The sequence below is a fragment of the Homo sapiens genome, chromosome 8, assembly GCF_000001405.40.
Source record: "Homo sapiens chromosome 8, GRCh38.p14 Primary Assembly".
In the NCBI taxonomy this organism is placed as follows: Eukaryota; Metazoa; Chordata; class Mammalia; order Primates; family Hominidae; genus Homo; species Homo sapiens.
The window spans coordinates 111589952-111662040 of NC_000008.11; the positions used below are offsets into that span (position 1 = coordinate 111589952).

The 72089-nt window shown below is 35.0% G+C and overlaps 1 pseudogene, besides 2 other annotated features; it reads right to left on the reverse strand.

Annotated features, from left to right (window-relative positions):
* Positions 21499 to 22000: an enhancer, noted in NCBI's record as "H3K4me1 hESC enhancer chr8:112623679-112624180 (GRCh37/hg19 assembly coordinates)". NCBI's record gives its function as "activates a minimal SCP1, AML or CMV promoter by ChIP-STARR-seq in primed H9 embryonic stem cells {active_cell/tissue: H9 hESC(primed)}" and the evidence as "EXISTENCE:reporter gene assay evidence [ECO:0000049][PMID:30033119]".
* Positions 22001 to 22500: an enhancer, noted in NCBI's record as "H3K4me1 hESC enhancer chr8:112624181-112624680 (GRCh37/hg19 assembly coordinates)". NCBI's record gives its function as "activates a minimal SCP1, AML or CMV promoter by ChIP-STARR-seq in primed H9 embryonic stem cells {active_cell/tissue: H9 hESC(primed)}" and the evidence as "EXISTENCE:reporter gene assay evidence [ECO:0000049][PMID:30033119]".
* On the reverse strand, positions 31507 to 31846 carry H2AZP7 (H2A.Z histone pseudogene 7; annotated as a pseudogene).

Consider the following 72089-nt stretch of genomic DNA (forward strand, 5'->3'; position numbering starts at 1 on the left):
CTTGTATTTATGTAAGTATATAAAACAAATAAATCTGCTTTCTAAAAAAAGTTCATTACAGAGATTACCTGTCATTGTTGAAACTATTTAAAATTAAGAACTGATCACACAGACATCTTCAGTGGCATACCTAAATTCACTTGCACCTGCTTTAGTACTTTTTTCCTGCCTGAGACTGGAAGAAAGAAAACATCCTGATTTCAGAGTGTTATGTGTCTATGAAAGGGTTAATTAATTATTCCACTTTATTTAAACTAGAAAGTTCTACAACGATAGCTAATGCAGTTGAATAAAAATTTTAAAAAGTAACTGAATTAGTCTAATACTTGATTTTCATTGATATTAATAATTATCTCTCTATTTAAAATATGAAACAGTATGGATTCCATGATGAAGACAAAAGTATATTTCCTAGATAAAGAATCAGTTGTAAAAGAAAGAAATGTTGCTTAGCAGTAAAACAAATTTAAAGAATTACAGAAGTCTCAGTGAATGCTTTTTAAAGCCAAGAAAGTTAGTTGTTACATTATATTTTATGAAGTGTTCTGGTGCACCATTATAATAACAAATGCTTTGTGGTCGATTTAGCTATTTGAAGAAAAAAGTCTCCTAGATAACAGTGATAAAATCACCTCAAAACTGAATAAAGATCAAATAAACCTCATATCAAAATTTCCAGTATTCTAGATAGCTTAATTTTACCCTGTAAGATCAAACCAGGATGTATAATGCTGGCTAAATGCAAACACTTAAAATTCTGAAACATCACTTCCCTACGTACAGGTTTTCTTCAGAATGATCATCTTATAACAAGTCAGAGGTAGGGGAAGTTAATGGTCAAAGAAATTTTTAAAATACTCCATAAAATCAATGCAGGTGTCTATCAATGATGGATTGGATAAATAAATGTGGTACATATATGCACCATGGAATATTAGGCAGACATAAAAAGAATGAACTCGTGTCCTTTGCAGTAACACGGATGCAGCTGGAAACCATTATGCTAAGTGAACTCATGTAGAAACAGAAAACCAGATACCACATATTCTCACGTATAAGTGGGAGCTAAACATTTAGTACATATGGTCATAAAAACGGGAACAATAGGCTGGGCACAGTGGCTCACGCCTGTAATCCCAGCATTTTGGGAGGCTGAGGCAGGCGGATTACCTGAGATCAGGAGTTAAGAGACCAGCCTGCCAACATGATGAAACCCCGTCTCTACTAAAAATACAAAAAAAAAAATTAGCTGGGAGTGGTGGTGGGTGCCTGTAATCCCAGCTATTCGGGAGCCTGAGACAGGAGAATCGCTTGAACCTAGGAGGCGGAGGTGGCAGTGAGCAGAGATTGCGCCATTGCACTCCAGCCTGGGCAACAAGAGCAAAACTCCGTCTCGCGGTGGGGGGTGGGGTGGGGGAAGGAACAATAGACACTGCGGAATACAAGAAAGAGACGGGAGGCGGGGAGCAGGGTAAAGGTTGAAAAAAAAAAAGAAAAGAAACTACCTATTTTGGGGATTATTTTTACTACTGGGTGACAGATTTATTTGTACTCCAAACTTCAGCACCACACAGTATACCTATGTAACAAACGTGCACATATACCCTCGATTCCAAAAATTATCCGTAAGATACCCAAATAGTACTTTTTGAAGATTTATATTAAACATTAGCATACAAAATCCCATAGTGGTCCAGCTTTTAAAAAACAGCTTAACTTTGTTTAAACCAACCTAGAAATATGTTTAACCACAGGAATTGTTTAATTGATTTAAAACCTATTTTTGTCCTACAGCTTCAGTGTTGCAAAACGCATCGGTTTGGGAAATGTCTTTAAAGGCAATTTCATTAAAGACAAATAATTAGCTTTTACAAACATTACTTCAGAGAAAATTCTACTCATGCAGATGCTTAAGTAAAATCCACTATGCTGCCTGGAAACAGTAAAAATAACAGTCATGGAGAACTAACTATGCATCAGGTATTTGCAAAATATATGCAAGCAACATCTTTTATATTTCCTTTACACACACTTGCTTTTTCCACTGCATACTCCACACAGCTAAAATAATGACCTACAGATTAATTTGGTATTTTAACAACATTGTTTAAATTATTGTGATTATCTGTCCTTGAACAAAAAGGAATATTCTAGACTCCTTCCTCAGAATATCTTAATGTATCCTAAAAAAATACGATGCACCTCATAATTTATTTGCATTTCATTTTAATCAATTTTTTCATAAAATACAGTGTACTAGAATTTTTTTCTAGGTTATTAGGTATTATGTCTCAGGTATTTTTTTGTTCATATATTAACAGCATAATGCATATGTAATATTACAGACTGAGTGATCCTTTCAGAAAGTATAATCATGGAGAGTACCATGCTTTCTAAATACAGTTATTATTGTTCTTTTCAAGCTGTAGCTTGAAAGCATTTCCAGCTTTATTTTTTTAGAAGGAATAATTCTTGCTCAATTGAGTTTCTTTTTTCTTTTTTTTTTTTGAGATGATGGAGCCTCACTTTGTTGCCCAGGCTGGAGTGCAGTGGTGGGACTTGGCTCACTGCAAGCTCTGCCTCCTGGGTTCAGGCCATTCTCCTGCCTCAGCCTCCCGAGTAGCTGGGACTACAGGTGTCTGCCACCACACCTGGCTAATTTTTTTTGTATGTTTAGCAGAGACAGGGTTTCACTGTGTTAGCCAGGATGGTCTCAATCTCTTGACCTTGTGATCCACCCACCTCCGCTTCCCAAAGTGCTGGGATTACAGGCGTGAGCCACCACACCCGGCCGAGTTTCTTGAATTATATTTTCAACAGTTTCTATTCCAGAGTAAATAGCCTGAATACAGCTGTATTCAGATAGTCCTTGAATATAGCTATACAATTCTGGATAGACCACTGAAGCAAATATTAGAAATGATAAGTAAATAAGCCTAAGTAAGTTGGGGAAGAAGACAAAAATTTTTAGTAACAACAGCTGGTAGTGAGTTCGTCATATTTTTCCTCTGGTTCTCATGCTCCTGGCCCCAGAATAAAGAAAGGCCATATATTTTCACAGAGTGGAATAACTAAAGACCCACCTTTCTGGCCATATGATTGAAAAGGGGGCAGCAAGAAATCAGAAATTATCTTAGAGATCACTGAAAGAGAGGAGCTTGGAAAATAAATCCATTTGTTTAGTTTATTAGGTTATTTTTTAAAATAACTTTTGGGTTTAGCCATGAGGTGCATATTTGTGGATCTCATCCTAATCAGCACACCAAATATTTTAAGTACTGTGCTAACAGATAAAAGAAACAGCTGGGCACTATAGCTCACACATGTAACCCCAACACTTGGGGAGGCTAAGGTGGGTGGATTGCCTGAACTCAGGAGTTTGAGACCAGACCAGGGAACATGGTGAAACTGTGTCTGGAATTGGTTCTTTCTAGTGGGTTCCTGGTCTTGCTGACTTCAAGTGAGTGTTACAGTTCTTAAAGATGGTGTGTCTGGAGTTTGTTCCTTCCAATGTTCAGATGTGTCCAGAGTTTCTTCCTTCCGGTGGGTTCGTGGTCTCACTTGACTTCAGGAGTGAAGCCACAGACCTTCGCGGTGAATGTTGCAGCTCTTAAAGGTGGCGCGTCCAGAGTTGTTTCTTCCTCCTGGTGGGTTCATGGTCTCGCTGGCTTCAGGAGTGAAGCTGCAGACCTTCGCCGTGAGTGTTACAGCTCATAAAGGTAGTAGGGAACCAAAGAGGGGGCAGCAGCAAGATTTATTGTGAAGAGCAAAAGAACAAAGCTTCCACAGCAGGTAAGGGGACGTGAGGTGGTTGCTGCTGCAGGCTCGGGTGGCCAGCTTTTATTCTTTTATTTGGCCCCACCCACATCCTGCTCATTGGTCCATTTTATAGAACGCTGATTGGTCCATTTTTACAGATTGTTCATTGGTGTGTTTACAAATCTTTAGCTAGACACAGAGCGCTGATTGGTGCATTTACAAACCTTTAGCTAGACAGAAAAGGCTACATGAGTAAGTTCTTTAGTGTTGATTTGTAAGATTTTGTTGCATCCATCACCCAAGCAGTATCCACTGCACCTTATTTGTAGGTTTTTATCCCTCATCCCATTCCCACCCTTCCCTCCAAGTCCCAAAAGTCCATTGTATCATTCTTATACCTCTGCATTCTCATAGCTTAGCTCCCACATATCAGTGAGAACATACGATGTTTGGTTTTCCATTCCTGAGTTACTTCACTTAGAATAATAGACTTCAATGTCACCCAGGTCAGTGCAAATGCCATTAATTCATTCCTTTTTATGGCTGAGTAGTATTCCATCATACACATACACACACACACACACACACACACACACACACACCACAGTTTCTTTATTCACTTGTTGATTAATGGGCATTTGTGTTGGTTCCATGATTTTGGAATTGTGAATTGTGCTGCTGTAAACATACATGTGCAAGTATCTTTTCCATATAACAATTTCTCTTCCTCTGGGTAGATATCCAGTAGTGGGATTGATGGATCAAATGGTAGTTCTACTTTTAGTTCTTTAAGGAATCTCCACACTATTTAACCTAGTGGCTGTACTAGTTTACATTCCCACCAGCAGTGTAGAAGTGTTCCCTGATCACTGCATCCAGGCCAACATGTACTGTTTTCTTGATTTTTTTCATTATGGCCATTCTTGCAGGAGTAAGGTTGTATCACATTGTAGTTTTGATTTGCATTTCCCTGATCACTAGTGATGTTGAGCATTTTTTCATATATTTGTTGGCCACTTGTATATCTTCTTTTGAGAATTGTCTATGGATGTCCTTAGTCAACTTTTTGATAGAATTGTTTTTCTTCTTGTTAATTTGAGTACGTTGTGGATTCTGGATATTAGTCCTTGTCAGATGTATAGATTGTAAAGATTTTCTTCCACTATGTGAGTTGTCTGTTTACTCTGCTGTTCCTTTTGCAGTGCAAAACTTTTTAGTTTAATAAAGCCCCAGCTATTTATCTTGGTTTTTATTGCATTTTCTTTTGCAATAACTGACTTTTGGGTTCTTGGTCATGAAATCCTTGCTTAAGCTGGTGTCTATAACTGTTTTTCCAATGTTACCTTCTAGAGTTTTTATAGTTTCAGGTCTTAGATTTAAGTCCTTAATCCATCTTGAGTTGATTTTTGTATATGGTGAGAGATGAGGATCCAGGTTCATTCTCCTGCATGGGCAGGTAAAATGGGAAAGCTATTCTGAAAAACAGATAGTCAATTTCTCATTTAACTAAACATGCAACTCATAATAGCAAGGAATTCAATTCCTGGGCATTTATCTCAAATAAATGATGACTTCTGTTCACACAAATACATGTAATTTCCATAGCTGCTTTATTCATAATTGCCTCAAACCAGAAACAATTCTGATGTCTCTAAATCGGTTAATGGATCAACAAACTATGGCACATCTATACCATGGAATAGTCCTCAGCAATAAAAAGAAGCAACATCTGAGTAATTTCCAGGGAATTATGCTGAGTAAACAAAACAAAATCAAACACAAAAACAACACAAAACAAGACCTGAAGGTTACAAACTGCATAATCCCATTTATATGACACTCTTGAAATTATAAAATTACAGAAATGGGGAAAAAACTTGTAGTTTCCAGAATACATAGATTTGTCTGGAGACACAGAACTAATGGGATATATCTGTATCTCTCTTTATATCTTTATCTATCTATCTATCTATAGATTTATGTAACTATGTATCTACTGATCAATCACTCAACTAATCAATCTGTGTATGTATGTATGTATGTATGTATGTATGTATGTATGTATGTATCTAGCTAGCTAGAATTAGAAGAGAGTTTTATTTTGAAGAATTGGCTCACACAGTTGTAAGGAATGCCGAGTCCAAAATCTGTAGGGCAAGCTGAACTGGCAAGCTGGAAACTCAGACAGAGGTGATTTTTCCACCTTGAGTTTAAAATTTGCAGTGCCAGACATTGGCTGAAAGCTCAGGCAGGATTTCTTATCCAGGAAACCTCAATTTTTGTTCTTAAGGTCTTCATTGATTTGATGAGGTCCACCCACATTATGGAGTGTAAGTTTTACTTGAAGTCACTAATTGTAAATGTTAACCATGTCTACAAAATACCTGCACAGCAACACATAGATTAGAGCTTGATTAAATTGCTGACACATAATAATACTAGCCATCACACAGGAGTATGCTGCATGAGTTCTAACAAAAATTGCCCAAAAAATAGAGATCTAATGATTTATATGCAATATTTTGACCTTAGTTAAAACCAATTAATTACACTTTATTTTAGGTGTAGAAACGAGAAGTACATTAACATTTGGAATTCAAACCCTGATTATGGATTGTATGCCATTTTAAAGACTACCCGATATAAAGATATTTTCATAAGAGGCAAATATAACTAATACATATTGATATCCTGAGATTTGCCACAGAACCATTTAAATTGCTGCAGGAAAATACACATTTTCCCGAAGGATCCTTTGAAGAGTTGCTTAAACTGTGAACTTGTTTAGTGCACTTAATATATAGTTTAATTTGTAAAATTGAATAAAGATAAAAATATTAAAACCGAAAGTTTTATAAAATAGTCCTAGAGTCCTGGAGGTTAATTAAAGAGAGTTTCAGACCTTCATAAAGCTGAACTTCAGAAGGTTTCCTGCTGTTAAGTAATAATAAACTAATTGTGACTTCCAAGTAGGAAACCACAGGGAAGACAGCACTTCCACAAGAAATTTAAATCTGACATTAGAATACAGCTTCTTCTTATAGTTATTAGCCTTCATTCAGTTAACATTTTTCTCTTTTAAGACCGTCTGGAATCTATTGTGACATTGCACATAGATTTTGCTTTTTTTATTTGTACCCAGGGCTATTGCTATTTTACAATTAAGTTATATAGTTCAAAATCATTTTTACTAAACTATATGTGATAGAACAAATATTACATTAAGTATGGAGATCATGATCATTTTTACTATTGATTTTTAAGAATGATTTGAGAAATATTCTATCATATCACTCATGTAGGTACCAATTTTTACATTTGGAAGTGATATATATTTATTTCCTGATGCTTTAATATGTTTTCAGGAATTTACATACTTTATTTTTATTTTGTCATCTCTCCTTCCTAATAGCATCTATTCCATTACACGAGGTGGTTGTGGTTATTACTTTAAATATGTGGCACAGAACAAATACAATCCACTGAAACAGATTGTTCTCAACTTCATTATTATTTACTGTTTTCAAAGTATTGGCTCACATAACATTTCATATACAATAATCTTATAATTTACATAAAGGCAAAAAAAGAAGAAGCACTAGTGAAAAACATTGAAAAGTTAGTCTACCACTTATACTTTTCTTTTGTCTCATATACTGCTTCGTTAAAGTGAACAACTACTTTAAAAGAGAAGTTGCATGGATAATACTTAGAGTTGTCTAAGCGCTAACTAAGTATCAGTCATAGTGACCATACAAATATATTTTGAAAGAACAGTAAAACAAGCTTGACTCTTAACTGCGAATCTGTTTTCATGTGGATTGTGGTATGTGAATAGAAATTTCACTGAAATTGAAGGATTGAAGGATTACCATTTATTTATTTATATTGATGCTGTTTACAACGGTCTCCAACATGTATCTTTATGACTTTTAAAGCTTCTAAAACTTGGGCATGGTGGTGTGTACCTGTAGTCTTCACTACTCAGGAAGCTGAAATAAAAGGATCATTTGAGGCCAGGGTTTGAGAGCAGCTTGGGCAACATAGCAAGATCCTGCTCTAAATTTTTTTTTTTTTGGTAAGAAGCTTCAAAAACTTTCAAAAGTTTAAACTATTTTATATTACCTTTCAAAAGTATTTTGCTATTGACTGTGCAGCTTAAGAAATCTTCAAGTGAAAAATTGAAGCAAATTAAGATCCCTACAAACTAATTTATTTAGCAAGAAATAGTAAAAGAACTGTTTGGCAGTATCTTTTTCTAATTTATGAATATATTCACAATCTGAAGTTCAAATAAAATTATTAAAATATCTGAGGAAAAATGTTTATTCAAAAAATTTACTTAAGTTATAAATTAAAAATTTACTTGAAGTTTCTTAGCAGAGAGCTATCCAAATGAGACACAATCTCATTAACATACTTTCTGGAATATTGACTATGAATATGGACAAAATAATTACGTCTAAAATCTGCAGAAAGTTTTCATTTCTTAAGAAATGCCTCTACTTCTGTCAGTTACTAGCCTGTGTTATTAAACAAATGATGGGTATGCATTCCTGCATAAAAAACAAACTCATTCTTAAATTCCCTTCCACAGGAATCTGATTATGTTATTAAGATAATACAGGTACTACCCTCACTACAAGAATAATGTGAAATTCTAAGATATAGGTAGAATAATATTTTAAGTGAAATAAAATGAATAAATGCAACTTAACTGCAATAAATACAAAATAATTGCATACTTGAAATACTCCAAAACTCTTCTTCCAATGTAGAAAGAATGTATTCAATTACACATAATGTTTATCTAAAATTAATATTTTAAACAAACATATTTAAAAGGTTGGTATATATAAAAAGAGTTTAATATTCTCAACACAGAAAAATCAGTGAATGTAACCATGATTTTAAAATTAGTGAAGAGAATGTCAGAGTGGCTACAGTTTAGAAATTAATTAATTACTACAAGATGAGGTAGATTGTTAGGCAAGAAGCAGTTAATCTAGAACTTTATTAACTGGAAAAGCATTGGAGGGTTTATGATTTTATGTTTTGAAAGGATCATTTCCACTTTTCTGTAGAAAACAGACTATAGATTTTTGTATGTATGGGAAATAAATTATATAAAAAATAGAGTCAATCAATGTCATTGTGTGTGAGGACACCTAAATAAAGCATTGTTGTGTCGGACTTGCTATAATCTCCTCTTCCCACTTCTGCTTTTCTAAAAATATCCAGCCTCATTTATATGCCTCAACTTTATGTAATAGGAGCTTAAATATTTTATAAGAAAATGGAAATTAAATCACAAAATATGAAAAATATTGACAGGTGTACATCTCAGTAAGAAGATATCTATATTATATATAGATATATTATATATAGATTATATATATAATATAGATAGATAAAAGATATCTATCTTCTTACTGATACTATATTCTTACTGAGAGGAATGAAAAGGGCATTAAAAAATTCAAACAAATATCTTAGGTATTATTTTATATAGAGTTTGTAGAAGCTACAATAAATTAAAGATGACTAACAATTATAATAATGTTTATATATATTGATTGGCTTCTCGTCCTGAATTTAAGAGGATTGTTTCTCACTTTAGCTGTTTTGCTTAAGTCAGTCTACAAACTGCCACTTCACTATAGTGGGCAATCTTATGTTTTCCGTAACACAGTAAGGAGCAAATACAAATAGCCATTGAAGATTTAATCCTAACAAGACTTTAAGGGAACTCATGGGGATTCTCCTTTTAATTGGTAATTGAATGGCAAACTGAAGTGTCTTGTTTAACAAAATGCACTAAGTTACCCTAGTCCACTGGTGAGAGACAAAACTTTATTTCACTGTTAGGAAAGCCTGATTTTGTTTCAATGGTTCAATATATTTCTCTTGTTTTAACTGTGAGAGAAAATTGACAATGTACTTTCTCAGGCAAAGCTGAAGAATCCATATTCTCTAAATTCAAACTTAAACTAACCAAGCCAAAGAATAAGTCATTTAGTAGGAATGAAACTCTGTTAGATAATGCAACATTCCTTCTCTGTTCATAATCTTCATTTCTCCTATTAGCATCCATTTCTCCCAGTAGCCAGCTAGAAAAAAACATAATTTCAGAACACTGTGTTTCTATAATTACAGCTCTCTGCTATACTTTTGTCACCCAAGTCAGGTCTTGGGAGATTCTAAGATCTTGTCTTCTCATCAGGTTCTACTTGCAGTGAGGGTATAGCTTGTATTTGTCAAATGAATTAGTGCCTATTGCTGCTGTAACAAATTCTAACTAATTTATTAGATTAAAACAAAAATTTATTACCTTAGAATTCTGGAGGTGAGAAATCTAAAACCAAACTGTTAAAGGGGCTCAGTTCCTTCTAAAGGCTTCAGGAGAGAATCATTGCCTGGCTCATGGCCGATTCCTTCAACTGCAGCTTCTTGCTTCTATCCCCACATCTCCTACTATGGTTATTCTACTGCCTCCCTCTTACAAGGATTCTTGTGATTACATTGGGCCTCTACAGATAGCCTAGGACAATCTCACTACCTCAATATCTGCAATTTAATTACATCTACAAAGCTTCTTTTGCCATGTAAAATAACATATTCACAAGCACCAGGGATTAAGACACGGACATCTTTGGGGCGGACATTAATCATTTTACCACACCAAATTAACTGAGATTTTTGTTCTCCTTCCTGGAATTCAGCTCAAACATCATACGGTGGTGGGCGATTGGAAGAATCTTTCTTAGGCATATACTCTCTTGGTTTATCTCCATGTGCCAACTCCGCCCTCTGATTATACAGATTCTTCCCTTGCCTGAGAACAAGTTAATCCTGCTCTTTTATTCTTTCAGGCATTATGCCTTAAACCCAGCATTTTAAATGTCCAGGGTAAGAATTGGTATCTTCATAGTTTTTAGCCTCATGTATTATATACCGTAAGAGCCAGTATGTGTAAAACACCATACTAATTTCCTCCATAACAGATATTAGTATGAACTAATACTACATATAGAAAAATGTTACTATTGGTATACAGCAATGTTTACCTTGTATATCACATTTGTACATAGCAAGGGGAAGAAAGAAGAAATCCCTGCTTAAGGAATATACATACTGTATTTCAGAGATGTATTAGTCCATTCTCACACTGCTATAAAGGACTACATGAGACTGGGTAATTTATGAAGAAAATAGGCTTAATAGACTCACTGTTCCACAGGCTTTACTGAAACCATGACTAAGAGGCCACAAGAAACTTACAATCATGGCAGAAGGGTGAAGGGGATGCAAGCATCTCATCACATGGTGGCAGGAGAGAGAGAGCAAGCAGAGGGCGAAGTGCTACACACTTTTAAACAACCAGATATTGTGAGAACTCACCCACTATCATGAGAACAGCAAAGGACAAATTCACCCCCATGATCCAATCACCTCCCACCAGGTCCCTCCTCCAACACTGGAAATTAGAACTGGATATGAGATTTGGATAGGGACACAGAGCCAAACTATATAAAGAGGTATCACCTGCTGATATAAAATTGTGTGTGTCTCCTTTTGCAGTTATGAATCAGGTTAGAATAAACATCAAGGACATCTTTAAAAAGGAGAAATGCTAGAGGAAAAAAGGTAAAACATATAACTAGTGAAGAACTAAACATGATAATGTCTGAGAGAGAATTATAACTGCTAAAACCCATAGCCATATTCCAGAATACTTTAATATTCCCCACTGTCTCAAGACATAATATTCTCCAGGCCAGCATTAGATAATAAGGGAGCAAAATCTTGATGGTACAAAATGTCAGTTATAAAAGGACATATTGTACCAATGTAATTGAGTTTATACATAACTCTCTTCCACGGTATAATGCTATTCTCTTTGTTCCTAGAAATATGTGAAGTGTAAACAATCAATGGTTTGGCCAGTGTTTCAGCTAATCAGAGCCTTTTGGAGTAACCAGAGATCAATTTGGCTTTACTGCCCAGGAGATATTCTAAAATCTTTGGACCTGGAAAATCCGATGCTTTACGGAGAGCAAAAGTGAGCATCAGGCCTGTAATAAAGCCTTAAATAGAATGTCTAGAAGTATGTGAGCAAAATTGGTCTCACATTGATTAAAATATTTTACCAATAGAAAGGAATGTTTAACTGTAATAAAATTAAAAGCAATCATGCACACAAACAAAATGTCATTTCAAATAAAAGTTTATATTAGGATTTATATAAGATGCATAAGTTTCTCTAAGTAGTAATTTAAAATAAGCCAAGCATGTGGAGACTTATCAAAATACCTAGATAATGTATAGAATAATGAGGCTCTGAGTCCGTCTTCTCATTTCCTTCCTTCTTTAAAGAAATGGAAATTGTTCAGTGAGAGAAATATGATTTCGAGGGCAGCCCACAACAGGGCATTTTGACAGTTCATTTTAAAAATAAAACATTGAAATGCTTTACATTCAAGATGCCAAAAGATCAGAAAGCTCCGGACACGAAAGATATGAAGCTATGACCTGGAAACACAACCAGGGCCAAAATAGACAAGGAGGGGAGGAGAGACAAAGTTGGCAAAAATGTAGTGGTGATAATTTCAGATCACTTGAAACCCTGTGATGATGACCACACCTTTAATTAGTCTTTGCCATGAGATGGTATCCAACTGAGAAATTATACTGGCACGATGCTCAATTCATAATTCTTTTTTTGTGCTTAATAGAAATGTGAAGATATTTGGGGCCCTTGGAGCTCAAAACATTTTAAAAATCTATCCTTTACTTTGGTGCCTAGAATGAGATGTTTTTTCCCATCTGTGCCAGACTCTGAATTCCTTGATTTCCTGTGACATCTTTAATTTCTACTTGCAACAGCAAATTCTTTCTGAGCTTTTCTTTTTTTTTTCCTTTCTTTTTATCATGAAATGCCTTGACAACAGATACTAAAGCTCTGACCTTTGCTGAAATCTCAACTAGAGCTAAAAGTTTAGAAGACCAATAATCCACTTTCCAAGTTACTAAATATTACCAATTTGCCACCACATGTAACAAATCATTATGATTTAAGACTCTAAATTTTATTTTCTCTTTTTGTCATATGTATATAACTATCAAAACAACTATCATGTATTTACTTATTTATTATTATTATTGTTCGATTTCAAAAGAACTTCAGCAGTGCCCAATTTCTATTGCAAGTTCTATATTAGCCTAGAGGAAAAAAATTGCTTTATGAATAAAAAACAAAAGCAAAAACAGATATTTCGCTGGCTTAGCTCATTAAATATTTATCACTTGCTAATGGTCAATTTTGTATGAACCATTGGTCCTCCTTTTTACTTTATCTGTACCATGTGGTCTCCAAAGTCACCAAGACCTAGAAAGGTGAGAGAAGGAAGAGGTTCTTTAGTTCCTGTAAGACTCAGCTATGAAATAATGCTGATGTTTCTATTCCTATTTCATTGGTCATACATCAAACCACCAGCAAGGGAGTCTGTGACATGTCAAGAAGCAAATGAATATTTGGAGAGTACTAACAGTCTCTGCCACACTAAAACCTGTTCAATACAGTTGTTATATAGAACATGGCATGCAATAGATATTTAGTAGGAACCCTAAAAATAAAGAATGCAGGCCTCTCTCTGGAATAATGAAGCAGCGTCATTGTCTGGGGTAAATACCCGGGGTTCATCATCTGGCACCAAGGAGATTAAGGACACAGACACACACTAGGAGTGAGTTTAGGAGCAGAGGTTTATTAAGCAAAAGAAAGAGAAAGGAGCTCTTACAAGCTCTCTCCCTTGCAAGAGAGAGGGGCTCCCCAGAGAGAAAAGCCAGCCCGTGGCCGACTGCGCCAGATATTATAGGTAGGTTTGAGGAGGCGGTCTGATGGACGTAGGGCCAGCAAATTGGCTGACTAGGTGTGACATTTACATAGCGTGGGGAAGGCTGGTCTCCCACCCTAACCTTATTATGAAAACAGAGTATTTGCGTGTCCAGCGCCATATTGTCCTCTCCTTCCTCTACATGTGGATTGGCAAAGGGAAGGGAAGATGGAGTTGCCATTTTGAACATGCCTAGTCCCAGGCAGCCTTTTCCTATTGGCACAGCTGCTGGCATTCACCTGTGCAAGCTTCCTGTTTGCTTGCCTATGTCTGCAGCTGCATTTTACAAGCTTCTCTTTGTTAGAAAAGAAAATGATTTGGGGACTGCTTTTCATAAAAAGGAAAACCTTTCCAAGGACTCCTGTACCCTCACTATCTGCCTAAATTATTTCTTCTCATCTCCTATATCAGTAATAAACAGTGTTTTTTTGTTTGAAAGTGGAGTTAACATTCTGCAATCCCTTTCCCAAATATAAAAGATTCAGAACCCTGTTCTCAAAGTGCATTATTAAGAGCTATCAATTGGATCACTTTAAAAAATTATTTTTGAGAACTACAAATAGTATGACCTTTTCTAGTTGCTTATGATATAGAGGTAAACAACAAAGAAAAAAGCTCCTGTCCTCATGTAGCTTACTTTGTAGAAGCATGAGATAGAAAAATAAATTGAAACATTTAGATATTGGTAAGTGCTTGAGTGGTAAGTGGGGTGAGAGTTAGTGGGTGACTTGAGGAAAGGGGTTTGAATTTAGAACAGAATTGTCAGAAAGTGTCTGTGAAAAGTTGACATTTGAACGAAGACATGAAAGTGTCAAATTACCATTGCCTTGGCCAAAAACAAAACAAAACAAAACAAAAAACTCATGCTTACATTACTAAAAACATGATGAGAATTTTTATATTTGGGCTTGGTGAAATTAATAGCATTATCTATTATTTTTGAGTGCACAGTATGCTAGAGCCTACATCTATGCATACTGGATTTCTGTGTCTTTAAAGGTTGTTTTCAGAGAGAAATCTTAATGAGATTATTTGTGTGTGGCTGACCTTAGAAATTATACTTGGTAAAATATGAAATTGAGTATCAGACATCTGTCTTTTTAGAGATCCCTCCCTGATCCTCTTCTTCAATCTTTTTCCATGTCTTTAGGCCCCTCAACCAGTCTCTCTTCCCTGTTAACATTCTCCTACAATTTCTTTTTCTTTTTCCTAAAACTATTGGTCAGAATTTTGGCTATCTCCTAAAGAAGACTTATTTCATCATTAGAAACACCACTTTCTATCACTTTCAACATCATTCTCTTCTTCATTTTCATCTTATTCCTCTGGCAAAACTCTGGCTGTGTTTACATAGAATTATCCATTCCTCTGAACCTGAACTTGAACACCTGAATCAGTTGAAGAAAATGCATACTCTGAAGGTTGCTCTCCTGCTGAATTCAAAATTCCTAAGTCAATTTGATTGTTACGCTCTCTAGAAACTATTATATTTTCCCACCTCTTTTCTCTTTCCTCAGAACATTTTTTCTGTGTACTTATTGCTGAGAAAATTGAGCCACAAGCTACCACAACCACATTTATCCACTTATATCTATAGCCAAATACTCTCTCTTACCTCCTGTTACTTTGAATAAAATATGTGCTACAAAGGCCAACCTCCCTCGAGTAAACTAGATTCTCATCCCCTTTTTCTCACTCAGTGATTGTGTTGTAACAGTTTCTCCTCTCTCAGTCGTTTATCATCAAATTTTCTCTCATATGGATTATTCCAATAAGCACACAAATGGATTCAGAATCAATATCCTAAAAAGAAGAAAAAAATCATTTTACCGTACATGGCCCTTTAGTTCCTCTTTATTTTCAGGAAAATTCCTTGAAAGAGGTATCTTTTCCTACCGTCTCCACTTCCTCTACTTATGATCTCAGGCTTTCTCTCTTATTTCACAGCACTGTTCTTGGCAGTTACCTTCTCGATACTGACAAATCCAATTTTCAGTCATCAGTCATCTCAACTGATCAATTAGTAGCATTTGACACAGGTGGCCACTTCTTCTATTTTAATATACTCTCCGCACTTGGCTTTTAACACCACTGTCTCTTATTTTCACCCCTTATTATTCCTTCTCAGATACTTCACTGCTTTTTTTTTAACTTTTACCTTATTTATTTTTGTTTTTTAATTGTAAATTGACAAATTTTTGTTGTATATATTTATGGGTTACAAAGCGAGGTTATGATTTCTGAATATAATTGAAATAATTAAATCAAGATAATTTTTAGTAACATATTCATCATTTCAAGCACCATTTCTTGTGAGAACATTTGAAATTTACCTCTGAGAAATTTTGAAATGTACAGTACATTACCATTTACTATATTTACCACATTCTGCAGTATAGCTAAAAGGAAGTAAAACATTCCATCAGTGGATAAATAGCTTTAAAAACACAGTATGTGTGTACATACATATAGTATTCCATTGTGTGTGTATGTATATATCTATATATACAAATATAGATACACACACACATATATAAATAGTATTCCATTGTGTATGTGTGTGTGTGTGTGTGTGTGTGTGTATATATATATATATATATATATAAACTTGAGACTCATGAGCCACCACTTAACTTATACTTGACCTATTTGTCTGTCTCTGTCTTCTCCTATGGGCTTAGAAACTGTGTAAATAGGTATTTGTTTAATTTAAAGATCTATTTCTATTGCTTAGAAGAGTACTTAAGTCATTTGTAGTGGCTCAAAAATATTTGCTAAAGGAATAAATGAGTCTGCCTTAAGACATGTAATATTTTAAAGGATATATCACAAATGTAATTTGTAATAAACAGTTTATCCATATCTGCTTATTCTTTAACATTTTTTCTTCTACTCAGCTATGTGCTGTAATTTACTGGAGATAGCATGTGGTGTGATTGTATCAAAGTAAATACTCTGCTTCTACGGAAGCTCTGTGAACACTTTTGTGTCTTGTAATTTCTGTAAGATTGTTGTCCTTTCTGTCATAATCGTTGCTCTGAGTTGGAGTGATGATAAGGTACATTAAAGCCATTTCGAGAAAAGGTGTCTTTTGAGACTAAAATGGAAATGGATTCCTCATTGCACAACAGTATGACATACACTGTTATTTTTCCCTCTAGGCAATATTCTTTACCTATTTCCGACTGAATATTTTGAAGTTAGTAAATGAGAGTTCAAATATAAAAGAACAAAAATGGAAAAATGAACATAATTTTCAGTAATTTCTAGCAGTTTTATAACTAGCACCTGGCATCGTTTGGATACAGGAATATGAAAAATATAAAATACAACTTTTTGTTTTGTAGAAAGAGTCCTAGTATACCTGAAATCTAAAGTAAGAAAGAATTTAATTCAGTATTACACCTGTAAACCTTTAAGCATCCTGTTCATGGAAGCATTGTCCTTATTTTTAAAATTGATCCGTCACTTCCAGTTTGATTCTGGATAACCTAAGCATGTCACTTTTGTATTATTTATGTTTATTCACTTTAAATTTGATATATCCTATTAAATATCTGATACTTACAAAATTTCTTAGTTGCTAATTAGATGCTATTCTCTGTATGACTCAAAATGTGCAGTGACGTGCTTAGACATGTCTCTCTAATTACCTTTAACAAATTTAATAGTCCCTGCTGCTTTCTAGTATTGGTAATTTTAGAACTGGTGGAAATTAAGAAAACCAACATTATAATATAGTAGGAGAAGAAGAAGAAGATATAGGGACACACCCAAATCTCAAATAGAAATTATTTAAATAAAAAGTTATTTAAATAAACAATCCTGTCATAAGTTGGGTTGTTTCCCACATAAGAAATATATTTGCTTCTAAACCAGTAGACTAACAAATTTTTGGAGAAATATCTCAATGAACATCGACTTTGCTTTTAAGTAATTAAAAACTAACTAAAACTCGCCCAAAGAGCTTAAATCTAGACACATGAGATGATTCTGAACATGCTTCAAAGGGCTTACTAATTCACTGGAAATAAAAGGAATTAAGTATAGAAGTTGGGAAGACAGAAACATTACTACCTATTTTAATCATAATCTAGAATATGTGAACACTACAACTCTATAGATATAGCAGAGGTCATCTCAAAAGAAAAGAAAAATAATATGAATGCAGATACTTATGGCTCCTAATTGGTTTAGTGATCTGTTTATATTCTATATTCTACATTTTGGTAATGGATTATGCAAATTGTGAAAGTATAGATCAACACCATATAAAATTGGATTAATAGTGGGAAGCCAGGCACTTCTCTTCTATTATTTTACTTTTCACTTCCTTAAAAGAGATATCATTTGCATACCATAAAATTCACCCATTTTAAATGTATCATTTTCAATTTCTTTGTGTTGGGAACATTCAATATCCTCCTTCTAGATACTTGAAACTGTATAAGAATATTTTATAGTTAACTACAGGCATAGCTACCAGAGTGACATAGTGGAAATATGCTGGGTTCATAACCCACAGGTCGATAGAAAGAGAAATAATTTTAATGATAAAAGCATAAGGAATTAGTAAGCTGAAACACATAACCTTTATATACCTAACAACACCCTCAGTGAAATATATACAGTCAAAACATAAAAAATAAAGAGAATTTGCTAAAAACTATATCAGTAACCTTTATGTATCTTTCAAACAATTTGAAAGTATATGATTAATCTCTATTACATATACATCATATTTTTCTTGTTTAGAAGGCAAAGTCAATTATGTGTCTTGCTTTATTTTAATAAAAGTGAGAATTTTAATAATCAAATGGTAAATGTTTTATTTCTATGAAAATAATATATATTATTCCTTTTTGTTCACAAACAAATATGTCACAAATAACATTTGGTTTTAGGCAGATTGGGTTGCTTTAGCAAAATTCCATAGACTGGATTACTGGATTCCTTAAACAACATACATTTCTTTCTTTTTCTTTTTTTTTTTTTTGTTTTTTTTTTTTGGAGACGCGAGTCTGGCTCTGTCGCCCAGGCTGGAGTGCAGTGGCGCCATCTCCACTCACTGCAAGCTCCGCCTCTCGGGTTCACGCCATTCTCCCCCTTCAGCCTCCTGAGTAGCTGGGACTACAGGACCCTGCCACCACGCCCAGCTCATTTTGTTTTTGTATGTTTAGTGGAGATGGGGTTTCACCGGGTTAGCCAGGATGGTCTGGATCTCCTGACCTCGTGCCTCCCAAAGTGATGGGATTGCAGGCAACAACAACATTTATTTCTTACGGTTCTGGAAGCTGGATAGTCTAAGATCAAGATGCCAGCAGATTCAGTGTTTGGTGAAGGCCTTCTTCCTCACTCACCTTCTCATTGTATTCTCACATGGTGAAGTGAGGGAGAGAAAGTTCTTGTGTCTCCTCATCATTTTACATGGGCACTAATCCCATCATAAGGCCTCACTCTACCTCCCAAAGGGCTCATCTCCTAAAACCATCACATTAGTGATTAGAACTTCAATATTTAAATTTGGGGAGAGAGAGAAACACTCTAGTCCATATCACATTTAATTCAGAAAAACGTGCAAACATAGTACACATGGTCTCCCAGGCCTTGGCACTGCCTAGCTCTGTGTCAGATGTAGGGAGCCACTTCATAGCACAAGAAACCTGCAGCCCACTACTTGTATCATGTACATCTTCCAGAAGCCATCAGTCTGACGCTGCATGGGACAGGCTGTCAAATATAGAGTAACCTATCAACTTAATGACAATATTTTTATGATGCCCATACTACAGGATGGAATTCACACTAAGAACCAGGGACCATTCAATAATACTATGTCCCCAGTGGGTATATTTTTGGATCTAGAAATCAAGGGGGAAGCAGAATGTCTCCACTCATGATCTCCCTCAGAAGGGACTCACCTGGGCTCCACTTGACCTAGGTTCCCACATTTCTACCTCTGGGCTTTGAGTGTTCGGAAGTCCTGGTCCTGAGGGAGATGCTTCTGCCAGAGCACATTAGGAGCCCCTTGAATTAAAGCTTCAGTTGCCACATAAGCACCTGGACTCTTCATGTCAAAGGTCAGTGGCCAGTAAGAGTCATTTCCAGCCTGATTCCCCAAAGGAGGTAAACTGCTGTAGCCCAGTGGAGGCATCTGGAATGGGTGTGAGACCACATGTTTCTCTTGGACACCCCTGGGACCACTTAGCTTCCCAATTCTGACAGTGCTTGTACAAATGTAGTGACCAGCCTGAGGAAGCATGATGACTGAATGCTACTGTGGCCAAATGAGCCTCTGGAACCAGCAGAGCAGTGAACTGATGGTGAGGGGGATTGGGGTGGTCGTGGAGGAAAGAAACAGGGGCTGAAATTATCCCACTAGCCTTCTTTTTGTAAGGAAACATTGATTCATGAGAATCCAGGAAGAGCTGCTCCTACAACATATACAAAGAAGTGGATCCAGCCCTGCAAGGTGTACTGTGTTGTATACAGTTTTATACCAGTAGGATTTCCCCTTTGGCAGGCTACTACTAACCAGTGACAGTAGCCTTTACTGCCAGTCCTTTTGGGGGACTTTGCTGAAGTGATCACATCTTTCTGGGGAGTGGACTACATCTAATGACTCAATGTAAGTTTTATAATCCCAGCCCTTTTGTCTAAACTCAGGACAACTCTGAAGGGCATCCTAGCTTCAAAACTCCTTGCAGGGTAGTGCAAGCCTCCCTTGCCCAATCTGCTATCTTCCCTTCTCTTCTGCAGGGTTGATCCCAAGAGCACTTCAGGAGGCTGAGGCAGGAGAATGGTGTGAATCCAGGAGGCAGAGCTTGCAGTGAATGGAGATGCGCCACTGCACTCCAGCCTGGGCGACAGAGCGAGACTCCACCTCAAAAAACAAAAACAAAAACAAAAACAAAGCCTATGGAATTTTGTTCATTTTTGCAATGAATTTATAAATCTATGAAGAGATAACTGACTTCTTAACATTATTGAATCTTATAATTTATTAACATGTTATATATGTCTTCATTCAGTTAGATCACCATTAGTTTCTCTCAACAAGAGTATTTTAGTTTTCAGTTTATAGGTCTTCAATGTTTCACTAAAATTTCCCTTAAATGTGCTATGCTTTTAGATGCTAAAATATGTGGTATTAAAATGATCATAAGTAGGATTTAGTTAATTTGAATTTCTAATTTTTCATTAGTAGCATATTAAAATTAAATTGACGTTTGCTTACTTATGATCTTACTAAATTCACTTTTTATTTCTAGTAACTTTTGGTAAGATTATTCAGAATATTCTGAATAAGCAAACATATATGTGAATATAGAACATTTACTTCTTCTTTTTTAACGTGTATGAGTGTTTTTTTCCCTCCCCTTAAAACAATGGCTAGGACTCCTAGTATAATGTAGGATAGAAGTCGTAAGAATAGAAGTTTTTACATTTTCTATCACGACACCTTCAAATTCATTGATCTTTTATTTTGCTGTGTTTAATTTACTTGTTATTATAACATGCATTTTTGGAATTTCAATTATTGTATTTTGTAACCCCAGTGTGTTATACAAGGATCACCTATATATACATGTGTGTTTATATATAGTTTTGAGATTCTTATTTACTAATTCCATCATCTCTATCCTTTGTGGCTCTATTGTTTAAGCTTCGTTTTGACTCTATCCAGAGACTTATAATATGAGATCTCTTCGTTGCAGGTAGAGTGATCATGATGCATTTCCCATCCTTTGTGAGATCTTGAAAAACAAATTCTATTTTTACTAGCTTCAGATAATTTCCTCTCATCCATCCACAAATCAATAATCAGCCAAACATGTACACTCTCTTTCTCTCTACGTGCAACTTCTCTTCTCCCATATTATGAATTATAAATTCTTTCTGCCCTGACTTTCCCACGATCTAATCTTTATTTCCCCTATCCCATGCTCTGTAGCCTGGAAAATGACACCCAGTGAATAAACAATGACATTGTTAGTGTCACAGGATCCTCTGGGTGTCAGTTTGCTAGCCAGAAACCTCTGTGGCCAGTAACGCCTCTGCTTGAGTTTTAGTTGTGCCTGCTGGTCTTATTCTGCCTACTTGGCATGGCAGGCTGCGGTTGGATTGTGCTACCAGCCTGAATCCCACACCTGCCGAGGGCAAGCCAGGCGGGGAGTGGTGAGGTATGTGGGAATGAGTGAGTCCAGGGTCCAGCCACTTTGCACAGCTAGGTGCCCTGGCTGCTGCAGCAAAGCAGGCAGCTCCAGGAGCCAGCACAGGCCCTGGCTTCTTGCAAGGCTGTGGCTACACCGGGCATACTGTAAGCAGCTCTCACTGCAGGCACCAGGGTCTGGACAAGGAGAACACAGTGGCACGTGAAAACTTGAAGATGCCAGCAACTGCAGAGGCACAAGGTGTAGGGCAGTGTGCTACAGCTCTCTCATTCTTGCCGCCCACAGCTTGGCAAATGGGTGGTGGGTGCGTTTGAGCTCATTTAGTCCCACCCTTTCGACCCAGCCTGCAGCCCCTGGGCTGGCCCAGCTCCACTGCAACTTCCCTCATATGGGGCAGCTGCCTGATGCCGGCAGAGGGAGGGAGGGCTGTAGTGTTACAGCTAGGGCTCAGGGAATCCAGAGGTCTGGGACCCCAGAAGAGTCACCGTTCTTCACTCCTGCCATCCAGCAAACAGAAGTGTGTCACTGCCCGCAGCTTGGTGAGCAGGCCAGGAACATGTTACAAGCCTTTTTGATCCTGCCCACAGCTTGGCAAGCCAGCCAGGAACATGTTACAGCCCTTTTCATACCCACTGTTCAGCAAGTCCTGAGTTCTTGTACTGTGTCCAGGAAGAATGAGGTTACATGGACAACAGGAGGGGCTGAGCAACAGTGGGGAGCAAAGAGAAAAGTTTTATTGAGGAACAGAACAGTGTTCAGAGGAAAGGAGACCTGATATGGGTAGCTCCTACCTGCAGGCAGGTAGTTCTGAGTGTGGCTGAGTCTTTGGTTTTTATGGGCAAGAATGGAGGACATGCATGCTGATTGATCCATAGATGGGCCTGGAAAAAGCACCATTTGATGACTGAAAGGCATCAAGCAAGTTCTCACACCAGGTCATGGATTCTACCCAGAACTGGCAGCCTGGTTTTCAGACTTCAGACTGTCTTTGTTTCAAAGGTCAGGTTTCACTGGAGACCCACCCCTATCTTCCTAGGAATTTTTCTGGCTCCTGCTGTTATCACTAGGACTTACCTCATTTATTGTGCGTCTTTATCAGGCAACAAATCCTCTGCTGCCTGTTGTTCAATATCTGAAAACTGTTGTTCATCTGCATGTGTCCTGTTTCTTATTGTACACAGCTGGAGGAAAAGACTAACAGATGTCAATATTCTATTAGGAGAATTAGAAATCATAAAAAGGGCTGGGCGTGGTGGTTCACACCTGTAATCCCAGCCCTTTGGGAGGCTGAGGCAGGCAGAACATGAGGTCAGGAGTTGGAGACCAGCCTGGCCAACATGGTGAAACCCTGTTTCTACTAAAGGTGCAAAAATTAGCCGAGCGTGGTGGTGCACTCCTGTAATCCCAGCTACTTGGGAGGCTAAGGCAGGAGAATCGCTTGAACTTAGGAGGCAGAGGTTGCAGTGAGCTGAGATCGTGCCATTGCACTCCAGCCTGGGCAACAGGGTGAGACTCTGTCTCAAAAAAAAAAAAAAAAAAAAGAAATCATAAAAAGATTAGACTTATTGATTCATTGTGCTTAGTTTTAAAAGCAGCTTTGAATTGCTATAATATTAAAGTTTATATAAGTATTTATCATTTTGTCAAAAACATTTTTATACCAGATGAGTAACACAAAATTATCAAAAATCAAGTACAGGCTCAGAGTGTACTGCCTGTCCTCTGTCATTCTTTCCACCCCATATTGGGCTTTAATTTAAAGCAGACAATTGCATATGCACATATTGTGCTGATATGCCAATGATTTTCAAGGGAATTACCAATTTCAAATGTTGGGAGTCTGAATTTCAGATATTGTTTTCATACCTTTTGGATTGATTCATTGTAATCATAAAGGCATATAAACATCTTCACATCTACACATGTTAATATAGACTGTTTCATATCTTCCTATGTTTTATATGGCTGTTTGGATTTCTGGTTAAATTTATATAGATTTTCAGTAATTTTTGATTCACAAAATAAAAATGTAATTATTATGTGTCAGCTGCCTTGTTTTTTGTCTACTGTTCTAATTAGAATTGATCTCAATATCTCACATTCTAAATAGAATTGATCTCAACATCTCACACTACTTCTTATTTTACTCTGCATCCAAATGAACAATCAATAGAAACCATTCTACAAATATTTTATTGTAAATATAGAGAATGGTTACCTGAAAAGATAGATTAATTCAAATATTACTAAACAAACTACAACATGAAACACTTTAAAAATAACACACCTAGTGTTTTATTCTGCAGAAATGTTTTCTGCAGAGCATCAGTCTGGGAATGCTGATTAAGTAAAAATTCCATAAACTCACTGTTTGCATTAGATGCAAAATGAGTAAAAATTCTCAAAATTAAAGCAGGTTAAAACTGAAAATATCTTATAATAAGTACCTATAATTTTAAAAAATGTATTTCTTAACTTCTGATTATGGGGAATAGATCAGTGTTATTCAGAGGTTGTAGGGTAAGCAGTTGACTAGAAAAGACAACATGACAGGATTATTTGGGGTATACAGTAGTTCTGCATTAAGTTTCTGATGGTGGTAGCATAGCTTTATCTGCATTTCTCTGGACTTAAAGAACTGTATTCTAAAAATAGTAAATTTCATAGTTTATAAGTTATAAATACATAAATAAATGTGATTTTTTTTTTTTTTAGAAAAAAATACTTTCTTTGGATTTGATAGTTTTAGCTGTGCCCCCATCCAAAATCTCCTCTTGAATTGTAATCCCCATAATCTCCACATGTCTATAGTGGGACCAAATGGAGGTAATTGAATCACGGGAGCAGTTTCCCTGATGCTGTTTTTGTGATGTGAATCTCATGAGATTTGAGGGTTTTATAAGCGTCTCATTTCCCCTGCTTGCACTCACTCCATCCTGCCCTGTGAAGAAGGTTCCTGCTTCTTCTTCACCTTCTGCCATGATTGTAAGTTTCCTGAGGTCTCCCCAGCAATGCAGAACTGTGGGTCAATTAAACCTCTTCCTTTAGGAATTACCCAGTATGGGTATTTCTTCATAGCAGTGTGAGACTGGACTAATACAGATTGCATTTAGTTACAGGAGTGAAGGCATAGCTATTTTAAAGTCTCACATAACCCACCAGATATATTCCGCATGAACAGGAAGGACAATGTTATAGTGTTTAGAGTTTTCTTGCATATAAAATAGCCTGAAGATATTGGGGGGGAAATAGTGATTATTTCCTATATGCATAATATTACTTAGCTAAAGGAAGCATGTAAATCTCTGTCTGTTTTTTACCTCAAGTATATGTTCTCATATTTGGAAAACAAGTGGGGGGTAGACAAAGGCTAAATTATTAGTATTTTATTTGTGTAGCAGCATTAAAAGAAATGCTATTAGTTTAAATTAAAGCACAGCAAGGCACTTCTGCATAATTCAACAAACAATTTAACAAACTCCAGCCTCCTCATTACTGCTTCCTAAATAGCCAGGCAGCTTGAGGACAATGAGAAAAATATTCTATAATGAAGGGTGATCGTAAGAGGGCAGAGGTGAAAATCCAGGAAAGCTTGCTTTCTAGAAAACAGATGGGAAGATGCAACCAAACGCCTAATTCTCATGACAGACTTTAAGTGCTGTAATTATAGAATAAAATGCAAAAACGTATTTTGTAAGAGGAATTTAATTAAAAGAAAAGTCTTTCTGAATTCTTTTATTTTCATTTGTGTTCTTTGTTAATGTTTGAAGCAAGCAAAATAACCACAGAAAGGTGGTGTTTAGGTAATACAAACAATGAACACATAGGTCACTTATAAAAATCTGCTGCCAGAGCCATACTTGTAACAATCACACAGAAACCAATTTTTTATGCAGCAGAAGACCTAGTAAACACATTGTTTATTCAGATGTCCTTATTCCTGTATAAGACATGTTTGCCCTCTGAACTTTTACAGTAAACTGAATTGGCCAGAAAAACTGGATGTGCACCTTTTCTCTCTCCTAAATGTCTACCTGTACTACAAAGCATTCAAATAATAATAACTACCATTTATGTGAGATGTTTACATTTATTTCTCCAATTCTCATCACATCAGATTTGCATATGAGAAAAATGGGAATACCGAATGGGAATCATTTATATAGGATCCAAATTTAGTGAAAGATATAATAGATTTTCATACTCAGATTCATCTGACATTAAAGTCTGTGCTCTCTAATTTATTGATAAATTTCTTAAATAAATATTTATTGAATACCCTCCATGGTCCAGGAATTCTATAACAGGGATCCAAACAGACACAGTCTCTGTCCTTATTTACAACCAATTAGGGAAAAATAAAATAAAGATTAACCAAGTATTTATACAAATCATTTTATTATTACATTTGTGATTGCTGACATAAAGGAGAAATGAACCACTGTTCATTTTTGATGTATTGCAGAGGGTGATAAACAACTTGGTGACAGTGTGTAGGCTGGAGTTATCCAGACAAATGTCATTTAAAATATATAAAATTATAGTATTCCAGACAGTAACAACATAAATTGTAAACTGATTTACGGAAATGCTACATTATATGAAATATAAAAGTGAACTATTTTGCAAGATCAGGTTTTCATTTTAAAAGCACAGACAGTACACTTTTTTGTATTACCCATCACTACACTGATGATTGCTATGGAAGTCTTTTCTCAAAGCCTTTTTCAAACTTGCTACCAATGTAATTTAAGGTACCAATCAATAAATGTTCATACTCCATTACACTGATTGAATTGACAAATATAAATATAAGGTAAGGAGCTAAGCAATTTAGTCCAAAGGTCAACTTATGTTTGAAGGTCTAGGTGAAATGCCATCACCTCTTTCATGCCTTGCTTAACACTTTCCACTAATGGCAGAATTAATCTCTTCCATTTGATTGTTCCAATATATCTTAGTAAGCTATTCTTGCAATGATGTTGTGAAACAAATTACTCCCACACACTACAGCTTTTAACAATATGTACTACTGGCCCTCTGTATCTGCAGGTTTCACATCCATGGTTTCAGCCAACTGCAAATAAAATATATTTCAAAAATAAAAAATAATATAAAATTTGAAAACAATATATTATAATGACTATTTACATAGCATTTACACTGTGAAGGGTATTATAAGTAATCTAGAGATAATTTAAAGTGTTTAACAGAATGTGCATATGTTATATGCAAATACTATGCCATTTTTATATAGGGACTTGAGCATCTGAGGATTTTGGACTCTTGAGCATGGAAGGGTTGGAACCAATTCCCTGCAGATACCAAGGGACAACTCTATTTATTTTTCCTTCATGACTCTGTTGGTTAGTACTCTGATGGGCTTGCCTGAACTCCAGACTGTGGATCTAATTTAATTCCTCTTAACTATTCCCACACTGTCCTCAGGTCAACAGCAATCTGAGACACACTCTTCTCATGGCAGATTATGGGACCATAAAGCAGGTAAGTAGTTAAGTTTTTGGCTCAGAACTAATAGACTGATATTTCTTTCTACATTTCTTTCACCAAAATAAGTCATGGCTAAGAGCAACATTAATAGTGCAAGGAAATATTCTACGCATCTTCTGCCACAAGGTAGGAGGAATTGAACAGCGGAAAACAATAACCCAAGCTAACACACCAGGACATTTAATATGTATAGCTTTCATTATAATATATTCAAATATATATTAAATAATTGTGAATATTTGCTTCTCCTGGTTTAACAAAAGGTATGCCAAAATTCACTTATTCTGACATCATGGACTCTATTGCAGAAAATTTAATTAAATAAAATAATAATTAGATAAATATTTTAATTCATCGTTTTGTTTAAAGGATATTTAATTAATAGTCCATAAATAAAACAGTTCTAAATTAAAACACAAGAAACAGTTCAAAAATTATAAATCAACTCTATCGAGAATATTGTAGAAGATTCTCTGTATGCCCAACTCATAACATTTTTTTCAGTGCCAAGTCAGCCAATATCCCCATTTTTGTCATATTTATACTATTGTTTTAGTTTAGAGTTAAGAACCTATGGATTCAGTTTTAAACAATATAGTTTAACTGTGACCCTTTAAAATGTTAGACAATTAAAAACACTCTTTATACATGTTTGTGACCTGATTTTTTCACTAAATACGATATTTTAGATTTTTCCATGTTGACATATGCAGCTACAGTCTGTTGATTTACATTATTGTGTAGTATTTTTGTATGAACATACCAATTTACTTTTTATATTTTCATTATGGCTTATAGGAGTTCTTTTCCAACGTTTATACTTCCCTTATTATGCATTTTTGGAAGCAAATATCTTCTTCGATTTGTGGCTTGTCTTTCTAATTTTAATGGTGTCTTTCAATTAATAACAGTTCTTAATTTCTCAAAAATTAAAATTTTTCTTTATTGTAGTTTTGTGTCTTTTAAAAGACATTCTTAACCAGAATACACAAACCATTTTTCAATATTTTAAAGGTGGTTTTCCTTTATAAATTATGTCTTCACTTCACCTGAAATTGATCTTACTTGCAGTATGAGGTAATGTGCCCAGCATCATTTTTTTTCTCACAGATGCAAAGCTGTTTCAACAATATTTATTGAGAAATTGTTTCTCTATCTATTGATCTGATGTGTTCATATAATGACTGGGTATATTTTAGGTTTTCTATTTTATTCCTATAGTGCTACTATCTTACTTTTATTCAAGAAAGATATTAGAAGCTCATTATCAATGTCTACAAAACTACCTGAAGGGGTTATTATTGTGATTATTTGTTATTATTACTGTTTATTGTTCTTCCAGTCTTTGGTCATGGTATATCTATTAATTGATTGATTTCTTTTCAATTTATTATGTATTATAATAATGTATGATTATATGTTATGTAATTAATTTTTTCAGCATATCACATTTGTATGCTATTGTAAATAGTATATGGTATATTTTATTTCACTTTCCAATGGAATTTTTCTTATATAAAGTATGTTGATTTTCATTACTTCTACTGTACAGTATAAAACTTGAATAATTATAATTCTTGTTTCATTACCTCTAATCTCTGCTTGATCCTTTTATTTTTGTTTCTTTATCTTTTTTATCTTATTTATTTTTAATTTTACTTTTAAAATAATGTATATTTATGTCCATCAACAACGGAGCAATAATTTTTCATATAGTTAATATGCCTTTTGATATGTGAAAATGTTTATCTCATGTTTATGTCTTCCCATTTGTATTTCACACCTTCCTGCTTGGATCACTCTCCTCTGCCTAAAGTAGACCCTTTAGAATTCCTCTGGTGAGGTCTGAAGATTTTATTCTTTAATGTTATGTTTTTACCTGAAAATGTGTTTAGTACACACTTGTTCTTGAAATATATTTTTACAGTGTGTAGGATTCCACCTTGCCATTTAGTCTCTTTAGTAGTTTGAAGATATTGCCTTCCAGATAAGGATGGAGAATGTGTTTATTGCTGGTTAGACATCATATTGAAAGTATAGACTTTTGGAGTCCAGAGCTTTATGGAAGATGGCTTCCTATAAAACTCCACATCTGAGGCAGTGCCTAGACACTGTGTTCTACTAAATCAGAGCTCAAAGCTCAAGATTAGCAAGTTCTACAACCACCATCAGAGCGACAGCAGCTTTAGTACTCTGCAGACCACTGTGTTCAGTCCTGTCCTGTCCTCCCTGTGTTCCAGCTTTCACTGACTCTCAAGCCAGCTCTTTTATGTTCCTGTCAAAATTGCATAAAATATTTTAGCCAGAATTTTGGGATACTTTTCAGATACAGAATGTCTTAAGTAATCCAGCTAGGCATGTTACTGGAAACAAAATGTTCTAATATTTACAGGTTGCAAATATTAAAAAATTCTTCCAATATTTAGTACATTTTTATCTACTTTCTGCCAATTAAGACTTGTATTAATATAGTTTTGAACTTGTGTTCTTAAACATTATTCCTCAGTTTTATTTGTTCCTTGACCAGTAACATGGAATCTATCTGGAATCCCTTTCTTGCTTCATAATTGGGACAGTTTAATTCTTACCTGCAAGTCACAAGCCTGTCTCGGAGCCCAAGCCTACACCAAAGGGCTAATTAAGCACATCTTGCACAATGCTTTTGCACTTAATCATCCTTTATACTCATTTGGTCCTGATTTTTTTTCTAATTAATTTTTAATACTAATGGGTTTTACATAAAAAAGATTATTCAGAACATATTTTCAGCATTGTATATCTAAATTACCTATATAATCTGTGATATCTTCATATTAATTTAAAATCAAAAGAGTTTATGAGAACTATGGAGGAAAGGAATTTTATGAGAAACCTACAGGGAATAATGCATTTATCACTAATTTAACTTAAAACATAGTAATTTAATTACTATTCTTTACATAGATCAGTTTCAAACTAGATCAAGTCTACTTACTTCATTCTGAACATTTCAAGGCCTCAATAAAATTATCAGATTTCTTAAAATACCTTAAATCAGGAGAAAAAAAAATCCTTATTTATTCAAGGATGACAGTGTAAATATTTTACAATTTTTTTTTTTTGTCAAAGAAAAACAAGGATATCTTCAACAGATGCAACTATCACCAGTTAAATATGACGTTGGAGGACTGTTGGAAACAGAACTTCATGATTAATTTGACATGATTTTGTGTAATTTAGGTTTCATGCTTTTTATTTCAAGATTATACATTTGAATCAATTTTGCTTGACTATATTGTCCAGTAGCTAACTACTCAAATGGGAATGCTTGTGTACTTTTAAATTAAGAGTGTTTAGTGAGAGCAATTTTGAAGACAAAGGTAAACAAAATAGAGTATTAGCTTATCTCTACAGTTCAGTGGTACAAGTATAAAGATTTTTTTGCAATGTAATTTCTATCAAAGCTTATGTCTTATTAAATTGCTGCACTTTGAGCTTATTTTTTGCAGTATTAAAATTTTATGAATAAAACCTAAAAATTACCCTTGATTTATCTTACTTTAATTTCTACAACATGATTCTAACTCCAAAACATATCATTAATTATTAATAAGTTTTTCATCTCCAATTCCCTGATCCTAACTTAAATTAACATCATATGTCACAAGAAATATTATATTTTCCTAATGATATTGTTTACTTCATTTTTGCTCATACTGCCAACACCCCATGCCCTTCTCAGCATAGCAACAGCAAGGTTGACTTAATTTTATTTTGTTGATTGGTGGTTTTTTTTTGCAGGGTTAGGCAGAATATGACCTTTATTTGAGCTTACCCACCACAGTGGAAATACAGTCTGTACACCATATGTTTGTTACTGTAACTTCTGTATCACAATTAAAATCAAAACAGTTTTTAAAAAGTAAACCCAATCAAAACCCACTACTTAGGAATCAATAAGGTCTTTGAAGCCACAGCAACAATTAAATATGGTTAAGACCCATACGTAGAAAGATGGTTGGTTGGAAAATGAATTAAACTTCCAACTTGCTCACATAAAATTACAACAAGGCAAAACTGTTTTTCATAGAGATACAGTCCACTGGAATCACCAACACCAGACAACTTTTGTTTTCTAGTCCTGGGATAATAATGAATCCAGACATCTTTTAGACAGTTTTCTGTTTTCTTTCTAATCAGAGATTTATGGATGTATGCAATGACACTACCATTAGTAATTGTAATCTTGATAAGATAGTCCAATTCTTCATCACCATGAACAGCAAGTTGCAAGTGACAAAGAGTAATATGCTTTACCTTTAAGCCTTTGGATGCCCTTCCTACCAGTTCTAGTACCTTTGTGGTGTGTACTCCAGGATGGCTGCATGGTACTCAGTGGCAGTTGTGCCCACATGTCCATGGCTGTGTTCCTGGATTCAGGCGTTGATGAAGACAGACCAGCAAGAACTGCAAGCACACTCTCTGTTAGTAGGAAACCACCGTTGTCTTGGCCTTTTCTAAGTCCTTTATCATGCACAACACGATGTTTTAAGGTATAGGTACCTTGTGGAATGACTAAATTGATTTAATTAATATGTGCATTTCCTGACATAGTTATCAGTTTTGTGGTGAAAGCACTTTACATCCACTGTCTTGGCATTTTTCAAGAACACAATAGATTAACTGTAATCACCATGGTGTACAATATATTTCTAGAACTTACTCCTCCTATCTAACAGATTTTTCAAATCTTTTGACCAACATCCTCTTCCCACCCAAAATACTCCAGTTTCTGGCAACCACTATTTTGCTCTTTAGTTCTATACAATTTTTTTTTTTAGATTCCACATGTGAGTGAGATTATGTAGTATTTGTTTCTTTGTGCTTAGCCTATTTCACAATATTTATATCCTTTTAGTTAATCTTTATTGTTGCAAATGACAGAATTGTATTCTTTTTATAGCTGAATAGTATTTTATTGTGTATATATATATATATATCACATTTCCTTTATGCATTCATCCATGGACACTCCAGTTGAGTCCATGTCTTGGCAATTGTGAATAATGCTGCAATAAACATGAGAGTGCAGGTGTCTCTTTGGCATACTGATATTATTTCCTTTGGATATATACTCAGTTGTGGAATTGTTGAAACATATGGTAGTCCTATTTCTATTTTTTCTAGGAATCTCCATATTGTGTTCTATAATAGCTGTACTAATTTACATTCCCACCAACATTTTGTGAAAGTTCCCTTTTCTCTACATCCTCACCAATACTTGATGTATTTTATCTTTTTTACAATAGTCATTTTTATTGGGGTGAAGTAGTTATCTCACAATGCTTTTTATTTGCATTTTTCTGATGATTAGGGATGTTAGACATTTTTTATATACCTGCTGGCTACTGGTATGTCTTCTTTTAAGAAATGTCTATTCAGGATTTTGCCCATTTTCTAATTGGGTTGCTTTCCTGTTATTAATTTGAGTTTTTAAATATGTATCATATATTAACCCCTTAGATGTAAAGTTTGCATATATTATTCCACTCTGTAAGTGTCTCTTTACTCTGTAGAGTATTTCCTTTGTTGTGCAGAAACTTTTCAGTTTGATGTAACCCATTTGCCTATTTTCTCTTTTGTTGCCTGTGCTTTTGGGGTCATATTAAAAAAATTAATTGCTTAGACCAATGTCAAGGAGCTTTTTCCTGTGTTTTCTTCCATCAGTTCCATAGTTTTTGGATGGAGTCCTTAGGGCTTTCTATGTATAAGTTATGTAATCTTCAAACAGGCAAAATTTAACTTCTTATTTTCCAATGTGGATACCTTTTATTTCTTCCTCTTGTCTAATTTGTCTGGTTTAAACCAGTACTTATGTTGAAGAGAAGTGGAGACAGTATGTGTGCTGTCCTGCTCAGGATATTACAGTGAAAACTTTCAACGTTTCCTCATTGAGTATAATGTTAGCTATGGGATTGTTAACACATGGCCTTTATTATGTTCAGGTACATTACTTCTACTCCTAATTTGTTGAAAGTTTCACAATGAAAGGATGTTGAATTTCATCAAACGCTATCTTAGTTCATTTTCTATTGCTTTCAACAAGAGCTGAAACTGAGTAAGTTATAAGAAACACAACTTATTTCTGTCTGGGCGTGGTGGCTCACACCTGTAATCCCAGCACTTTGGGAGGCCAAGGCGCGTGGATCAGGAGGTCAGGAGTTCAAGACCAGCCTGACCATCATGGTGAAACCCCGTCTCTACTAAAAATACAAAAATTAGCTGGGTGTGGTGGCAAGCACCTGTAATCCCAGCTACTCGGGAGGCTGAGGAAGGAGAATTGCTTGAACCTGGGAGGTGGAGGTTGTAGTAAGCCAAGATCGTGCTACTGCACTCCAGCCTGGGCAACAGAGCAAGACTCTGTCTCAAAAAAATAATAAAAAAATTAAAAAAAACTTATTTCATATGGTTATAGAGGCTGAGAAGTCCACGGTTGAGGGAACCACATCTTATAAGAGCCTTCTTGTTTGTGGGGACTCTCTACAGAGTCCTGAGCCAGTGCAAGGTGTCACATGGCAATGAAACAGGAAAGGTTCCCTTGTCCCCCCTCGCAGGGCATGCGATGGGGGTGTGGCTCGCCTCTTCAGTGCCCCCATGCTCAAACCTCTAGGGGAGCACACAGACAGGCAGGCTATGGGGCTCTGACCCCACAGGCAGTGTCTAGGGGTGAATGTTTACAGCTCCTGAAGCTCCAGTGGGCATGTGTTACAAGGTGTTCTGCTAGTTTGCCATCTATAGGCGGCTTGTGTTAAGCAGCTCAATTATACCCTCTAACTTGCCACAAGCACAGAGGTCTTTCTGTATCTCAGGGTTTCTTGCCTTGGTGTACCAGAAGAATCGGATCACAAGTGGGCTTGGAGAATAAGTGCAAAGTTTTATTGAGTGGAAGTAGCTCTCAGCAGATGGGGAAGCCAGAAGGAAGATGGTTTTCCCCTGGAGTTAGCCCGCTAAGTGGCCCCGGCTCTTCTCCGACTGCTGCAGTCAAACTCTACCTCCTCGGCAGGTGGATGGCCTACCGCTGTTCTGGAGTCTGTGGGCGTGCTCTTCCACGGGCGTGCTCTTCCACGGGCGTGCTCTTCCACGGGCGTGCTCTTCTGTTGGCATGCTCCCTCGATGTCCTTCCGCTGTCCAGCCACTTGTGTCTTCTTCCGCTGATGTGCTCCTCTAGACATCTGGCCACTTGTATGTCTGCCGGCTAGGGTCTCAGGATTTTTTTTGTTTTTGTTTTTGTTTTTTTGAGATGGAGTCTTGCTGTGTTGCCCAGACTGGAGTGCAGTGGCATGATCTCGGTTCACTGCAACCTTGGCCTCCGGGGTTCTAGCGATTCTCCTGCCTCACCCTCCTGAGTACCTGGGATTACAGGCAGGCGCAGCCACACCTGGTTAATGTTTTGTATTTTAGTAAACACGAGGTTTCACCATGTTGGCCAGGATGGTATCCTGATCTCCTGACCTTGTGATCTGCCCGCCTCCGCTTCACAAAGTGGTGGGAATACAGGTCTGAGCCACCGCACTGGGCGGGGTCTCATGTTTTTATAGGCCCAGGATGGGGAGTGGCCAGCCAGTATGGTCTTGGAAAATGCAACATTTGGGCGTGAAAGCAGTAGCGCCTGTCTTTTCCTAGGTCCCTGCAGGTGGAGCCCTAGCCAGGGATCCACCTCTCTCTACCTAGCACTTCCCTGTCCCCCTCCCATATCAGTGAGGAGGCTAAGAATGCTAACATAGTTTCTCAGATCTCTCTCTTCTTATAAAGCCCCCAATTCCACTTCCAGGACAATCCATTAATTCATTAATCCATGAATTCGTTAATCCTTGAATGGATGAATCCATTTATGAGGTCAGAGTCCTCATGATCCAGTCAGTTCTTAAAGGCCTCACCTTTCAATACTGCCACATCAGGGATTAAGTTTTCAACACATGAAATTTGGGGGACAAATTCAAACCATAGGCAATGATCATATGGTTATTGACATTCATTCTGTTAATGTGGTATATTACATTAATTTATTTACATATGTTGAACGAACCTTGCATCTCTAAGATGAATCCTGCTTGATCATGGTGAATGATCTTTTAAATGTGCTGATGAATTCAGTTTGCTTGTATTTTGTTGAGGATATTAGCATCTAGGCTCATCAGGGATAATGATGTGTAGTATTATTTTTTTGTTGTGTCTTGTAGGACCTTGGTATCAGGATAATGTTGGCCTCATAAAATGAGTTTGCCAGCATTCTCTTTTAAAGCATTTTTTGGAAGAGTTTGAGAAGAACTGATATTAATTCTTATTTCACCAATTGAGAAAATTCAGTAGTGAAGCCATCAGGTCCTGAGCTTTTCTTTGATGGGAGATTTTTTATTACTAATTCAGTCTCTTGACTTGTTATTAGTCTATTCAGATTCTACATTTCTTCATAATTCAATCTTGTTTGGTTGTATGTGTCAAAATATTTATCCCTTTCTTCTAGGTTATTCAATTGGCTGGCAAATAATTGTAGTCTTCTACAATCCTTTATATTTTTCTTTTACTAGTTGTAATGTCTCCTCCTTCATTTCTGATTATATTTATTTGAGCCTTCTTTTTTTCCTAGTCTAGTTAAAGAATTGCTGATTTTATTTCTTTTTCCAAGAATCAACTCTTTGTTTTATTGATATTTTCTTTTTTTTTAAAGTTCCCTTTTTATTTCTACTCTGATTTTTCTTATTTTCTTCCTTCTGCAAATTTTGGGCTTAGTTTGTTCTTTCTTTTCTAATCTTTTGAGGTGCAAAGTTGGGTAGTTTATTTTATTTAAAATCTTTCTGCTTTTTTTGATGTAGGCATTTATTGCTATAAACTTCCCTTTTAAAGATGCTTTAGCTGTATCCCATAAGTTTATGTTGTGTTTCCATTTTTGTCTCAAGAAAATGTTTAATACCCTTTTAATTTTTTTAATTGACTTATTGTTTATGAGCATGTAGTTTAATTTCTATGTATTTGGGAATTTTCTAAAGTTTCTCCTGTCATTAATTTATAGTTTTATACCATTGTGGTCTAAACAGGTAGTTGATATGATTTTAGCCTTTTAACATTTGTTAAGACTTTTTTTTTTGGCCTAATATTTAAACTATCCTGGAGAATATTCCATATGCAGTTGAGAACAATGTGTATTTAGCAGCTGTTGCATGAAATGTTTTGTATATGTCTGCTAGGTCCATTTGATCTAGAGTATAGTTTAAATTCAATGTTTCCTTGTTGATGTTCTGTCTGGATGAACTGTTTCTTCATTAAATGCAATGTTGAAGTATCCTACTATTATTGTATTGCAGACAATTATTGTATTGCAGTCTATCCCTTCAAAACTATAAATATTTGCTTTTCATACATTAATGCTCCAAAGTCAGGGGCACATACAGTATATTTACAATTATAATTTCTTAATGAATTGACCCCATTATCAATATATATCAATATTCTCAATCTTTTTTTTTTTTTTTACTTAAAATTAATTTTACTTGATATAAGTGTAGCTACCACTGTCTGCTTTTGGTTTCCATTTGTATGGAATGTATTTTTCCATCTCTTTTGTTTCATATGTGTGGTTTAACAGGTGCAGTGAATATCTTCTAGGTAGCATATATTTCGGATTTGTTTTATTATCGATTTAGCCACTTTATGTCTTTTGATTGGAGAATGTAACCATTAACATTCAAGGTAGTTATTGATAGGTAGGGACTTTTTATTTCCATTTTTAAATCGTTTTCTAGTGTTGTGTAAATCCTTTGCTATTTTTTTGCTGTGTTTATTTGTGGTTAAGAATTTTTTTAGTGGTATATTTTGATTCCTGGCTCTTTGTGTGTGTATATCTACTATAGTTTTTTGTTTTGTGTTTACCACGAGGCTTACAGAAAACATCTTACAGTTAAAGCATGTTATTTTAAGTTGATAACAACTTAACTTTTATCACAAAAATAAATTTATTTTTAAGGGTGGCTTAACTTTTTTACAGGAATCACATTATGACATTCACCTGTATACAAACTCACTATGAATCACATAACACTTTAAATAAAAACAAAACTATATCTGCAATATCTTATTAGCTCTCACCAAACCTACCACTTTTTTTTCTTCTTCTACCACTTTTCTCTTAGTTTATTCTGTTGTAGCCACACTGACCATTTTGTTTTTTCTTTTTAGAAAAGTTTCTCAAAACCTTAGTAATTGCTATTTTCCCTTCCTAGGATATACTTCTTTGAAAATTTATCTGATTTGTACCTTTTTTTTTGGTCTTAGTTCAAATGTCAAGCATAGGCAAAGATGTGGTATTTAATATTACACTCCTCTCCACATTGACCTGTCCCTTTCTGCCAGATTACCTTATTTAAAATATAAATGGTTTTATTTGTGAATTTGGATTTATGTTTTATCTATTTTCTTTACTCAATTTTGTAGGCTTTATGAAATTATGGGCTTTACCATTTTGTTGATCTCTCTTTTCTCCACAATTAGAAAAAAAACTGGCACATAATAGATAGTATTATTGAGTAAATTAATGAGCAGATTGATATTAATTATCACGTTTCTAAAAGACAAAACTCTAAAGCATAAATAATAGATTAGAAAACTAAGGATTAATAACTTTCTCCAGATTAAATAGAATTAAGTATATAAAAAGTTATTTTAGCTCCTAGCCCAGGGCTTTTCTGAATGCAGCACATTAATATTTTAAGAATCTGACCACATATTATTTAATTTAATAAATAATTATTTTTGTATAAGGTGAGAGATGAGGATCCAGTTTCATTCTCCTACCTGTGGCTTCAATTATCCAAGCACCATTTGTTGAATAGGGTGTCCTTCTCCACTTTATGTTTTTGTTTGGACTCAAATCTAAGAGCTGAAACTATAAAAATTCTAGAACCAAACATCGGAAAAACGCTTTTAGACATTGGCTTAGGCAAAGATTTAATGACCAAGAACCCAAAAGCAAATGCAACAAAAATAAAGATAAATAGGTGAGACTTAATTACACTGAAGAGCTTTTGCACAGCAAAAGAAACAGTCGGCAGAATAAACAGACAACCCACAGAATGGGAGAAAATCTATACGTCCAACAGAGGATTAATATCCAGAATCTATAACTAACTCAAACAAATTAGCAAGAAAAATGAAACAATACCAACAAAATGTTGGCTAAGGACATAAATAGGCAATCTCAAAAGGAGATATACAAGTGGTCAACAAACATATGAGAAAATGCTCAACATCACTAACTATCAGGGAAATGCAAATCAAAACCAGAATGTGATACTACCTGACTCCCAAAGAATGGCCATATTCAAAATATAATAGATGTTGGTATGGATGCCATTAAAAGAGAACACTTCTACACTGCTGGTGAGAATTGTATACTAGTACAACCGCTATGGAAAACAGTGTGGAGATTCCTTAAAGAACTAAAACTAGAACTACCATTTGACCCAGCAATCCCACTACTGGGCGTCTACCTTGAGGAAAAGAAGTCATTATATGAAAAAGTTACTTGCACATGCATGTTTATGGCAGCACAATTCACAATCGCAAAAATGTGGAACCAGCCCAAATGCCCATCAATCAATAAGTGGATAAAGAAATTGTGATATATATATATATATGATGGAAAACTACTTAACCATAAAAACAAATGAATTAATGGCATTTGCAGGAACGTGGGTGGAACTGGAGACTATTTTTTCAAGTGAAGAAACTCAGGAATGGAAAATCAAACATCGTATGTTATCACTCATAAGTGGGAGCTAAGCTATGAGGATGCAAAAGTGTAAGAATGATACAATGGACTTTGGGAATTCAGGGGCAAAGGATGGGAAGGAGGTGAGGAATAAAAAACTACAAATTGGGTTCATTGTATACTGCTTGGGTGATGAATGAACCAAAATCTCACAAATCAACACTAAAGAACTTACTCATGTAACCAAAGACCACCTATTCCCAAGAAACCTAAGGAAATAAGAATAAATAAATAATAAATAAAAAATAAAAAGAAATGAGATACATCTAAGTTTCAATTTAGTTCCCAGCAACAGAACATCATATATCTCCCAAATTAATATTTTCATAAATGCTATTATTTGTCTTATTCCCTTTCTGTGTGTAGTTACTTTTCTAGTAATTGAAATGTACATAAACTAGTTTACAGAAAGGAATTTCAATGCCAACCATAAGTAAGTAGCTTACATTGAACTAACCTCTTAAGAGAAAAGACAAAATACAAGCAGCAAATATTTGAAAGCAGTGGAAAGAAACCACCACAGGATAAGTGGGAGAGGCTGCAATCCCTCTAATTTCAGAAGGCGAGCTCTACATTTACCCTGGCTTTTTCCCTAAGGAAAGTTTTTGATACTTAATGTAGAGAAATTAGTTATAAAAAGAAGCTTCAGTCTGAGTAAGCTAAGGACAAAGAGATTGGAGTGCAGGGCTGCTAGTTTGACATTTGAGAGATAACATCACAGAGAAGAGGAAATTTCAGCAACATGTGCCCCAAAACCTGGGTGCAAGTTCCTCTCAAGGTTTTCACTGATCTGTAAAGTGCTAATATGCAGGACTACAGTGAGAGAAATGCAGCAGAAAGTGACATTTTAAAGGTTACAGTGCTGGGCAGAAATTTTAGCAGACATATGGTGCTAAGAAGGCAAAGTTTGAATTCAGAGCCTGAAAAGGTGGAGGTCTTGATCAACTCTGTCAGTTGAAACACAAGAAGGGCCACATTTTAGAAGTAATAGTTATGACATAGAATTAATGGTTAAAACAGATATTATGAATTTTAAAAGGTATAAAGCCAGCCCTCAGCAGAAAGAAATGGCCTGCCTATGCTCTTTCTGCTTTAAAAATCAATCCTCTGTGCTGGAAGATAGCATCTTCCAGAATCTCAACCAAATTTCGGATTCAATATTTGAATGCAATTCAAAATTATATGGCATGCTAAAAAATGTTCCAAATGACTCACAAACATGAAATAATTGACACTACAAATAAATCCAAAAGGGATTAAGGTAGAGATGCTTTATACAGACATTGCTAGTGTCCACCAGCCCCTACCTAGTGGATGAATTCTGATGCCTGACCACTTGACTTGTAAATTCTACTACTTGTCCAAGCAGGTTTTCTTCTATTAAATTTCTTTGTATCTCATATGTGAAATGAGAAGGATATTCCCTATTTCTCAGAGAGGTAGTTGGAAATCAATGAAATGTTTTAGAATACTGAAATATATTGCAACTCCCTATGTTAGTTTCTGGCACATAATATGATTTCAACAAATTCATGTTTGTTTGCTTTGCTTTGGTTTTCTTTCTTTCCTAAAATATAAGAGTTCTAGGTTAGGAGTAATTGGTTTCCCAATGTGAAGTAAATGCTCTCATAAAGACGTTTTTACTCTTTTTTTCAATAAAAAGCTTTCCTCTGTATTATGTCAACTACTTTGCAGTGGCCACTCACTCACTTTTCCATCTTTTGTACTTCCTACATGAACTAAATAAGTTAACAAATAAGAATTCATCTGAGGCCAACTATCTTCAGAAATAATGCCATGAAAATCCTCCAATGTTAACTGAACATCATTCTCAATTCACATTCAAAACTGATTAGTGTGTTTGTTCTGCCTATCTGAACAAACAAATACAAAACCAACTTTAAAATCGCTCAGATGAAAGACAAAATTAAATAGTGTTGGAAAAGAGTGTCAATATTCCCATCAAGTATGGTTTTGAGACAGAGCCAGCCAAATGCACATGCATAAAGTCACTTGCATAAAATTCACAAATATTTATATCTAATGCAAAAAGAACACACAGGATTTAAACATAGAAAAAAGCAAAATAAAAGAAAACATAAAATGAATTAATGTTCCATATTTTGGGGCATTGAGGGGCATTTTTTGTATAAATTGATAATTCCAATAACCTATGTTCAGTACAACTAACTCTCTCATCATAAACATTTCAGAGTTTTTTTATTTCCATAAGTTTAGATAATAAATTTTGTACATTATACATAGTCTAAACTGCTTCACAAATTAATACTCATTATTGTTCTTCAAAGCAATATTTTGCTTTTCTACTTACATACCAGCCTACATCTTGAACCTCCTATATTCAACTTGAGTATCATCACCTCTGTGAAGTGTTTTCTGATTACCCTCTGTCTATCCCTTCTTCCTTCATATTCACACTGTACTCATAACTTTCTTTTGTCATTGCCTTGTATTGGTTTTCTATATTAGAATAGACTGTCACCTTTCAAGAGAGCCATATTCTGAGATCTTTAAGTTTCCCCAAGTATACAAATACAGTATGTTTGAACAAGATCTACTCTTTCTTCCAAGTCAGATTTTTGTAAAATAATGAGTTTTGCTGTGTCTACTTTCATCTGGTGAACACTTGTTATTTCACCTCCCAGTACAAGTTTACCTTTCACTCTCTGAACATTTTCAAACATAAGTATTTCTGTTTCTCCATGATCTTTTATGTATATATAAGGGTAGGAAGAACATAACAGAGACAGGTGAAGTATTAATGTCTATGGTTAGGATGATTGCTTAAGTCAGTGAGTTGGTCCATCAAATAAACTTTACTATTTTTAAAATTTAAATAGGGGCTTCCTTAATCATATAAATTGCCCTGTGTCATTAACCAACAAGTTTGCTTGTGATTAGATAACATAGTAACTAAACCCATCAGTTCCAAAGTTCTACTCTACTTTTCACACTCTAGAAAATTTACCTTACTTCCTGAAGGAAGCACTAAACAAGGAAAGGAACAATCAGTACCAGCCACTGCAAAATCATGCCAAATTGTAAAGACCATCGAGGCTAGGAAGAAACTGCATCAACTAACGAGCAAAATAACCAGCTAACATCATAATGACAGGATCAAGTTCACACATAACAATATTAACTTTAAATGTAAATGGACTAAATGCCCCAATTAAAAGACACAGACTGGTAAATTGGATAAAGAGTCAAGACCCATCAGCGTGCTGTATTCGGGAAAACCATCTCACGTGCAGAGACACACATAGGCTCAAAATAAAAGGATGGAGGAAGATATACCAAGCAAATGGAAAACAAAAAAAGGCAGGGGTTGCAATCCTAGTCTCTGATAAAACAGACTTTAAACCAACAAAGATCAAAAGAGACAAAGAAGGCCATTACATAATGGTAAAGGGATCAATTCAACAAGAAGAGCTAACTATCCTAAATATATATGCACCCAATACAGGAGCACCCAGATTCATAAAGCAAGTCCTGAGTGACCTACAAAGAGACTTAGACTCCCACACAATAATAATGGGTGACTTTAACACCCCACTGTCAACATTAGACAGATCAACGAGACAGAAAGTTAACTAGGATACCCAGGAATTGAACTCAGCTCTGCACCAAGCAGACCTAATAGACATCTACAGAACTCTCCACCCCAAATCAACACAATATACATTTTTTTCAGCACCACACCACACCTATTCCAAAACTGACCACATAGTTGGAAATAAAGCGCTCCTCAGCAAATGTAAAAGAACAGAAATTATAACAAACTGTCTCTCAGACCACAGTGCAATCAAACTAGAACTCAGGATTAAGAAACTCACTCAAAACCGCTCAACTACATGGAAACTGAACAACCTGCTCCTGAATGACTACTGGGTACATAACAAAATGAAGGCAGAAATAAAGATGTTCTTTGAAACCAACGAGAACAAAGACACAACATACCACAATCTCTGGGACACATTCAAAGCAGCGTGTAGAGGGAAATTTATAGCACTAAGTGCCCACAAGAGAAAGCAGGAAAGATCCAAAATTGACACCCTAACATCACAATTAAAAGAACTAGAAAAGCAAGAGCAAACACATTCAAAAGCTAGCAGAAGGCAAGAAATAACTAAAATCAGAGCAGAACTGAAGGAAATACAGACACAAAAATCCCTTCAAAAAATTAAAGACTCCAGAAGCTGAATTTTTGAAAGGATCAACAAAATTGATAGACCGCTAGCAAGACTAATAAAGAAGAAAAGAGAGAAGAATCAAATAGACGCAATAAAAAATGATAAAGGGGATATCACCACCAATCCCACAGAAATACAAACTACCATCAGAGAATACTACAAACACCTCTACGCAAATAAACTAGAAAATCTAGAAGAGATGGATAAATTCCTCGACACATACACTCTCCCAAGACTAAACCAGGAAGAAGTTGAATCTCTGAACAGACCAATAACAGGCTATGAAATTGTGGCAATAATCAATAGCTTACCAACCAAAAGGAGTCCAGGACCAGATGGATTCACAGCCGAATTATACCAGAGGTACAAGGAGGAACTGGTACCATTCCTTGTGAAACTATTCCAATCAACAGAAAAAGAGGGAATCCTCCCTAACTCATTTTATGAGGCCAGCATCATCCTGATACCAAAGCCAGGCAGAGACACAACGAAAAAAGAGAATTTTAGACCAATATCCTTCATGAATATTGATGCAAAAATCCTCAGTAAAATACTGGCAAACCGAATCCAGCAGCACATCAAAAAGCTTATCCACCATGATCAAGTGGGCTTCATCCCTGGGATGCAAGGCTGGTTCAATATATGCAAATCAATAAATGTAATCCAGCATATAAACAGAACCAAAGACAAAAACCACATGATTATCTCAATAGATGCAGAAAAGGCCTTTGACAAAATTCAACAACCCTTCATGCTAAAAACTCTCAATAAATTAGGTATTGATGGGATGTATCTCAAAATAATAAGAGCTATCTATGACAAACCCACAGTCAAAATCATACTGAATGGGCAAAAACTGGAAGCATTCCCTTTGAAAACTGGCACAAGACAGGGATGCCCTCTCTCACCACTCCTATTCAACATAGTGTTGGAAGTTCTGGCCAGGGCAATTAGGCAGGAGAAGGAAATAAAGGGTTTTCAGTTAGGAAAAGAGGAAGTCAAATTGTCCCTGTTTGCAGATGAAATGATTGTATATCTAGAAAACCCCATCGTCTCAGCCCAAAATCTCCTTAAGCTGATAAGCAACTTCAGCAAAGTCTCAGGATACAAAATCAATGTACAAAAATCACAAGCATTCTTATACACCAATAACAGACAAACAGAGAGCCAAATCATGAGTGAACTCCCATTCACAATTGCTTCAAAAAGAATGAAATACCTAGGAATCCAACTTACAAGGGATGTGAAGGACCTCTTCAAGGAGAATTACAAACCACTGCTCAATGAAATAAAAGAGGATACAAACAAATGGAAGAATATTCCATGCTCATGGGTAGGAAGAATCAATATCGTGAAAATGGCCATACTGCCCAAGGTAATTTACAGATTCAATGCCATCCCCATCAAGCTACCAATGACTTTCTTCACAGAATTGGAAACAACTACTTTAAAGTTCATATGGAACCAAAAAAGAGCCCGCATCGCCAAGTCAATCCTAAGCCAAAAGAACAAAGCTGGAGGCATCACACTACCTGACTTCAAACTATACTACAAGGCTACAGTAACCAAAACAGCATGGTACTGGTACCAAAACAGAGATATAGATCAATGGAACAGAACAGAGCCCTCAGAAATAATGCTGCATATCTACAACTATCTGATCTTTGACAAACCTGAGAAAAACAAGCAATGGGGAAAGGATTCCCTATTTAATAAATGGTGCTGGGAAAACTGGCTAGCCATATGTAGAAAGCTGAAACTGGATCCCTTCCTTACACCTTATATAAAAATTAATTCAAGATGGATTAAAGACTTAAACGTTAGACCTAAAACCACAAAAACCCTAGAAGACCTAGGCATTACCATTCAGGACATAGGCATGGGCAAGGACTTCATGTCTAAAACACCAAAAGCAATGGCAACAAAAGCCAAAATTGACAAATGGGATTTAATTAAACTAAAGAGCTTCTGCACAGCAAAAGAAACTACCATCAGAGTGAACAGGCAACCTACAAAATGGGAGAAAATGTTCGCAACCTACTCATCTGACAAAGGGCTAATACCCAGAATCTACAATGAACTCAAACAAATTCACAAGAAAAAAACAAACAACCCCATCAAAAAGCGGGCGAAGGACATGAGCAGACACTTCTCAAAAGAAGACATTTATGCAGCCAAAAAACACATGAAAAAATGCTCATCATCACTGGCCATCAGAGAAATGCAAATCAAAACCACAATGAGATACCATCTCACACCAGTTAAATGGCAATCATTAAAAAGTCTGGAAACAACAGGTGCTGGAGAGGATGTGGAGAAATAGGAACACTTTTACACTGTTGGTGGGACTGTAAACTAGTCCAACCATTGTGGAAGTCAGTGTGGTGATTCCTCAGTGATCTAGAACTAGAAATACCATTTGACCCAGCCATCCCATTACTGGGTATATACCCAAAGGACTATAAATCATGCTGCTATAAAGACACATGCACACGTATGTTTATTGCAGCACTATTCACAATAGCAAAGACTTGGAACCAACCCAAATGTCCAACAATGATAGACTGGATTAAGAAAATGTGGCACATATACACCATGGAATACTATGCAGCCATAAAAAATGATGAGTTCATGTCCTTTGTAGGGACATGGATGAAATTGGAAATCATCATTCTCAGTAAACTATCGCAAGGACAAAAAACCAAACACCACATGTTCTCACTCATAGATGGGAGGTGAACAATGAGAACACATGGACACAGGAAGGGGAACATCACACTCTGGGGACAGTTTTGGGGTGCGTGTAGGGGGGAGGGATAGCATTAGGAGATATACCTAATGCTAAATGACGAGTTAATGGGTGCAGCACACCAGCATGGCACATGTATACATATGTAACTAACCTGCACATTGTGCACATGTACCCTAAAACTTGAAGTATAATAATAATAAAATAAAATAAAAAGAAAATTTACATTACTTCTCTCTACAGTCTTTTCAGCTCTTAGATGGTAAGGGCTTATCTGAGAAACTGTATGGCTTGCTATCCCAATCTGTACCAAATTAAAAGGTAAGTTTGGCCCAAATACAGTATTATTGTATATATTTTGCATGGTTAAAATTACATTGATAAAGCACAAAATCTTAAGTAAACCACTTGATGAAATTTTACACATATAAGCACCCTTATAAACTGACATCCAGATGAACATACAGGTCTTTCCCATCATGCCATTCTCTCTGTCCCCTAGTTGCACATTGTATAGACTTTTTGATGTTGTCTCATTTCTCTTATCTGTTTAAAAATTTTTGTTCCTTAAATGGTTCTGCTTAGACATTTTCTATTGTGTAACATTGTTTTTACTAATTTTCCACCCTCTTTGTTTAGTCTCTTGATAATTACATCCAATAATTTCACATTGGATTATTTATGGAATACTTACTTTATTGTTTTTTATAGATTTTAATCATCTGTTGAAATTCCCCATAATTTTATCTTTCTTTTTAGTGCTCTTCCTTTCAGCAGCTTCTTTTTTCTGGAGGACCTGCTAGAATCACACTCTTATCATGTGCCTGGATTGCAAAATCAGCCAAGCATCTGGCATAATTTTTTACACCAAACCATGGTGCTGTTTAACTGCATCTTTCTTTACTTTCATATCACAGCCTCCTTAGCAACTCAAATTCTGATTCCTGCTTTTCCTTCACCTAATGCTGGCATTTAGTGCTTAAGCTCTACATCCCTCTGTTGCAGTTCTGAAGATGTCTTGAAAAGGCTGAAGGAGAGACTGCTGTCTTACCTAAGCTTCCCTTTTCTCAAATATGCAAGTTTCCTATTGGTTGCTGTCCAATGCCTGTAACCTCATTTTATAGCTTTCATATAGTAATTTGGCCAGTTTTTTAAAATGGAATCATGCATTATGTATGTTTGTGTTTGCCTTCACTTCTTATTTATTGTGTGTTAAATGTTGTATATTTATTCATTCCACTTTCTGAATACACCACTTTTGCCACTATTGGTATTAACATTTTTTTTCTAATTTTATCTCTCTGGCATGATATAATTTGCATTTAGATTTTGTTCGCATTTTCCTGAATATTAATGGGATTGATGTATTTTCATTTGTTTACTAGACATTTGCGTATTTTTTTCTGGGATGCTTATTGAAGTCTCTTGCTTACTTTTCTATTGCATTCCCTTCTTACAGATTTGTAATAGATCTTCATATATACTGAATACTTTGTGCTTTTGTATTTTGCATATATGTTCTTACACTCAAAAATTTAATAGTGTGTCTTAATAAACAGAATTACTTAATTTTAATGTAGTCCATTTTGTTTCAATGTAGACCATTTTATCAGGGTCTTTACAGATAATTACAACTTTTTGAATCCCACATAAGAAATGTTTTCTTACCTCAACATAATCAAAGTATTCTCCTATATACTCTTACATAAAGTTTACTGTTCTGTTGTTTAGATTTATCCTAACAGTCCACCTGCAATAAATTTTATATACACATTAAAAGGAGGTAAAGTTTCATTTTTATCACCAATTTGTTCCAAATAACATCTTTATCCACTATGATGTAGTGAAACCTTTATAATATATATAAGCTATCTGAAATTGTTTCAGACATTATTTGTCTCTATTTAGATAATACTATACTCCGTTAATTACATAAGATGCAAAGGCTACATTAACAAATTATAAGAAAAACCCCTACATTATATTATTTTGCTTTTCCATCAAGGGTGTTTTAAAAATTATTAGTTGTTTTATTTTTCACATAAATTTTGGAATTAGCTTGTCTCCCTTTATTTTAAAAAAATAGACTGCTATATAATAATAGCAAGAGACTTCAACACACAGTTTTTAGCAATAGAAATATCACCCAGAAAGAAAATCAACAAAGAAACATCAGATTCAAACTGCACTGTAGACCAAATGTACCTAATAGACATTTAGAGAAAATTCCATCAAATACTACAGAACACACATTTTTCTGGATCAGTCTCTCAGAAATAGGTCATGAATAACCACAACACAAGTCTTAAATGTATAATTGAAACAATTTTAAGAAATAATATCAAGCATCTTTTCTGATTACAATGATTTCAAACTAGAAATAATAACAAAATAAAGTTTAGAAACTTCACAAATACCTTGAAATGAGGCAACATGCTCCTGAATAACTAATAGGTTAATAAATTTTTTTTAAAGTTAAGAAATTTATTGAGACAAATAAAAATAGAAATAAAACCTGCCAAAAACGATGGACACAGCTAAAGTGGTTCTAAGAGGAAAGCATATAACAATAAATGCCTACATTAAAAAAAAAAAAATCTCAAAAAAGCAACTTAACATTGCATCACAAGAAACAAACAACAACAACAAAAAAACAAGAACAAACGAAACTTAAAATTAGAAGAAAAAATAGTAAAGATCAGAGAAAAATACATGAAATAGAGACTAAAAAGACATAAAAGCATCAATAACACATGGGCTTTTTAAAACAAAAAAGGATAAACTTTGTAAACATTTAGCTAGGCTAAGAGAAAAAAGAGAAAATATTCAAGTAAATAAAATACCATTTCATATTTATGAAGATGGCAGTAATAAGAAGAAGAAGAAAAACATTAGCATGGATGTGGAGGAATTGTAACACTTGTGCATTGCTAGTGGGAATGTAACATTTTGTACCATTATAGAAAACAGTCTGATGGTTGTTCAAATAGTTAAACATAAAATTACCATATAGTCCATCAATTCCTCTCCTAGGTGTGTACATAAAGAATTGCAAGCATGGAATTGAACAGATACTTGTATGTCAATATTTATTGCAGATTATTTACAATGGCCAAAAGGTTAGATGCAATCCAACAGATGGATGGATGAACAAAATGTGGTATATACATGCAGTGGAATATTATTTGGCCTGACACATGCCATAACATGGATGAATGTTGAGGACACAAAGGGACAAATATTCTATGATTCCACTTATGTGAGCTGCCTTGACCAGGCACATCCATAGAGACAGGGAATAAATGATTAAAGGGTAACGAGTGTTAAGAAGTCATATTTCCTAATGTTTAAAGAGTTTCTAACAAAAAAATTGTAAATAAATAATGGTGATTCTTCACCACATTATGGATGTAAGTAATGCCTCTTAATTGTACACTAAAATTGGTTACAATGGTAAGTTTAATGTTACGCATATTTTACCTCAATATTTTTTTAAATGTTCCCTATGATATATGATTATATTTGATATCAAACAGCCCATTTTTTTCTAGAGCCACTAGAGAGTGACTTCACACTAACACTATGTCCTTATGCTTAACGTAAATTTTGTGGTTTGGATAGTTGAATTTTCACTTCACGTATCCAGACCTTGCCATTCTCAAATAATGGTTAAGTTCCAGGTCTTCGGTGAAGATTTTTCTTCATCTGCTAAACTTTTTTTTTTTTTGATAGAGATGTGGATTTCTATTGTTCAAGCTGGAGAGCAGTGGCTACTCACAGTGTGATCATCGTGCACTATAGCCTTGAACTCCTGGGCTCAAGCCTTTCTCCTGCCTCAGCCATACACGCAGCTAGAATTGCTGATGTGCACCACCGTGCCCTGCTTCTTTTTGTTTTTTTAAAATAATTTATCAATCCTAATTTCAAAATCTAGCCCTAAATTATGCCTTTTATTATTTCATATTTCCTCTCCAACAATATCTATGATGTTTGATTTATACTATAAAAGCTAATGTTAGTAGGAATATAAGTAGTAGTAGAAGTAATAGTACTTGTAAAATTATTTGTGTATTTATCACATCACAGGCACTTTCTACACAGTATTTCTGACCTCACACTTCCCATTTCTCAGGTAAGGCAATGAGGCTCATGTATATTTGCAACTTAACCCGAGTTACTTGGCTACAAAATGACTGACCTAAGGTTTGAAATCAAATCTGTCTGCTCTTTCAGTTTGTTTAATATTATAGCCTCTAGAAAATGTTTTGAATATGGTAATCTCAGAGACTAAGTACTCATTAATGTTTGTTAATTGATTGATCTCATTTAAATGCTATTTTGAGGACGAGGCGGGCGATCACCTGAGGTCGGGAGTTCAAGACCAGCCTGACCAACATGGAGAAACACTGTCTCTACTAAAAATACAAAATTAGCCGGGCGTGGTGGCACATGCCTGTAATCCCAGCTACACGGGAGGCTGAGGCAGGAGAATCACTTGAACCCGGTAGGCAGAGGTTGCGGTGGGCCAAAATCACGCCATTGCACTCCAGTCTGGGCAACAAGACTGAAACTCCATCTCAAAAAAAAAAAAAATGCTATTGTGTTTTCCAATTTAAAATTGCCAGGAGTTATTCTAAATTATGTCATATAATTACTCCTTAAAAATATTGTCTTTAAATAAAATAAAACTACCTGTTTTCCTGTTATTCATATAATATTAATAATTTCCCTTTGTCTTTTGACCAAATAAAATCCTCGATTTTTCAAATATACTTTCTTCAGCTTTATGGGGTAGCATTGGCAAATAAAAATTGTATATATTTAAAGTGTATAATGCAGTGATTGTGAAATGATTATCAGAAGCTAATTAATATATTCATCATCTCACATTTACCGGTTTCTGTGGTTGAGAACACTTAAGATCTACTCTCTTAACAAATTTGTTTTGAGATAAAATTACACATTGGTTATTTGGAACATATTAAAACTTATATCAATAATTATACTTTTTAGTGTATATGATTAGTGCTGTCAATGATTGCTGAATGGAAAGTTTGTTACATAGAGGAATTTCTTGTTTCATTAAGCACATGAGAAAGCTATTTGCCATTTCCTCTAATATCACGTATTTTCTTATTTAGTCTTTGATGCTCTTCCCACTGCTATGTAATTCTGCATAAAATAGAGATCTTATGTAAGAAATGGAGGTCTCAGTAAAGTCTATTGGTAAAATGAGAGCCTTAACTAAATAATTGTTGGTCAAATGTTCTCTGATTATTTGATGTTATTGAATGGCAAATATCTCAATAATCCTGAGATTTCTCTTATCATTATAATTTGCTTATCTTACTTTTCTTATGAAATAGAAAACTGTCATTTTTCCATTTCATTGAACTGCTTAGCCAAGAAAAGTAAGCTAAATGAAATAAGTTCATGTACACAGTGCACCAATATTTATATGACATTATAACTTTTTTGAGTTGTTAATGCTATTACAAACTGAAATTTATATCAAACATATTTTTTGAAATCATGCAGTATATTCAAAGTTCCTTTTACTTAATTATAAATGAATTTAATTTAAACTCTAATAGTCTTCAGTAAATGATTTATTACAGTGTCTAATGTACAATCTTTTCAATAGTATAATTATTTTCCAGTTCATTGCTGCCATTTCAAAATTACATAAAAGCTTGGTTCATTTAAAATATTTTCTTGTTGCTAATGATTCGTTGTCATTCTTCCTACATATACCAAATAGTTAATAAAATTTTATTTATCACTACAGCATTTTTCCTAAAAAGATTTTATGAATTTCAGTTCACTGCATTAATCATTTTTGTAAAAAGAAATCATTTTTAATTGATCATATTTTATAATATATTCAAAAAGAACAAAGGTAGAGAGATGCATTAGTCCGTTTTCATGATGCTGATAAAGACATGCCCAAGACTGAGCAAGTCATAAAAGAAAGAGTTTTAACTGTACTCACAGTTCTATGTGGCTGGGGAGGCCTCACAATCAGGGCAGAAGGCAAGGAGGAGCAAGTCATATCTTACATAGATGGCGTCAGGCAAAGAGAGCTTATGCGGGGAAACCCCCCCTTACAATACTGTCAGATCTTGTACGATTTATTTGCTATCATCAGAACAGCATGAGAAAGACCCGCCCCATAATTCAGTCATCTCCCACTGGGTCCCTCCCACAACACACGGGAATTATGGGAGCTACAAGATGAGGTTCCGATGGGCACACGGAACCAAATCATATCATTCTGCCCCATCACATTGTTTTTGTAAAAAGAAATATCTTTTAATAGATCATATTTCATAGTATCTACATAAAGAACAAAGGTAGAGAGATGATAGAGAGACAAATGGAGACAAAGAGAAAGAGAGGTTGAAATTAAGTATCTATTATATGCCAGGCATTGCTCTAGGTACCTTGAATGTAGAAGTGGAGAGAACACACAGATTCTGCCTTTATGGAGCTTAATTCTAGCAGATTAAAAAATCAAAGGACTTTTATTAATTCCCATATCCTTAAAAGTCCCCAGGCTTAGTGATAGTAAATTATTATGCCATTTTAATAAAAGGAGCTAGAGGTTGTCTTTCCTTTACAACTCTTAACGAGAGGTGACAGTGTGCTGGCAGCCCTCGCAGCCCTCGCTCGCTCTCAGTGTCCACTCCGGCGGTGCTTGAGGAGCCCTTCAGCCCCCTGCTACACTGTGGGAGCCCCTTTCTGCACTGTCCGAGGCCAGAGCCAGCTCCCTCAGCTTGCGGGGACTTGTGGAGGGAGAGGCACGGGCGGGAACTGGGGCTGCGCGGGTTGCTTGTGGGCCAGTGCAAGTTCCGGGTGGGCATGCGCTCGGCTGGCCCCGCTGGCCCCGGGCAGTGAGGGGCTTAGCACCCAGGCCAGCAGCTGCGGAGAGGCGCCAGGTCCCCCCAGCAGTGCCGGCCCACCAGCACTGCGTTCGATTTCTCAGGGGGCCTCAGCTGCCTCCCTGCGGGGCAGGGCTTGGGACCTGCAGCCTGCCATGTGTGAGCCTCCCCCCACTGCCCTAGGCTCCTGTGCAGCAGGAGCCTCCCCGACGAGCACCGCCCCCTGCTCCATGGCACCCGGTCCCATCGACTGTGGAACGGCTGAGGAGCGTGGGCACAAGGCATGGGACTGGCAGGCAGCTTTGCCTGCGGCCCCGTGTGGGATCCACTAGGTGAAGCCAGCTGGGCTCCTGCGTCTAGTGGGGACTTGGATGAACCTTTATGTCTAGCTAAGGGATTGTAAATACACCAATCAGCACTCTGTATCTAGCTCAAGGTTTGTAAACACACCAATCAGCACCCTGAGTCTAGCTCAGGGTTTGTGGATGTGCCAATTGGCACTCTGTATCTAGCTAATCTGGTGGGAACTTGGAGAATCTTTATGTGTAGATAAGGGATTGTGAATACACCTATTGGCACTCTGTATCTAGCTCAAGGTTTGTAAATGCACCAATCAGCACTCTGTATCTAGCTCAGGGCTTGTAAATACACCAATCAGCACTCTGTATCTACCTAATTTAGTGGGGACCTGGAGAACTTTGGTGTCTAGCTCAGGGATTGTAAATGCACCAATCAGCACCCTGTCAAAACGGACCAATCAGCTCTCTGTAAAACAGACCAATCAGCTCTCTGTAAAATGGACCAATCAGCAGGATGTGGGTGGGGCCAGATAAGAGAATAAAAGCATGCTGCCTCAGCCAGCAGTGGCAACCCCCTCAGGTCTCCTTCATGGTATGGAAGCCTTGTTCTTTCACACTTTGCACTAAATCTTGCTGCTATTCACCATTTGGGTCCGCACTGCTTTTATGAGCTGTAACACTCATGGTGAAGGTCTGCAGCTTCTCTCCTGAGGTCCGCGAGACCACGAACCTACCGAGAGGAACGAACAACTCCAGACTTGCTGCCTTAAGAGCTGTAACACTTATCATGAAGGTCTGCAGCTTCACTCCTGAAGCCAGCAAGACCACGAAACCACCAGAAGAAAGAAACTCCAAACATGTCAGAACATCAGAAGGAACAAACTCCGGACACATCACTTTTAAAAACTGTAACACTCACCAGGAGGGTCCGTGGCTTCATTCTTGAAGTAATTAGACCAAGAGCCCATCAATTCTGGACATGTTAACATATATTAAATCAGTCTTCAGATTTTTACGGATCATTAGTACTTTTTGTTTTGCTTTTCAGTGGAAACTTAATTCCTTATAGGTCGTGTAAGACAATTTTATGTTGTATTTTACTCCATTTAGCAAAATTACGTCATATTAAATCCAATCTGTATGAGACTCACAGAAGTTATTTTATGATTAAAATTCCTGACACCTGTCTTAAACTGTAGCTGGGAGAAGTATGTATTATGCGTACATATATAGGCATACAACATGGGCAAGAATATAATTAATATTTCTAAACACGTACACACTTTTACTTTAAGTATTTAAAGCAATATCAGACCATAGTAACACCCACAGAAATCATGAAGAATTACAACTACAAAGTGATTATGATGCAACGTATGATAGATGACTTCCTAAGACATTTCATGGTTGAGATAATTGACCTGTTGGACGTACCAAATATTCATTTCTCTTTGTTCTTGTAAGTTCCCTTCATGAATTTTGTTTTAATTAAAATATCAGAAAATAATACATCTAATTTAGCTTCCTGCAAAGATTTCTTTACTAAATTTCAATTTATTCATAGGCATTCATCTTTAATAGAAAACCAATATGAGAATTTTAGATTGAAAAATGTGTCTCTGAGCCTATTGCACATCTGTTGTTGAAGACATTAGCATTTAGATAAAACTCCAGATAATAAATTCCACTTTCAATTGTGACTGAAAAAAGTTTGTCAACTCAGATAAACATATTTAGTTTCTTTCATTAGACTGGGAAAACTTATAATGAAACATAATTCAATTTAAGCCTTAGTTGCTAGGAACTGCAGCACGAACTCCTTGTTTAAACAATAGTAAATCATCAAAATTCAGCAAACAGTTTTATCTGTCTTTTTCCTTTTACTGTTTTATTTTGCTTATTTTTGCTTTATAAAAAATAAATTTCAATTAAGTATAAGTGACTTACAATAAACTGCAAATTCAGAATTTAATAAATTTATATATAATTCATATATATATATAAACATCACCACAATCAAAATAAGGAACATATTAATCACCCCAAATAAGTTTTCTTGTGCCTACTTGTCATCCTTCTCTTTCTTCTACTGCTGGCACCACAACATCTATTTCATCCACAGGCAACCACTATTCTCCTTGATTTCTACATAAATCACTTTGTGTTTTCTACAATTTAATATTAATAGAATAATACAGTATACAGTCTTTTTTGTTTGGATTTGTTCATTCTAAATAATGACTTTAAGATTCAACCATGTTGTAGTATACCAACAATTAATTTTTTATTGTGTGAATAAGATTACACCGTATAAATATACCATAACTGTTTATGCATCAACCTGTAAATGAATATTTAGTTTGTTCCAGTTTTGTGATATTACAGAAAGAGCTGCTATGGACATTCATATAAAAAATGTTTGTATGGATATATGGTTTTGTTTCTCTTGGTTTGATACCTAGTAGAGATATAACTGTTTCATATGGCTTTTTGTTTAACTTTTAAAAAATCGGTTGAATAGGTGTTCAAAATGATTCTACCACTTTACATCCTCCCCAGAAGTTTATGAGAATTCCAGTTTCACAACATCCTCATGAGCACTTGGTTTGTTTGGTCTTTAATTTTAATCATCCTAATAGGTATGTAATGGCGTTACACTGAGGTTTTATTTTCTAATTCCTTAATGGCTAATTGAGTATCCTCTTATGTTCATATATACCACCCATATATCTTATTTGGTGCAGAGCCTGTTCAAATACTTTTCACATATATTAAATGTGTCATTTGTATTGCTATTACAGTAGTCCCCACGTATCCTTGAGCGACACAAAAGCAATAGAAATGACACATATCAAGACCCTCGTTGGATGCCTAAAATATTGGATAGTACCAAACCATATATATACAATGTTTTTTCTATATATATACATACCTATGATAAAGTTTAATTTATAAATTAGGCCCAGTAAGATATTAACAAAAAATTAATAAAAAAGAATTATAACAGTAGACTGTCACAAAGATTATGTGAATGTGGTCTCTCTGTATCTGTCTCTCTGTCTTTCTATTGTATTGCACCATACTCACCCTTCTTCTGGGGAACTGTTGATCTGATAACTCAGACAGCTAATAAGTGTCTCATAGGCAGGTTATGTATACAGCATGAATATGCCAGATGAAACAATGATTCACGCCCCAGCTGGGACAGAGCAAGATGGCTCAAGGATTCACCATGCTACTCAGAATGGCACACAATTTAAAATTTATGTATTGTTTATTTCTGGAATTTTCCATTTAATATTTTTGGACCAAGGGTAAATACAGGTAAATGAAATCAGAAAGTGAAACCAAGGATAAGGGGGTGGGGGAACTACAGTATTTAATTTTGAGTTATTTATATGGTGTGGATACAATCCCTTCAGCAGACACAGTACTTGCAAATATGTTGACTCACTCTGTGGCTTGTCTTTTCATTGGCTTAACAGTGTCTTTTAAAGAGCAGAAGTTTCAGATTATAATAAAGTCTGATTTATAATTGTATTACTTTACTAATTAAAGCTTGGGGTTGGATAGATTTAAATATTATGAGGCTATTCAGTGATGACTAAAGATGTTTTATATCTTAGTTCAAATCAACTAAGCAAATATGTATTAATAATTTACATGGTAATCTCATCTCTGTAAAGGTTTCCAGGGTGACCAGGTGAACACATATTAATTTAAAAAAATAAAAAAATAACCAAAAAAGAAGACAGATCAAATATGATTTTTTTAAAGAAAACGAAAAACAGTCACTGATGGATTGTGCCTTGATAAGGTTGGAGGATTTAGGACTTGAGTCTCTAATTTGTACCTTAGTAGGTCTTTCTTTTCAATTCTATATGAATTTAGCAGCTAGCTTTCAGTTTTGATTATCCAGTATGCAGTTTATCTATAAAGTCTTATTTCCACTGTCAAAAAAGCTCTCTAATTTTGCTAAGCATATTACATAAATTAATACATCTAGCTACACGGAGGCAAACCTGATTTGGATGACCTTTATAAATACTGAATAATATGATAAGTCATTTATTTAATCCATTAAACATATTTCTATAGTGCTTCCTATAAGGTAGGTACTTTTACAGGGAGTACAGATCATGCAATAAACAAACAGACATATTTCCCTTTTCCTTAAGAAATTTACATTCTAGTGAAAAAAAATCAGTGAGTAAACAAATCAACATATAAGGTTAAGAGGTAACATGTCTGATGAAATAAAGTAGGATAAAAATGAAAGAATTATAGGCATTATTACTTTTATAAAAGATGTCAGTGAAGACTTGTCTTATAAAATATTTAAGCAAGACTTCAAATAAAACAAATGAGGATTCAAGTGGTTACTAGGAGGAAAGACAGCATCAACTACAGCTGCCCTAGGATGAGTTTTCTTATTAAGTCAAAACACATATAATACTCCAAAACTGAACATTTTTCACCTATCCAACCACTTGTTTCATGTAGTTCAACCTTACTTGTCAAGGAACTGTGCAGAGTCCAATGAGTGTGAACAATGGTAAATGCAGTGTTCTGAAAGGTGTGGTTATGGACTAGACTGCTTAGCACTTTGTGAATCCTGAGAAGCATATTAGAGTTCACTCTGAAGGGGGTGGGAAGCTCTTGGAGAATTTGGGGGAGTAGAATAATGTTACATGGTTTGGATTTTAAAAAGGTCACTGAATCTATCCTGTTGAATCTAGGTAAGCAGCAGGGTAAAGGGAAAGCAAGAAGACAAATTTGTAAACTACTCCAGTAAAAATCTCTGGACTTTGGACCAGGGTAGATGCTGTAAATGTGTTGAGAAGTACTTGGATCCAAGAAATAACTTCAGAGAAATTGTCCACAATATTTCTGGGAAGTTTAAACAGGAATGGATAAAAAACAAGGAAACCAATTATGCCTCCAAAGTCATCTGTCTAACCAAATTGAAGAATAGAGATACTATTTACTAATGTGGGGAAAAATGCAAGAGGACCAGGTTTCATCCAGAAATTGAAATGCATGTTACGTGAATTACGTTTTAGACACATTTGATAAGTCTCTTAGTCATCTACCTAGATAGCTCAAGAAAGTATCTGAGTATAACAATATAATTCAGGGACTGTATTTGGACTAGGTATGTAAACTGGGGAAATTCACAGAATATATAATATGTTTAATAAATTTAGATGAAATCATTGAGAAAATAAACACATAAAATAATACTTACAACACAACCAAAAACAAATATATCTGGGCTTGGAAAACAGGAAATTCAGTGTTTGAGTTACCAGAAATAAAGGGAGAAAACAATATCATAATTCTAAGCATTATTTAGTTCTAAAGCAGCCAATTGAAGTTTCAGATCCTGATGTAGACTCTAAGAATTAAGAATTGAGGTTGTCAGCATCCACATTTGAACATTACATGAGTTCCTAGACATGTGCATTACCTCACATACTTACCATATTTTATGGTGGGAAATCTTAAAATCTGCTCTCAGGACTTTCAAATATACAATATATTGTTAGTTAAAATCATAGAAATAAAGTAGAATGGTGGATACCAGACACTAGGTGTGGGGAGATGGAATAGATGTTGATCAAAGGACACAAAATTTCAGTTAGACAGAAGGAATGAGTTCAAGAGACCTATTGTACACACATTATGGAGACTACAGTTGATAAACAGGCTTTTAATAAATGAGTTAATAATACTTTCTGACTCATGCTAGAATGGCCAAAGGTTTTTTTTTTTCATTTTTTTCCCTTGAATTCACTGAAATGTTTTATCAGCTATTTATCACAATCAAGTAACGACTTAAAGGAATGAATGATAGATTATGTGAGTAAAAACTTTAGCACTAAGGTTAAGTTCTACTTATTGCTACAACAAAACAAAGCAAAACCAAACAACATTCATTGTCACATTTATTTTCAAAAAATTTATTAACAAAAATAGTTATCATTTTTCTACATAATTATTAGGATAGGAACTTAGTGCTCTATCCATTTTCTATCTGAAATCTAGAGGATTCTTATTCTATTTTCTGAAAATTAAGTTTCTGACATTGCCTGATTAGATTATTACATTTCACTATGCAGGCGTCTAAATGTTATTGTCTCATGTTGCCCCATCAACTATAGATTATATGTAATCTAGATTATACCAGATTATAAATCTACTTTAACAGATAATCCTGCTATCTCCAAGCAATATCGTATATGCCTATAAAACAGCAGAGTACAATCTTTCTTCATAGGTTCTGCCGCATTTGCTATTTCCAGTCTTAGACAATGCCGCATATTTCACTGACAATTCCATGCTACAGATTTTTGCCCCTCACCCACAGGTTGCTACCAATGCACAATACTAGGTTTTGGAGAAAAAAAAATAAACAAAACTACTTACTCTCTAATTTTCCAAACCTAACTGCACACACACACACAAAACCTACAGAACTCATGAAACTATTTTCCAGATTTAATAATTCAATAAAAAAACTAATGAAAACAGAAAAACTTCAAAGTGCAGAACATGGCTTTTCATAGAGCCTCTTGCACTGATCCTACCCTGTGGGTTCCATTATGTTGCCTTTGCTTTTAAACATAACTGTGTTCATATCCACCTCTTAGCCTGTATTGTTGTAAAAGTAACTAATTTTCTCTGACATCCCAATCTCCATTGTTGAGTTTTCAACAACTCTTAGTAGAATACTAATAATAGCCACATTTTTGTGTTGCCAGAGTGAATCCAATTCTATTTAGTGATTCTTTCTCAAGCATCAGAGAAAGATCATGTCCTGCCTTTTGTTGCCATAGCTGTATGTTAAATAAGTAAATACGAAGGTGTGAACTTAAACACTTCACCAAGAATAAACAATTATATAGTGCGTATCATTGTGTGAGTCTACACATACAGACACATATATAAATTTAACATATATACATATATTCTATATATAATAGAAAAAATTCTACAGAAAGAAATCATTTGTAGTTTTAATTTTTATGATATACGTGGTATTTGCAATAATGACACAGAGAAATTTTTCCCTTCAAAGGCAGTATCCTATATAATTTTTTACACCTTGGTTAACTTATTCACTTCACTTCATAGCCCTTTAGGTATCAAGTTGTGATACCTACTTTCCAGTTTTGTAACATCTCTTTTTTTTTTTTTTTTTTTGGAGACGGAGTCTTGCTCTGTCACCCAGGCTGGAATGCAGTTGCGTGATCTCGGCCTCACTGCAATCTCTGCCTCCCGGGTTCAAGTGATTCTCCTGTCTCAGCCTCCTGAGTAGCTGGGATTATAGGAACATGCCACCACACCAGGCTAATTTTTTGTATGTTAGTAGAGATGGGGTTTCACCGTGTTGCCCAGGCTGGTCTCGAACTCCTGAGCTCAGGCAATCCGCCCGCCTCGGCCTCCCAAAGTACTAGGATTACAGGCGTGAGCCACTGCCCCCGGCCTACATCTCTTTCTTTCTAATTTCTTTTATTCCCATCAAAGTTTCAAAGATCATAAGTCCAAGTTGCTCAGTTACAAGTACCACATCATTCTTTTACCTCTGCTGTCTCTAAAAAAATTTCAGCAGTCGGCCGGGAGCGGTGGCTCATGCCTGTAATACCAGCACTTTGGGAGGCCAAGGTGGGCGGATCACAAGGTAAGGAGATCCAGACCATCTTGGCTAACACGGTGAAACCCTGTCTCTACTAAAAAAAGAATACAAAAAATTAGCCGGGCGTCGTGGCGGAAGCCTGTGTAGTCCCAGCTACTCGGGAGGCTGAGGCAGGAGGATGGCTGAACCCAGGAGGCGGAGCTTGCAGTGAGCCGAGATTGAGCCACTGCGCTCCAGCCTGGGCAACAGCGGGAGACTCCGACTCAAAAAAATAATAATAATAAAATTCAGCAGTCACATGATCTAGGTATATTTGATCAACTCTGCTATTTATTCCTTCCTCTCATATTTTTTTATTCAGGGCCCTCACAAGTGGATTTACTTGTGAGGTTAATAATTAAGCTTTCTTCCAAGCACCAACTAGTGTTGTCTTAAGCTTGGTGAGAAAACTCTGATTTATACAGTATTTTAATTATTTTTGAAATACTATTTTCTTTCTATCTTAATTAATGAAGTCAATGGCCAAGCCTTTAAGTCTGTGGAGTCAGAACAGCTGGCTTGAATTCTTTCTAGGGAGGGATAATTATGGGATTTGGGACAAGTTACCTGACTTACGTCTGTCCTGATTTCATCATCTGTAAAGCAACCATAAAAAGGACACCTATCTCAAACTTTTGTCATAAATAATAAATGAGGCAATGCATATGAAAGGCTTAAAATGACCTGGCATGGAATTAGTATTCAATCATTTTTTATTACTTTGATGATATTATATAAAAAAATCACCAATCACTGGTTAGACCTTCATAAATAGCTCTTACAATCCTATGTATACCAATCAGGGAGAGGCACATATTGGACATATAATAGGAAGGTTTTTAAATATTAGGTTGAGGAAAAAGTAATTGCAGTTTTTGCCGTTACTTTTAATACTAGAAAGCACAAATTTATTTGCTTAGAGATTTTTCAAAAATGAATCATTAGTACAATGCAGCTACAGTTTGAAGGTTTTTGTATACAATAATGAAGACTTTTTTCACTTTCATTTACTGCAAATGAGATACACTGATAGATTTCCCTTTGTGTGTCAAAAGAAAGCCTCTCAGATACTTACTGAACACATTTAATGTGGCTTTAAAATTAAAGTAGAAAAAATAAATATTTTAACTTCAAGATAGATACTTCAAATATTTATCCTAGGAAACTAAGCCTTGTAAAATTAGATGTGTTATTATCTTGGCAGTAAGCATTAGCAAACACTTTAGATTCCACTAGAATCAACCATCTTTCAATATATTAAAATTGTGTTGGGTCCTAAATGTCTTTGTCCTAAAAAGTATAATAAGCACATTAAGTCAATTTTGAATTTAATTGAATTCTTGCTACTTATTAAAATACCACAAATAATAAGTACTTTTGTGGATTTCTAAATATGCATATGCTACTGATGTCATAAAAATTGTAAAGGAAAAATATACAATATTCTGGTAAAAGGAAGACAGATGAATCTTATAATTAATTTAATTGATTAATGTATTTATAAACAGAACTTATCCATCACATTAAACCATATTAAAACATCAAATAAATAAATTGCAGTATAAATATACATAGTTAACAATTAAGTTATTTCATATTACTACAACAAACATTTGTGTTAATAAATAGTCTTTATTATGTTTATTATTATGTTTTCTTTTTCCTTTTCTTTTTTTTTTTTTTGTTTTTTTGTTTTTTGAAACAGGGTCTCATTCTGTGGCCCAGGCTACAGTGCAAGGGCACAATCTTGACTCACTGCAGCCTCCACCTCCTGGGCTCAAGCAATCCTCCCAACTCAGCCTCTGGAGTAGCTGGGTCTACAGGCTCAGGCTACCAAGCCCAACTAATTTTTGTATTTTTTGTAAAGACAGTGCTTTGCCAAGTTACCCAGGCCGGTTTTGAACTCCTGAGCTCAAGCAATCTGCCCGCCTTGGCTTCCCAAAATGCTGGGGTTACAGGTGTGAGCAACCACTCTCGGATGGTAGTAAATATTCTTATCTCAATTTGTATATTAGAAAATTGAAACTTGATTAATTCGAAATGGATAGTAAGCGGTAGAGGAAGATTAAAATCCAGATCTGTAGGACTCCAGATTGAAATTGTCTCTACAAGCTGACATGCCTCCTCATCACTCACGATGCTAAAGTAACTAAAACTGATGATATTTAGTTATTTTAGTTTCCTGAGAAAGTTTCAAATAAAATGGTTTATGGTAACTTATTTTCCCTAGTAAATATGATTACAGTATAATTCAAATGTTTTGTAAATCCCCAAAACAGACTTGTTAGATAGTTAGACAGACATTAGCAGCTGGAAGGGGATGAAAGGAGAGAGCAGAACGGCTGTCACTAAGACAGCTCCTGGCCCGCCTAAGCCCTAAGACCACCCTAACTCCACCCTAACAGATGGAATTAGTGGTAAAGTCTATGGCCAGCACATCCTGGAGAAGGAGGAACTAGGACAGAGGTGAAAATCTCCTAAAGTGACATATGCACAGTAACACAAAGCTGTGTCCTCAGGTTAACCCTGAGATTATTATACAGTCATTATAATAGAAGCCACATGTGGTTTTATCCTCCCCCCACCCCCTGAGCTTTTCTGTATGAATTATGGGTAGGTACATGCACAGTTGAATTTTAGTTATACAACCATAAATTGCAAATCAAATGACATTATCCCATCACTCAGACACAGCCCAAACTTCAACTCCTCCTCCCTACAAACCTCGTAAAAGCACCTTGAGCTCTGTAAAGGGGGCCTAATTTCATTTCGCAGAAGTCAACCCACTCTCTCTGAGAGTGTAAACTTGGCTTTGTATTTGCATTTTGGTATTAGTTTGCAATTCTTTGCTCATTATTACAAAAACTGAGATTGCTGGTCCAGAGCTCCAACTCTATGATTTCCTCAGTTAAAGGATCCATGCCGATGCAGAATTTCTGGTAACAGACTCACCATAAATTCAGAAAATTAAGTGCTGTAAGGAGAACTCAAAAGGGAAGCCAATCAACACCCTGAATGTATCTGATATGTAGACATAACTGATTTCATACCAGATTTGGGTTGGAACTTTCTAACATTAGGATAAAAATGCCTGGGCTTTCTGATTTATCGTTCTCCATTCTGAGAATGAAAGAAAAAGATAGACAAGAAAATAAAAACTAAAATGACTTATATTTTTATATACACTCAATTTCAAAAGTTTATAGTAAACAAATATATTAAAATATTCAAATATAGAAACAGATGAAGAGAGAACTGAGATACTTTGTTCGTAATCACAAACATTATTTTAAAGCTGCCCTGTTCACAAGCATAAAAATTATTTTAAGATCTTTCTAAGTGTATTAATAAATTATAATTTCAGAGCACCTCTCTGCAAGAAAAATAAATGATGTCACACTAATCCATTTCTATTTTAATAGATTTGCTATTCTGGAAAGCGTCATAGTCATAACATATACTAATATCGATTAAAATACAATGGTAAAACTGTTATGAACATTGTTAAAATAAAGAGAACATGATGGCTATTATTGCAGTCTTATAGGTTTGTCTAATATTTTTCTTATACACTTCAATAGTAAGTAAAAATAGGATAAGCATGAAAAAGAATAAAAATAATTCTAAATAAAGAAAAATGTATTAAATATTAAAACAGTGGAAATATTTAACAATTTCTGATTCGAGTTTTTAGATTGAAACAATTCCCTACAGTCCTACTTTCTCTGACTCTCATTGAAATAAATATATTTCTTTTGTAAAACATTAAACTCATAACAATACAAAAATAAAATGTGAGTATAGCAACGGAACTAAGATTTAACCATTGTGGAAGACAGTGTGGCCATTCCTCAGGGATCTAGAACCAGAAATACCATTTGACCCAGCCATCCCATTACTGGGTATATACCTAAAGGATTATAAATCATGCTGCTATAAAGACACATGCACACGTATGATTATTGCGGCACTATTCACAATAGCAAAGACTTGGAACCAACCCAAATGTCCATCAGTGATAGACTGGATTAAGAAAATGTGGCACATATACACCATGGAATACTATGCAGCCATAAAAAGGATGAGTTCATGTCCTTTGTAGGGACATGGATGAAGCTGGAAACCATCATTCTCAGCAAACTATGGCAAGGACAAAAAACCAAATACCGCATGTTCTCACTCATAGGTGGGAATTGAACAATGAGAACACTTGGACACAGGAAGGGGAACATCACACACACCGGGGCCTGTCACGGGGTGGGGGGAGGGGGGAGGGATACCATTAGGAGATATACCTAATGTAAATGATGAGTTAATGGGTGCAGCACACCAACATGGCACATGTATACATATGTAACAAACCTGCACGTTGTGCACATGTACCCTAGAACTTAAAGTATAATTTTAAAAAAAAGAAAAGCAACAAAGAGAAAAAAAAAGAAATCTTAGAAAACATAGAGCAGATTTTGCATAGGTTGACATACAAGAATAGGCAGGCCTGTAGCCTAAAATAACCAGAGAAAACAGCAGTCTTTCTTAAAGAATTCACAGAGAAGACCTAGTTTGGAGTAAAATTTATGAAACAGCAGGTATAGGTCATGGAGAAAACAGCAGAGTGTTCATTAATTCCATTAAGAACAGCAGAGTAGTCAATTTCCTCCCTTATTCACTTAACCTACTTTATGTGTACAGGTCATATACTGGCTAAAACTTGAAAATGTGCTCCTGAAAAAAATGAGGTATATGTTAGACATATTTCAGATATCTGAGCCTACCAGAGAATCTGAAAGGCCCTTGAGGTAATCATGCACCTTTACAGTAGGCTGTGAGGCAGGAAAAATATACACGGTGTCCAAGATTCACTTATTATAAATGGCTTTCTCCTCTTCAATCAAGAAATGACTTATTTTGTCAATTCAACATAAATCAGAAATATGCATTCAGAAGCTTAAATCTGGTTTAAACTTGTGATTCAGAAATTCTGCTTCGAGAAGGAATCAGCTCTAAGAATAAAGCAAGAATATATTTAAGATTTATTTCCTGGGGTAGTTGTGACAATAATGCTCAAAACAGGAAATGATGCTTTCACAGTAAAGTATTATGTAATTATAAAAATAGTGTTCATTAAAAATGTTCAGTGGCACTGAAAAGAACCATAAATGGCACCAGTATGTTAGCAGTAGTTTTCTCTGTGCTGGAAAATTGTGAGAGTTATTTTTCTTTATGACTCTTAATTTTCCAAAATCTTTCCAAATATAATTGATATATTTCAAAAAGAAAAGTTTAAAAACTTTATTTAAAAATAAAATATACTCTAGTTAGTCCAAAGCAATAGGTAATAAATGTGAGTAGTATTGCCTCAGAGGAGAAGAGTGCTGAGACTCCCTGGGACTACTCAGTGGATACACAGAATGCTGAAGGCCTTGTATTTGTACCACATTTTTGGAAAGATATAAGGTCAAATAAACATGACTATCATAAATGATGAAAAAGAAATGATGATACATAAACACTGAGTATTAACAGAGTATTCATAAATGGACTAATTTGAAAAATATGCCATTGATATGAATCTTATTTTATGTATTTCAGCAATTTTAGAAGTTTATTCTGGCACTTGTTCCTCTGAGAGTCTTTTTTATTATTATGGCATATAAAATTTAACAAGTTAAATTAACACTTTGTTATTACTGCAGTAAGGCAATTTACAGAACACATTGATTTCCTACATGACAGTACATGTGTTTTTGTGAGCAAATAGCATTGAGGTGTCAATTTTTTCTTAATTTTACATGGCAAACACAAAACTGGATAGTATGTAAATAAGAATCATAATTGATCACACTGAACATAGCACATAGAGAACACCCATTTTGCTCAGGACAAACTCTATAGTCATAAATAACCCAGGATCAATGAGATTAACTGAGAATATAAATTTATTAGGCTTCATATGTTTTCTGCTTCAATACGTATTATTATCATTTTATCAATAACTTTAAGGTCTACTGTACACAAACACCAAGTTCATCACAACATATGACAAACAAAAACTATAAAATATAAGCAACCATTTTGTAAACTGTACTTCACATGAATGATTAAAACACAATTTCATAAAGCCAAGGTCTAGGTTTCAGAATTAAAAATATGAATATGCTTTATAAAAAAGAAAGTAGGGTTTTTTTGGTATAATTGTGCTAGTAAGAGTCCAATATCCCTGCTGCCCAAACATAATATCCCTAAGCCACCAAAGCGCCAAAAATAAATCAAAGTCTACAGGGCCACTTCTCTTATGCACTAATCATTTTCCTGGTTAAACTATCATACAGTTCTTGCTTGAAAATAACAATTTTACCAAAATTATTATCATCACTATTTTTATGAAACATTTGTATAATCTGACAGTGTAATTAGCACTTCACAGAGCATATGATGTCAGTGACTGGGAGCCAACTAAATAATGATTAAGACTGGAAACTCAAAAAGGAAAAATAAAAATTAAAAGTTTTTTTTTTAAATGTAGAGAGTAAACGTTCTGTTAAAAAAAAATGGAAGGTGGGAATGGATATGTTCTCTATGTCAAGAGTAAAATTTTAAATTCTGACCCTTTCAATTTAAGGAAAGTACAAAATATAAAATTCATCTGGCTATTTCAAGGAAAAAATACTAACTTTTAAACCAACTATTTTGAAGTTTGAGGTAAAGATTTTGGGGTCTTCTTTTTTATGTTTCATTTCTGTAGATAAATTGTTTAGTTTTGTCTTTTACTTTACCAGTGTCACAGCATATTTTTATTTCAACTCAAATTTTCCAACTTAAAATGCATTCAGTTTTCCAATTGCCAAAGGATTCACAAACAGCATTGGGAGCACCTTGCAGGCATCAAAAGAAATATATAACAATCCTTGAAAGATTTCAGAGGGACTGCTTAGGGTTTTGAAGTACTCCTTATTTAACCCTACGACTAAAAATCATTCATCATAAAATATCTCTTTATACAGTATAGAAAAGTTTTTGATCAGTCATCAATTAACTAGTTTTTTAAAAAATGTATTTAAATATATAGTATTAAATTGTAAGCTTTATCAATTCTTGAAAATTATGTGAAAGAATGACAGGAAAAGTGGAGAAGCATTAATGCACCTCACTAATTCATTCATTCTTTTAACTGTGAGAAAGAAATATCTACTCTATTGCAGGCACTCTTCTAGGTATTGAGAATAACAGTAAAAAAAAAAAAAAGAGAAAACACAAGAACAAAAAGTATTGCTTTCACAGAGTGAACAGTTCTCTTGAGCAGATAATAATAGGTAATAATTATTGAGCACTTGCTGTGTGCTACCTAATTTTATGTATACATTTCTTAACACATTTAATCCTTAGAGTACCCTTGAAAAAATGAGGAGTCTGAGTTAAAGAGAGGCTAAGTATTTTTTTTTTCCAACAGCTGGTCAGTTGTAGTATCAAAAACATAAGAAATATTTAGTTTTATAAAAATAATATTAGCTTTGTGGATAGGATTCTTGTCTGTAATCCATTATAGCACCTGGTCCCCAAGGAAGACTTGCAGAGCATGAAGTCCGAAATAGTCTTGTAGTGAACTAAGCTGGGACACATGAAGTTAAGAAGTATTCTATGGCCTGTGCTAAATGTAGATCCAAAGGACACAAAAAACATATGCTCAGGGAATGCCCCCTTTTTAAATTAGACCTATGTCTTAATCTCAGCCTTTCAAAACTCACTATGATAGAAAAAAAAATTATGAACTAAGAAGAAAACATTAAAAAAAAAGAAATTTTTTACTTGCTCCCTCCCTCCCTCCCTCCCTTCCTTCCTTCCTTCTTGCCTGCCTTCCTTCCTTCCTTCCTTCCTTCCTTCCTTCCTTCCTTCCTTCCTTCCTTCCTTCCTTCCTTTCTTCCTTTTTTCTAAAGATAACTGTGTTACTTCATTGAACACATTGGAAAAAAGAGAAGAGTTACTATTTTTTTTAAAAAAGTTCATTAATCCAGATGTCCTAAAAGTGACCCCCATAGAAATTTTAGCTTATAAAATTGAGAACTCTATCCATTAACACTATAGTCTAGTAAATGTGTTTTGGACTAGCCTCTATTATATCAACACTTTGCCTTCCAAGAGATGTTTAACAGCAATTAGAAGATTTCTCTGAAACTAGTATAGTCTTTCATATTTTTGTCTTCATCATTCATTTTGCCAAACTAGTATATTTTTAATAAATACTTGCCCCTTCCAGAGAAGAATCCAAAAAGGTTTAACTGTACATTTATTATGTTCATTTCTGATTTTGAGGCTGTTCAATTTGACCTATGTAGAATCAACTGTTTCATTAATTTAGTACTTCAAAATCTTTATACGTATGTCTTTGTTATTTGTATGAGTTAGGTTACATTAGAGTGTGCAAAATACAGATTATGTCCCACAAAATGAACCAAACACACCTCTCCTAGGCTATCAGAAATATAGCATTTCTTCCTGGTACCTCTTACAGAAGTTCAAAACAGCATGTTTACTGGCAAATAGTTTTTTATGATTTATTTGTTGATGCTGGCACAAGTATGCACAAACCTTTTGATTAATGTCTGTGCCAAGTAACATGAGATTTGGTAATTGGATTAAATCAATTGGTAAGCACCTCAAGAACTGGCACTATGACAAATTACTCAAATTAAACTCTGAGACACTTGGAATTTAGGAAATTACAAGGACAATAACTTGCTGTTATTGTCACCAGAAGTGTCTTAAATATATCAGTAAATCATATTAGGACAAACTATGTACTAAAAAGTTACATATATATATGTATGTCTAAGTATATATATATATATATATATACAAGTATTAAAAATATATAAATATGATCACAATATAAATACACCTAAATCTTTATATCTTATAGTAGAAAATACCCTAATTAATAACTTAAGGATTAAAATGAAAAATTAATTTATGTGAAGTTGCATCACTTTGAAATATATTTGGTAGATGGTATAAAATACAGATTTGTAAAATGTGGATTTTTTATTGTTTAGAAAAGTATTAATTTTTCTATGACAGTATATAAGTAACTGCTATGATATGTAGTGAGTTAAGAATGTTTGAAGCACATAGTACTTATTTCACCAAAAATCACCTTAATGATTGATAATAATTTTCATCCATCTCGGCAGCCTTTGCAGAAAGAATAAAAACCAAAGATGTGTAGCAATAGAACTGTGCTGTTACTTATACCAGCAGTCACCTGAAAAGAGTCTGGTTCAATATTGACAGGGAAAGTCACTGTCTTGGCTTTAACAGCCCACTAGTCCCACTGAGACATTTTTGTAAGGATAGATAAATAATCTTTTTCGGGAGACAGTTAACAATCATACACTTTGCCCCTAATTCTAAAATTAGCTGATTCTCTTCCTAACCGGAGTCTCTAGCTCTACCATATAATGAACTATGAAAGATAATAGATGATATTACAGATTGGACCTCAGTATTCCAGAAAGACAGAAAGGAGAAGGATTCTAACACTAATAGGTCTAAACATAAGTATGTATCTATGAAAAACTTAGTAGCTAGGAAAGACATATTGCCGTTAATCAAGGACATATAGTGAAGCCAGTGGAATTAAATTAATCTGCTTGTCCTTTTTCTTTTACATGCCCTCTAGCAACATTTTAACTTTCGGGTTATGTGGCATGATTCATCTTGCAGTTTAGCAGATATCTTCCAAACAAAACAAGAAACAATTGAAGTAATTTTCACAAAAAAAAAAGGAAAATGGCTTGCAATGAACTTTGACCACTTGTAAATTTCAGATTTTGATGTGACTGGCAATATTAGGCCATTATGTATATCCATTATGGTCCATTCAGAAAACAGAATTTCCAGTAACTACTTTTTAAAAGAGAAAATACATAAAATGATTAACCAGGATTACATAACTGCTAATTATGCAATTGAAAAGACAAAAAACATCGAGATGCGATAGAATTAGCAATCATAGAAAATAGTTCGCCAATTGGATTGTAAAACCATTGTCAAATCAAGGTTGAGTTGCAATAATACGTTGAGTACAGATACAGAGCACAGCAAAAATCAATAAAAGTATTATGGGAGCATTAATGGCTATACAAAATTTCTGATAGAAATCTATTGCATATTTTTACTCATATTTATAAGTGTATTACATATTCTTTATAGCAGCAAAATTTATAATAAATTTGTATACATTTATATATATTTTTCTCAGAAAGGAAATATTTACCAGCACATGACAGTCTCACATATGAGAGACTTATTTTTTAAGGTTTTCATTGAAAATTTTTTGTAAATAATAAAAATAAATATCACATATATATTTAAAGAACTATTACCCATTAATTATATATTTATAAACAACTTTCATGTGGAGTAAGACAACATTCAAGTGAATCTTCTTTGGGCTATCAGTCATTTTAAAAATGAAACTACTCAGAAAGGATAGCAAAAAATGACGGTGAATGCACTTATATCCAAAGTATGGAAATTTGACCTAAATAATGACTAAAATGTTCCTGTTTATTGATGTGGGTTATTAAAAATAATATTCTAAAATTTGATTCCAAAAAACATATGGTAAGATTTGATGTCAATATGGGGACATCATATTTAAATTGTATAAATGGTATAGAATGGTTATAAGAAATATTTTCCACTCAGGAATTTTGATCCACTTCAAGAATGAAGGTCTCACTGACTTTTGGAAACTAAGCAAGACTTAGAGAAAATAAATCACTCAAAATATATAACAAATCTTTGACTGCTCACTCTAACATTACATACTAGGTCACAAGACTCCTTGCTCAAATTTGTTCAGTGACATCTCTTAATACTTTATTCTGACCTGTAATCCCTAGTACGACCTATGACACTCTGATGATTTTGCCAGTCCTGGCTCTGTGTGGCCCCCACCGTCTTTCTCAGCATTTCTCTTGCAATACTGGCTTCCTTGCTGTTCCTAGAAAGCATTAGATATTCCTAGCCAAGGGCTCCTACCCTTGGCTTTACCCTCCATCTGGCATAATAATGCCCTAGATATCATGTCCCTCTGCTCAAAGGGCATTTCTTTGTTAGAAGG